Genomic DNA, 51,177 nt, shown 5'->3' with positions numbered 1-51,177 from the left:
CAAGTAGCAAAATGAGTACTTAGATGTACCTTTCAAAAACATTTAGCATCTCTAGATGAGTAATAGTTATCTCAAAGGGTGTATTTTAACCCATTGCCTACTGAAACCAGGGGAGCGTTTCATCAACATTTTTGTCCGACAAGTAGTCAGATCTGACAACTTTCCTTGATTCTGATTGGCTGAGAGGCACTGTTACTATGGTAACAGTCGGATAAAGCAGGACTTGTCGGATGAAACGTCTGACAAGTCCTTTCATGAAACGCTCCCCAGGTAATCCCTACACAAAACCGGTAGGAATTATAGAATTCAATGGCCAAGAGGTTAAGTCTAGCTATTTGTAATACACAATCAGTGAAAGATCATCGACAGTGTAACAGGTTGGCCAGTTCGCTCTTTCTTTAATAAAGGACATATAAGTAATAGGAAGATTAGAAAAAGCTTTTTAAAAATATCTCTGTATAACGGAGGCAGCGAGAGGAATGCATTTTGGTACATCAGATACCAAGCTGAAGAAACTTGTTTATATTTCAAGAAGTGATGGAAAGATAAGGATAGAAACAACAGGTGGGTGTTTCATAACACCCAGAGAGCGGTGTTGGCTCAGTCAGTAATGCGTCTGCCCGTCGAACCAAAGATTGTGAGTTCGAGTCCACCGCGGTCGGATGACTGAAGCCAGTGCGTTGTGTGTAAACGTCTCTCCCATGTTTCATAGATGCAGGCTGTGTTACAATGGAAAACACTCCGTCCCTCGGATAGGACGTTAAATGGAGGCCCGTGTAGAGGAGAGTCACTACCTTTGCACATTAAGAACCCACTGCACTATTCGTATACGAGTAGGGGGAAACCCCGGTGTAGTGGTCCACCTGCATTCCCCCCAATCAGTTATATCGGGAGGAGAGACCTGCGGGTCATAGTGATTCAGTTCACTTTTCGCCTCCCAGGCACAGGTTACGCCAAACAAATAAAAAGAATAAATAATAATAAAGCTGTTCGCAAGTCGTTCTTAAAGTCGCGCTTAACTTACGAACAGCTTTATGAAACGGCCCCCAGGTTTTACATAAAGCTTAGCAATCAATCTTTGGGGCTGATTTTTACCATTGATCATACACAATAAATATAGCCTTTTACCATTTTGTAGCACATATCATATAATGTTGCATGACTAACAAGACCTTGTATGCGAGTAAATTGACATTTTTGTTTGTGAAATAACTTTAAAAATAAATTTCAGCAAACTGATGTATGAGCATGGCAGTAGAGACTAATTTCTGTATTCTGAAATCCAGTTTAAATTGGGCCATGGTCTAAATATGGGAAACCATATGTTGAATTTATTTTCACATTGCTTGTTTCTTCTATTTATTATGTTATTTCCTCATTCAGATTAGTTTAACCTGTACTGTAGATTTATGTCACAATTGGCTGTCCTTGGATAAACCACAACATTAATCAGTATTGAAATTCAACCAGAGTTCAGTATATTGCCCAAATGTTTGCAGGGTACACGTGAACGCTCCTCCCCCGTAGAATAGTAGATTAAAAAAAGTATACAGATCCTGCCTGAGTTCAAGGTCACATGAACAAGGTCAAAGGTCACTCAGGGATTTAGGGTCAACAAACTTTGGCCATGTTGGGTAAGGGCCATAGGGGTTATTACGGAATTGTCTCCATAACTGAAAGTTCATGGATCTTGTTCATGAAACTTGGACATAAGAGCAAACAGATATATATCTGAATATCATGTGCGAGTTTCATGTCACATAACCAAGGTCAAAGGTGACTTAGTTTCAACAAATTTGGTCATGTTGGATTTATTTGAGGAATTATCATCATAACTTTGATAGTTCATGGATCAAGTTCATGAAACTTGGACATAAGAGCAATCAAGTATCCTTGAACATCCTGTGCGAGTTGCAGGTCACATGACTAAGGTCAAAGGTCATTTAGAGTTAACAAACTTTTGTAATGTTGGGGGTATTTGTAGAATTGTCTTCATAACTTTGAAAGTTTATGGATCTAGTTCATGAAACATCAACATAAGGGTAATCAAGTATGAATGATTGTTTTGCACATATTTTAGGTCACATGGTCAAAGGTCATTTTAGGTCAATATACTCCCCGATTGAGGCTAAACTAATAAAACATACTTTAGAGTCGGGAAAGTCTCTCCAATTTTCGGTTGGCGATAGGGGATAAAGACAATACCCCGAATTTTGGGCGCTCTGCGCACAAAATCATAATGCAGAATATTGCACTTGAATCACAAAAAATATAGATATACAATTTTATATCTTTGATGGTATTTTTATGTCAAGTTTGATGTCTTTCAAAGTTAATAAAGTGTGCCACAGTACATCCAAGGTTTCACTTCAAACATTTACTTCCTGGTCAACACATTCCCTCGTAATATTTTAAGGGGTGTCATTGGCATGAAAACCCCAACTCTTGCCATGTTCTACTATACTTTTTATGTTCAAAGTCTCTAAATTCTGAGAATAAACTCCCGGAGAGAAAAACAACACAAACCGATTTCCTGATAACCATGCAGTCCTACCCCACCCTTGTCCTCGTCTACATACACCCATCAGGCCCCGAATCATGTTATATATTAAACATTCTCAAGCATTTTAAAATGTGATTTTTTTTTCGCTTGGTCGCTACGCCATCTCGCATGATATTAAAATATTTTAAAAGGAAGGGGGGGGGGGGTAGTTGCTTGATCGGTATAAAGGCTCCCCAAAATAAGCCATTTTAATTGTAATAGAATAAACCAACGTCGAAAATTTCTCAAGCCACCAGAAGCCCCCCCCAAAAAAAAAAAAAAAAACCCTTATAGCCTAGAACCGCGCCTGTTCCACTTATGTCGCCAAGTGCTGTAATCAAAGCTATTACTTTACAAATTCGAAAATGTTCTCGCTCGGTCGCTACACGCTCCGTCGCAAAATAAGATACAGAATGCATTAATACTTTCTTGGTGAGTTAAGTAAGTCCATGATCCCCTGTTATACGATAGAATGCTTAGCATGTATTTAAATTGAACTCCTTTACCAAACACGAATGATGTAAAATTCAAGTTTTAACTCGAGATTTGTGTATTTTTTTGTCAAACGCGATTTTTTTGCATTTTTGTATGATATTCTTGGGGGTTTGAAACAATGGTCCCGTCGCTATATTATCCCTGACCGAGGCTAAAGTTATTTAAAATATTTAGTTTAGAGGTGTTAGGGTTGTCGATGCATATTTCGGATTGGGGTTGGGGTGCACCGAAAATATCCAAAATTTTCGGCCCGCTCAATCTGTGCGCCAAATTACAAGAGCTCCGAAAACTTGACATAGTCTATTATGCATAATGGTATTTTAATGTCAAGTATGAGAGTTCAAAAAGTGCTTTCCGATGCTTTTTAAAACATATTTTTGCATTGAATACTATTGTCAAGATTATTGCGGGAGCAAATTGATATGTTCGCCCCTGCCCCCCCCCCCCCCACAGAACGAGGCCTCAGGTACAGAGAAAGTGACTATATTCTCTGCAATAGTTTATTGTGTATACTAATGTGTTATGGCAGAGATCCTGCATGGGTCACGTTCTTTTGCAGCCGATCTGCATCCTATTCAGGAATTTAAATAATTTATTAGGAAGTTCATAATAAAAATGATTAAAATGATAGGTTCACTTTTCCCCAGTCACCACATTCCTTCATAACACATTAAAGGGGGTTAATTGGTATCAATGTCATCAAAATCCCAATTATCTGCTATATTCTATTAAACCTTATATTTATTACGTTTAAGGTCTTATCTCTGAAAATGGAAAATTTCGCTTTTGAAATTAGGAATGTTTGCTGTTTCATAATTTATCACCCCCCAACTGATGAAAGTTTTCTGTATTTTATAGCTGTTACATTTTGCTCACTCCCGTATAATATGAAAAGCCTGAAAGAGTAGGGGAAGGCGGGGTAAGTTGAGCATAAGGGCAAGTTGAGCCACCAGCCCCAGGCCAATAATGAATGAGTCAGACATTGTGGTGGTGTCATGTATAATTGATGACCCATAGCATAACCCCCAACCCCACCACAATGTTTTCCACTTTGAAACAAAAAGTAGTTTTTTTAGAGGGAAAAGTATGAATTTCAGCCAAAAAAGTAAAAAAGAGTGTGAGATAGATAAGTCCTTTATTACACACACGTCTTTAAATATAGTAAAGACATGTTAACAGTAATGTTAATCCAGGTATGGATTTTCATTCTTGTCATAGTCTTTTATATGATTGATGCATAATAAATATGTGGATACAAAATTATCACACTAAGCTCGGACTGGGGTAAGTTGAGCCATGGTAATTCGTATGGTAATGTATCTTAAAAAACAACCAAATCATAAAAATCGATTGAAATGCAGGCTGAAAGGAGCAAATTTACATGACAGCTCTTTTCCTTTTAATGGATGTTACTATTTAGGTAAATTGCCAATTCGTCTACTGCCATCCCGTCCACTCACCACATGGTCTACATTCATTTCGTCTAATGCCATTTCGTCCATCAACATTTCGTCTACCACCCATTTCGTCCAATCACCATTTCGTCTAATAGCCATTTAGTCTAATAGCCAGTTAGTCTATAGCCAATTCGTCTACAACCATTTCGTCTACCAACCATTTCGTCTAAATCCATTTGGTCTAATGCCAAATCGTCCATTAACCAGTTCGTCCACCCTTCATTTGGTCCAATAGCCATGTCGGCTAATTTCAGTTGGTCCAATATCCACATCGTCTACTTATCAACTCGTCCAATTGCCATTTCGTCTAATAGTCATTTCGTCCATCAACCATTAGGTCCAATAATCAGTTCGTCTACCAACCAAATCGTCTACTAACCATTTCGTCCAATTCCCAAATCGTCCAATAGCCATTTAGTCTAATAGCCATTCGGTCCAATAGCCATTTCGTCTAATACAAATAATTTGCGTTATCCGAGGAGGGGAGCGAAATGACTTTAATACCTTTAAATTATTGATGATATTAGTTTTAAAAAAACCCTAAAAACTATGATGATAACTACTATCGCAAGGGTCGATTCAGTGGGTACAGCAATTCAGGCACCCCATCCCCCCCTAAAACGCACACACACACGCACACACACCCATATAAAAGGGGGAACTAAGATGGGGAAAATGGAAAAGGGTCCTTTTATTTTAATTTGTCGCTCAATTTTTATTTAAAAAAAAGAAAGGAGAATATTGTATTCCGATATCAAAATACGATAAACAGATGAAAGACAATATAGCCTTTTAAAGAAATATTATTGATCAATATACCCCCCACCCCAAAAAAAAGAGCTCTTCCCGATCTGTCCTATCTTCTTTCCCTGTACTATCCTCTCCCTTTTTGTTCGTTTCCCGTCGCTAGAAGCCCGCCTGCGCCTAAAATAAATGTAGGCCTAGTAGTATTGACAATAACGATGAGTATAATGTTTGTGATATACTCATGCTGTAGCAATTAATGGATATAATAATAAGAATGATAATCATCATAATGATACTAATAAATAATAATAATAATAATAATAAAATTCACAAGTACTACTTATAATAATAATTATGATGATGATATTACTAATATTAACAAAAATGATAATAATAAGGATAATCATAATAGAAATAATATACATAATTAAAATAATTACTACTACGTAGGCGCGGATCCAGGAGTTTACAGGAAGGGGGGGGGGTATTGAAATCACTAGAGTAGATTTTTGGTCGCGTGTATATAGGCCTGCCGGGTATAATTATAACACATCCCTTTTGCGGATCTAGCTTTTGCTAATGGGGGCAGGGGGGGGGGCTGTTGCTCGAAAAATGTTCATTCATTTATATATTCCCCTGTCTGCGGATCGAAGAGGGTTTTTTCCGTGTTTTTTTTTTTTTTTTTGCTTGCGCGAGCTGATCTTTTTTTTTTTTATAAACATTTTATTTCATGTAGGCCCACTATTATTTTACACATAAAATCGTAGGTCTTGACACTGTTTGAAATCCTGAACATTTCTCTAGATTAATAACTAATGCGAGGATTGCAAGCGCGCAGCGCGAGCTGAGAATTTTCCATATACTGACATGAAACAGGGGCGTTTTAAGGACTGCGTTTAGGAATTCTTGAAGATACATATTTTACTTTTGTAAATGCAACATCACAGTGCGAGCTGAAATTTTCCTATATTCAGACCTCAAAACGGGGCACTTTAATCACTTTTTGTAAATTTGTACATAACTATAGTACACATCTAAATAAACAATGCGAGCGCTGGTCGAAATTTGTGATATTCTGACATGAAAATGACGTTTTTCCTCGCCCGTATCGTGTATGTATCGGGTATGTATAACCTCGATAAGACACACATTGCTTCCCCCTTTGGGTGGAAAACACTTCCATAATGCAAAGTAATCAATGACGAACAACACTAGTCAACAGTGATAAAATAAATCAAGAAGTTGAAGAGAATTGGTAATTAATTAGGCCCACAATCGCGAATAGAGTCGACTCGGGTCGTATAGGGCGCTAGTGCAGCATAGTAGACCAGTATGCGTATTAGACGAAATGAATATTAGACGAAATGGTGATTAGCCAAAATGGCGATTGGACATATTGGCTATTAGACCAAATGGCAATTAGACCAAATGATTGTTAGCCGAAATGAGTTTAGACCAAGTGATAGTAGACCAAATGCAGTTAGACCAAATGGAACATGGACGAAATGAAAGTAGACCAAGTGGTTATTAGACCATCTGCCTTTAGACCATTTGGCTATTAGACCAAATGGGAATAGACGTAATGATAGTGGACAAAGTGGCTATTGGACCAATTGGCAAAAAAATACCATTAGACCAAATGGCTATTAGACCAAATGATAATAGACGAAATGGCTATTAGACGAAATGGTGATTGGACGAAATGGTAATTGGACCATGTGGATAGTGGACCAACTGATGGTAGACGAAATGATATTAGACCATGTGGGTAGTGGACAAAATGGCAGTGGACGAAATGGCAATAAACCACTATTTATAGAGAATTAGCAAGTGAAAAGACCTTAAACAAAGAAATTGACTTGCTGGTTCTCCCCCAATACATTTTGTACGTAGTTTTTGTGGCTAAACTTACCCCAGACGGTGGCACAACTTACCCCATATGGGGCAAGTTGAGCCATTTGACATCGGTTTTTTCAAAGGTCACGATGACTTTCAGTGTGTGGGTAGAAAATTGTATGTAGGTGAAAAACATTTCCCAAGAATCAAATTTAAAGGCAGGGTACTTATTTCTACAACAGTACTAGTCATGTCAACATACAAAATGCAAAAAGTGTCACAACTTACCCCGCCTTCCCCTATACATTGCAACCAGGCGCGCCGGAACACTTTCAGTTTTGGGGGGGCAAAATCCCGAAGGGGGCACAATATTTTTGACAGCGTGAGATACCGAAGCGATCGAGCGGTAGAGGGCGTGGGACCCCCCCCCCACGGTAAGGACTTTGTGTAAAAATGGAGTTTAAAAGTTATGTTTCAAAGAGAATTCAAAAATAAATTTCTTGAGAATTAAACATAGAATTCACTACGAAAGACTATGCTCAGAGTTTATGAGAACCTATGAAATCTACGCGCAAAACGATCGCTTAATTCGGAATGTGGTTTTCGTGTCTGATCAATTAAATTACGTAATACGCTTATATTGACTAAAAATACCAGAAATTACATTTTTCATGCAATATCCTTTCAGAAATATTTATTTATGTACATTTACATACACGGACGACGCGAGAAGAAGAAGAAGAAGAAGAAGCAGAAGAAGCGTAACAACAGAAACAAAATACATTCTAATGAATGTCTTTTTAAATTCAAAATGGCGGCTGTTCTGACGTGGCAGACGACGATAAGCGCTTAAATACCCATTCTATTTAAATCATTTCTGACCTCAGCGTTGGAGAGAGTCCCTGATTATACATACATAGGCAAAACGTTTCATATTTTGTAACTGGAGGAAAAAGAATTATGACCTGCTCAATTATTGTCTAACAATTTAAAACTTTTCTGAAAATTTAAAACATTACTCGATTTATGTGTTTCCTTTGACATGTTTTGTATGGCTGGGAAGCACTTTTGGATGACCCCTTCAAAATCTTCTTTTTTCTTTACATATTTTCTGGGGAAAATATGACCATAACTAGGAAATGATGAATATCAAATTCCTGGAAATATTCATTGGTAAATAATCATGAACTAACAAACTACGGCGGTTCATAATGTACATTATGTAACATTATTTAGAAGAAAACAATTACATTCCAACAGCGGATGTGGTTGACGGTACACCATGTGGAGTTTTCGAAAAAACTAGAGAAAAAAATAGAGGAAGAAGTGAAATTGATAGGAGGAAGTAGACAGTGAAAGTCGAGTAAAGTTTTGTTCAAATGAGCGTAGTCCTGATAAAGACAGTAAACCAGAAAAGGTTGAAGAAGAGGCTTGATTAGTTGATAGATGAGTACTCCTGCTCTGCACTCCATTCGCCATATCAAGCTAGCATCTTCTCATTTATCCAATAAGCAACTACTCAATCCTCTATAACTCTTTAAACTTTTCGGTTTTACAGCTATTTTCAGATTCCATATGTTGCTCGAGTAACTAGCGTTCATGCGCGTTGGTGATATCGGGGGGGGGGGGGGCGTTTCATGAAAGGACTTGTCGGACGTTTTATCCGAAAAGTCCCATTTCATCCGACAGTTACCATAGTAACAGTACCTCTCAGCCAATCAACATCAGAGAAAGATGTCAGATCTGACAACTTGTCGGATGAAACACTCCCCAGGTCCGGGAGCGTTTCATGAAAGGACTTGTAGGACGTTTTATCCGACAGTTACTATGGTAACAATGCTTCTCAACCAATCAGAATACAGGAAAGTTGTCAGATCTTACAACTTGTCGGACGAAAATATTTATGAAACACCACCCCGGTCTGAGCGTTTCTGGGCGACCGCGCGTTTGTTAGCCGACACAGCCAGCATGCAAATTTGCGATTCGGTTTTAGTCTGAAATGTATTCATTAATACTAATAGGCCCCCATTCCACAGAACGGAGACCATTGAAAGATTGGTGAGGTCTTACAGCGGTCTTCAAGATCAATGAAATTTGTCGTCTCTGTGGAATGGCTCAGAAAGACCCCTCAAAGAACTCTGAAAGACTGTTGGATATTTCTTGTCGTACTGGTCTCAGACTAGTCCTCTCGAGATCTTTCAATGGTCTTTCAGAGATTTTTTATGCAATAAGTGATCTTTCAGAATTCTTTCCATGGACTTTGCCTGGTCTTTCAATGGTCTTTCAATGATCTCTCATGAGTCTTACAGTCAGTGATCTCCGCAAAAATCTTGAGAGACTGCTGAAAGACCACTGAAAGACAATTTTCCTGTAAGACCGTTGTAAGACTGTTTTGAACCGTTTCAAGAAGTTTTGGAGCCCATGAAGACCACGAAGACCACTGAAAGATTGGTCAGGACTCGCGTAAGACCTCAAAGACCATTGTAGGTTCATTGAGAGACCTCTGAAAGATCAACCAAAATTCATGGTCTTTCAAAGGTCTTTTAGCGGTCTTGTTTATCACACTGTAATAAGATGGAAAAGGGGCTTATCAAAGGTATGTTTCACAGAGGGACATGTTCGTCAAAAGACGCAAGGCTTACTATGATGTGTAATTGCCCCGTCAGGGGCGAATTTTTTTTCATTTTTGACAAAAGAAATGACAATTCTTAGGCAGAAAAGTGCCTTCATCGTTTACTTTTGTCCTTAAATAATATAATTTTTCTACTTTTAGGGGGGAAAATTGGGGGGGGCAAAATCTCGTTTTGCCCCCCCAATCGATCATTGAAAGACCATTGAAAGACCAGGCAAAGTCCATGGAAAGAATTCTGAAAGATCACTTATTGCATAAAAAATCTCTGAAAGACCATTGAAAGATCTCGAGAGGACTAGTCTGAGACCAGTACGACAAGAAATATCCAACAGTCTTTCAGAGTTCTTTGAGGGGTCTTTCTGAGCCATTCCACAGAGACGACAAATTTCATTGATCTTGAAGACCGCTGTAAGACCTCACCAATCTTTCAATGGTCTCCGTTCTGTGGAATGGGGGCCTATTAGTATTAATGAATACATTTCAGACTAAAACCGAATCGCAAATTTGCATGCTGGCTGTGTCGGCTAACAAACGCGCGGTCGCCCAGAAACGCTCAGACCGGGGTGGTGTTTCATAAATATTTTCGTCCGACAAGTTGTAAGATCTGACAACTTTCCTGTATTCTGATTGGTTGAGAAGCATTGTTACCATAGTAACTGTCGGATAAAACGTCCTACAAGTCCTTTCATGAAACGCTCCCGGACCTGGGGAGTGTTTCATCCGACAAGTTGTCTTTTAGCGGTCTTGTTTATCACACTGTAATAAGATGGAAAAGGGGCTTATCAAAGGTATGTTTCACAGAGGGACATGTTCGTCAAAAGACGCAAGGCTTACTATAATGTGTAATTGCCCCGTCAGGGGCGAATTTTTTTTCATTTTTGACAAAAAAAATGACAATTCTTAGGCAGAAAAGTGCCTTCATCGTTTACTTTTGTCCTTAAATAATATAATTTTTCTACTTTTAGGGGGGAAAATTGGGGGGGCAAAATCTCGTTTTGCCCCCCCAAATTTTCTTTGGGGGGGGGGGGCAAGTGCCCCCCCTGCCCCCCCGCTTCCGGCGCTCTTGATTGCAAGTCCCTTCTAAAGGCCTGGTCACACCGCCCGAGCGTTGTTGGAGCGGTCGTGGAGCGGAGAGAAAAAATCACCACCGCTCGCTACCGTTCACCATTTTCGATTTCGATTGTTTTTATTTTGTTTTCCCCAATTTTGTGAGCGAAATTCGACCCTCTCTCACTTCCGCTCCAACAACGCTCGGGCGGTGTGACCAGGCCTCATGGTCACACCGCCCGAGGCCTGGCCTAATTAATGTATTTTTTTTTGAAATTCAATCACTTCATTATTTGTTTTCCTATTTTGATAAAATTTTCAACTTCTTGCCCGGTGAATTCTTCTTTTAAAGCATGGAAACGTATGATGACCACAGGGGCGGAAAATCTCTCCCAAAAGGTAGGGGGGGGGGGGACAAGCACGACAAGGGGCTGGAAAATTTGACAAGCAAAAGTCATCTCGTCCTAAAATACACATTTTACTTTCGATTTTGAATGATGGAGTTTTTTTTACCATCATTAAAAGACCACAAATATAGTTTACTCCAACGATGTTGTAGGCCCGGCCTAAGCCTGATCATCGATCAAGGTCAGAATGTCTATTGATGCTTTCCTTCAGACAAAATTAGATGCGCTATTAGGGGGGACACTATATTGTGCCCCTACTAGTATGGGGGACACGTACGCCCCCCTGTCCCCCGGGATTTCCGCCCATGTATGACTAACAAGTATTTTAGGAGTCTTATATCACTCTATACATTATTTTCGCTTCTTTCTTCCCTTTTTTGCGAGCCGATATAGGACACAACACACTGCAGCTCGCCGAAAATTCGTACCCTTTAAAGGGAAGTTCACCCTGAAGAAAACTTTGTTGTAAAAATAGCAGAAAAAATAGTAAAAAATATTGGTGAAGGTTTGAGGAAAATCCGTTAAAGAGTAAGAAAGTTATTAAAGTTCAAAGTTTTGGATTTATAAACGAGCAGCTGCCCCTTGTGTTATGTAATATAAAATGCATGAATTTCAAATTTTGTATGGTTCCTGATGACCCGGCTGATGACTTAATTTTGTTTTCTATTCATGATCGGGTGTGAAATGATTTGTCTATTGATATTCAAAAGGTACAGTGAAAACCATTTTCAATTTTTTGAGAAAATGACATTTCATTGATTTTTTACCATTCGCTAGTGTAGGAATTCTGCTCGCATATGACGTCACAAATCAAATAATTGAAATTCTAATAACATTTTAATTACATGATGAATTTTTTCTCAAACCTTCGGCAATATTTTTTATTATTTTTTCTGCTATTTTTACAATAAACTTTTTGTCAGGGTGAACTTCCCCTTTAATGGGGCGGGGATACGGTGCGCCTCAGGAACAATTAATGGCTTTTTTACAATTAAAGAAAGTCAATATAGTCTAGACCAATATTATATGTGGCATTTTGGAGCGTACTGAAATCTTAAATCATGACCCTTTCAAAGTCATAAAAAAAGAAAAAGTGTCGATCAGTCGAACACCTCCATGGGACCCCTAGCTCCAAGGGACCTATATAACCAAGAACACCTATCGACATCCATGCCTACATTAAGACTGAACAAATGTGGGTCTGACTCTGAAGCCCCTTCCCCTGGTTCCGCAGCCCCTAATAAAAGAATAGGCTAGGCTCAAATAGAAAACAACAATTTTTCCCCTGGCTATTGCGACATCACTTGACACGCATGTGTCACGGATGTTGCGCAATGTCACAATTTGACTGTGTGCACTACACATTCCACACATCGCTCGCAAGCGAAACACACATCGTACATGTATATTAACCGCGCGACTTCGTCAAACAAGCTAGAACGTCGATCGCCCGACGACCAAGATTGAACACACACACGGACCGTATACGCAAGCTAAATCGCACGCATCGTACACTGTATGTACGTACTGCAGCTGTGCACTAGCTGCATACGTTGCATCCTTTTCAGTTACCGGCGTAAACCGAGTAACATTTTATTGACATCTGGTGGGAGAAACAAGCAAATATCCAAAATGGTAAGTCCCATCATTGAAAAATCATCCGATATCTATTATATTTAAGTAATTTTCAATGTTTATATAATGTTGATTCTGCGTTTTTGATTGGGGAAATCTGTAAATATTCGTAATTCAATAACTAAATCGACCGGCAAGTGAATGAATGAGTTGCAGAGGTACATGTAATCGTGTATGACTATGTCTATGAGCGTGACGCACTGCGCTATTTTCAATGTCTTGATAAAAAGTACGGGAGTTCTTGTTATAGGCCTGCCTAGTGCTTACATTTATAATAATATCGGGACCTAACTAAATGATAGAAGTGTGATGTCTTACCTTGCTGTTTCTCATGACACAAGTCGTGTTTCTTGGCCTTGGCCCTTGGGATTTGTCAGCCAGGCGGCTTCTAGAGAGTATTCATTTACTTACGTAAGTCGTAAGCTACTCTAGGCCAGCCATTCTCAATTACTCTTTTGAAGCGGCACATTTCTTGTTTAGAATCTATAATGCTCCACTATCCATTACGCAAACCAGTACCCACCCATGGGTTCAAAGCATCTCGCGTGCGAAGGAATATCAGTCGAATGCAACGCGACACACACGACACAGTTAAACTTTCCTGGGCTTTTGCCCACATAAAATATTACTTAAAATTTTATATATCACATTCTGCTATGACACTTACCGAATCATTTAGATCCTTCCGTGACTTCTCCTTGAAGTTTCTTTTAAAAAACATGTATATTTTCTTGATCTTTAGTGAAGATTTTACGGAGATGAAAACTGCTCAGCGCGGATATCAATTTTCGCCTAAAGAGGGCGCACGATATATATTCATATCAAAGACACGACAAGGGAAAGACTAGGCACCTACACTACTTCTACACGCAAATCGACGCAAGGCATTACGCGAAGTCCGTGAAGTGTCCAATCTTTTCATTGTATAGACTTTGGGATACCGTATACGTATTATTGACGTTCGTTAATGCTGGTTTCTTTCCAGGCATGTATATTATTTTCATTTTTTTTTATTAGTCATCTTTTTAAATTCATTGCAAATAAGTGTTATCATCACCAATAATAATCTTTAATTATGTTTTTGAAGGTATTTCATTCATTGGTGCCCATAATTAGTAAATTAATCATAAGGATTGCGCATTCAAAGAATTTAGATACAGTTATAAAATTACCGAGGAGCTGAATCAAGTTTGTGAAATTATTAGCGCCACCAACGGGCTTCCTTGTATTTCCGTGGAAGAGACAAGCGAAGTCACTTTCGAGGCCGAGGTAAGCGAAATTTGTTTTTTTTTAATGATTATTATTTTATTATTATTTTCATATTTCTTTAATCTATTGCTACTTACCGGCAAGAGCCCCGGTGCGTAGCGAGAAGGAGTTTCGGCAAATATTACTTCAGCAATGAAGCGATGTTTGCCGACTACTTTGAAATCCAGGGTCAAACACGGTCTATTGTACGAGGTTAGTACATACTAACCTCGTACAATGTGTGAGTGACCAGTACCAGCAATGGCCCGTGCCTGGGGGTCGAGGGGGCAGAGCCCCCAGATTGCCAGAACTTTTGGAATATTAACAAAATTCTGTATTGAAAAGTTCAATGTCTTTGCTTCAGCTGCCATATCTAGCCCACTCATTTTTTTTTACTCATTACGCCACTTGCTTTAGCCAATATATCTGGTGCTGAACAGTCTGAACTAGTGGTATCATTGGTATATGATGTGAAAAAGTCACTGGTCATTTTTCTTTTAATATTAATATTGTGTAGTTTGTTGGCATTTGTATTCCTCTGTTGATATTAATTAGAGGCCCTCTGGGCAATTTAAAAGGCTTCATATTCCAAAACTTCTGGGGGCTCTGCCCCCTCGACCCCCACCAGGGGCCTCTGGACCCACTCCGCCTAATTTTCAGCCCTTGCAAAAAAAGAGTGGAACATTTAAGAAAATGATACAATGTTCCACTCTTTCCCTTCCCTTTTTTTTCTTGGCCGTGAAACACTTTGGGCCCCCAATCCCCCCCCAGCTGTACGCCAGTGGCTGAAGTTACGTCCCCCGATTTTGCAAGGGCTGAAAATTAGGCGTTGCACTACACTAACGCCCCCAAACTGCCCCTCTCCCTCTACAACTCACTTGCGGTATCATTCATTCAGTTCGTGTTAAGCAAGAGTGCATGCAGGCATGCACTCACGGCAGCCAATACATCTGAGCATACATGTATTTCACTTTTACAACATTGGATTTTAATCGGCCCCGGAAACAAAGTTTCTGCTTGTTATGTCCCAAATTCATATTCTTTTATGATCAGGATGTTCTTTGAATATCATTATTTGATGTTTAACTCTTAACCAAAACGTATACTCTGGAAATACAAAATTTCTCACCGTTGAAATAGAAATCCTCAAACCAGGGTTTTCAAATCACTTGTGTGGTACATAAACTTTGTACATAGAATAAATAAAAAGGAGAACACCATCGATCCTCCATAATAAGGGGTTATCGCGGTGCTAAATTTGACAAAATTTGAAGAAATCAATTAACAATTAAGTATCAAATAAAGAGTTTTTGTTTTCTCTTTGTATTAAAATGATCACCAAATCCTTACCAGGTTACCGGTAGAAACATTTTTTTCTCCCCAATTTTCCCTTATTTTTTCTTTTTTTTATACCGGCTCCCAAGTGCCACTCCGCAAGGCTCGGTGCGCCACAAGTGGCGCACGCGCCACCATTTGAGAATCCCTGCTCTAGGCCCTACTTCTAGTCTCATATAGCTAGTCATACGAAGTAGCCTGGAGGCGTCTGGGCAGTGAAAGTCATATACTATACGTATGGTCACTCCTCACTCACGCCTGGGATCCCTAGGCCCTATATTTCCCCACGTACGGGTAGCCCGGAGGCGTTCGGGAGTAAAAATCATAGTACTATCGTACCTTTACCCCCTAACGCCTGGCGCGGGTACGTATAGGGTCCCACATAGGAAGGGAAAATGCACCAAACTGCCCCTTATATTTAGAATCTGACGTTAACACTTCTGTACATGGGTAAAAATATCGGTTAGCAGCGTTTGGCATAAAAAAATTTACTGAAAGGAAAAAAAAATCGCAGAAATGGGATGAAGAAATAAAAGTAGAAGAGAGTTTACTCACATTTGTTGTCTTCGCCATCTTGGATCCATTGTTAATGCAACCTAGTTACGTGACGCTGAACCAGGGGGGTGTTTCATCAATATTGTCGCGCGACAACTGTCAGCGCTGACAGTTGTCGCGCGACAATATTGATGAAACACCCCCCTGGTTCAGTGGTTGAAGCGGGACATTTTAGCACTTGATTTTGCCGCCCTCTATAAGCGTCACGTAACTAGGTTGCATTAACAATGGATCCAAGATGGCGAAGACAACAAATGTGAGTAAACTCTCTTCTACTTTTATTTCTTCATCCCATTTCTGCGATTGTTTTTTTCCTTTCAGTAAATTTTTTATGCCAAATGTTGCTAACCGATATTTGTACCCATGTACAGAAGTGTTAACGTCAGATTCTAAATATAAGGGGCAGTTTGGTGCATTTGTATAGTTGCATTTTCCCTTCCTATGTGGGACCCTATACATACCCGCGCCAGGCGTTAGGGGGTAAAGGTACGATAGTACTATGATTTTTACTCCCGAACGCCTCCAGGCTATGTACGGGTACAAAACCAGAAACTTTCGCCCCCGAGAATTCTACTTTCCCTCTAAACATGCTAAAGGATCTAGCCCTAAAACGTACATGGGGGTCCAACTTCATTTCCAACATTTCTGCGATATTGATCATATTTTTAAAGAAGAACTCATTTCTTTGTCGTCCGCTTGGCGACAGCACGCAAATCGCGTGATTTGCGTATGAATAAATATGAAAAATCAGAGGTTTCTTACCAGACCGATCTCGTGTAGATCCCTCGATCCATTCGTAAATGCCGCAAATACAATAGGCTTGATCCTTGAACTGCTTTGTTATGACGTACATGTCATGTTTGAAGATCAATTTATAGATAAAAATATGATTTAACAAATAGTAAAATTTGAAACTTGATTATAAATAATTATTATTGTAATAATGATTATTTATGATTAAGTTTCAATTGAGTGGAAAAAAAATGTTAAAAGGTGATATGTCAGGGTGGCTTGCATAAACACATTTTCTCTATATGCCAACGGTGGCAGGCGGTGTGCAAAGAAGATCATGTTTTTCCAAGGACCATTCTTTATTTCGCCCACTTTGCCTTTGTGAAACAGTTGAGCGATATCTCGTTCTCTGTAAAGAGGTCCAACCAATGTCCTTTTCATGCAACAGGCCCATGATCTAAATATCAGAAAAGAACTCATAAAAAGACAAAATAGATCTAGACTACCCTTTTTTTAACTACTCCACAAATTGTACACTGAAAAATCCGCTGTTTCAGTGGAGTTAAAAACATTTTCTGATTTTTATCAGTTAAAAAAACACCCGGAACTCACACACTTACAGATTCCAGTTATCAACCATGGCGACCCAAGCCTAACTAAAATGGGGGTATTTTCGTAAATAACTAAATATGATTGTTCCTGTTTAGTGATTGTATTAATCCAACTGAATTATTTTTACTTTAAATACTGTAGCGACATAGTTTTAAGTAGGCAGCTTGGTGGGGCAAATAAGGCCACCCGACTCTTGATCTAGTAATAGACATATTTTTCATGTTTCTACTGCTTTACATGAAAGAGGTACGTGTATGATTGGAATTATCAGAAAGGTGGCCTTATTTACCCCTCTCTCCCCTATTAAAAAAAACAAGAAAAATATGAGAATAATCTTGTTTTAAGTGGCCATCTTGTTCTCTTTGTTAGTAGCTTAGCTATGATACGCATATATTGTAAAAAGTCCCCAGATCAGTAAAATCTCATTCAACCCTAAATTAATGCTAATTATGTAAAAGGTGAGTGCATGTAGGTGTATTTATGTTAAATGTGTTTTTTAAATACCAGTAAAGTTTGCCCAGCGCAAGTATTGTGACATTGCTACTCAATGCATAATATTTGTATTGATTTCTATGTGAACGGAATTATCACTTTTTCATTTACACAGAGTCTATGGTGAAATGGAATTTCTGTTTTCAGACATGCTGAAACGGACTTTCAGATTTTCTGAAATGGAAAATAAAATTTTTGTAAATGGAAAATCACTGTCCCTTTAATGGTAAATACATGCCCATCCATGTAAACATGTAATATATTTGTAGAGGGATTAGAGTAGTATTGAAATTGAAAGGCGAAAATACTCCTTTTTTCTCTACATGTAAGGATTACTAACTGAGGATAAGGTTAACATTATTTCCTTGCCTAATGGATATAAGCGTATTCTTCTATACTTCCTTTTGGTGTTTAGTTTATTTGGCTATTTTTAAATGTAATAATATATCAAAATATTCATGCAAGCCTCTCTTGTCAACATTTTTAGGTGAACTTCACAATAGATCAAATCCGTTCCATCATGGACAAAAAACAGAACATTAGGAACATGTCTGTTATTGCTCATGTCGATCATGGCAAGTCTACTCTGACGGACTCCTTGGTGAGCAAGGCCGGAATCATTGCCACTGCAAAGGCTGGTGAGATGCGATTCACCGACACCAGGAAGGATGAGCAGGAGCGATGTATTACCATCAAGTCTACGTTAGTATTGATTGTAGTTTAATTTTAGTAATGTTTGCTTTTATCTATGTACATTTTTCTCCAAATCTGTCCGATTTCCCTATGAAGGTACATGTACATGTACTCACACAACCCCAGCTTTCTTACCATCCTTGCCCTCTTGAAATATGAATGTCTTGGCACTGATCAATACGATGGACAAGAGGTGTTTTCATTGAAGCACATACATCTGTATTACAGTTGAACTTGGGTACCACCTTATAAGCCTGGTATTTTACTTCAAATTTTTTTCCATCAGGCCACATGTGCTCGATATACAAATAGCAAATAGGCATGAGTGCGAGGTTTCGCCTAAGGCAAATTTGAAAAGAAAGATGCCCTATTCAATGAGGCATAGGCTGATTTGCACCATTGCACGAATAAGAATATTTGCTATATGTGTTATACGCCTCGAAAGTTAGCGAAAATACGAACATTCGTTTTTTCCTACGTAAATCTATGAAAATAAGAATTATTTATTTGTAGAATAAAGAAAAAAAGACCATGAAATGGCAGTAATGAATATCAAACTTTTAGTATAGAAAGGAAAAAGTGAAAAAAAACATGTTTAGAAAAATATTTAGAAAAAATAAGGAAAATGAAGAGTAAAGGACGTAATTTATTGCCTTTTTTTTATAACTGATTACGCTAAATCATGATTGATTACAATTACATGTATATTGTAGCGCATTTTCCATGCATTTATTTGCTGTAAAAAAATTTTTCAATCCAAAACAACCATTTAAAAAAAACATTTAAGAATAATAGTAATTAAATAATGTAAAAAAACCTTTATAATGAAGATTTTCAAGCAAAACTTTGCAGAATGTACTGTCTTTAGCAACCAACAAATGATTGTATTAAGTATTCTTTATGTTTCTTTGTAAGTTCACTTTCAACCATGAAGAAACTTAGCTTACTGATGACCATTTATTGTTTCTTTGGATTAGCTGCACTTGACTTTTCAAGATTAAAAGGCAGGGAAAAAAGATGCTTTTTTTTACCAGAAAATACCTTAGGCAATGCTACGTTGCAGCCACTGAGCAGTCTTCCACATCGTACCTGCAAAGGCAAAGACAAAAGCTCCAGCCTCCTTGATAATGATTATAAGCTTTGTCAAGTTGACATCGTCGACCCATATCAAGGTATTTTTTATGATGAATAATTCTTATTGGGCCAGAAAAGGTTATCCATACCTTTCAAGAGAAGTCCAGTCTATTTAATAATACCAGGCCTACTTCATGTTTGTTTGTTGTATTTTTGTTTCATAGAGCCATCTCCATGTACTATGAGCTGTCAGAAAAAGACATGACATTCATCACGCAAGAAAAAGACATGAATGAGCGTGGTTTCTTGATCAATCTCATCGATTCCCCAGGCCACGTTGACTTTTCTTCTGAGGTGACAGCTGCCCTGCGTGTTACAGATGGAGCTTTGGTTGTTGTCGACTGTGTCAGTGGTAAGGAGGTTTTAGCTTTAATAAGACTCAAAGTTTAGTGGATGACAAAATGGCCCCACCCCAGGATTCCGCTAGTTGATTGAACGATCACAATAAAAATTGACACACACTTTACCATGATTGTATTTGTGCAAATGTTGCATCTTGATCTAAAGTCTTTAAAGTTTATTTTTATTGAATTTTAATTTATGCATGAAAGAAGAATATAATTGTAAATTACAAATATTATCCCTGAATTTTCTTACTGATAACGATCAAATGCACATAAAAAAAGGTCAAAATATTTTCTTGTATATTTTACTGTTTCTGAAATTCCCTATGTATCTTTTATTTGTGGAAATGGTTAACGGTACACCATTTTATAAGTCCTGGAGTAACTGAGATAAAAGTGGATAGAAATGGAGGTGAAATGGAAAGGTTAGAAAGTGGAGGTTTGAAAGCCAGCCATCTCTCACCTACTCAAGCCTGCCTACTAATCAGCTTTTTGTTTACAGTCCTTTAGAGGACTACACTCTTTTCAAAGAGAATAATCTCTCAAACTTCCACTTTCTCTTTTCCATTTCTATTTTCTCTGTCCCTCCAGGATGTTATACACGGTGTACCATCAACTATTTCCGCAAATTTTCAATACCACCTTGCAAACCTTTAAAAATCTGTATCTTTTATAGATTTTTCTATTGGAATTGCCGAGAACACTTTAATAAGATCATACAAAAGAACACTTATTACCGGGATGTAATTTTTGTCTCACCTGCGAAGCAAAGTGAGACTATAGGCGCCGCTTTTCCGACGGCGGCGGCGGCGGCGTCAACATCAAATCTTAACCTGAGGTTAAGTTTTTGAAATGACGTCATAACTTAGAAAGTATATGGACCTAGTTAATAAAACTTGGCCATAAGGTTAATCAAGTATTACTGAACATCCTATGAGAGTTTCATGTCACATGACCAAGGTCAAAGGTCATTTAGGGTCAATGAACTTAGACCATGTTGGAGGAATCAACATCAAAATCTTAACCTGAGGTTAAGTTTTTGAAATGTCATCATAACTTAGAAAATATATGGACCTAGTTCATGAAACTTGGACATAAGGTTAATCAAGTATCACTGAACATCCTGCATGAGTTTCACGTCACATGACCAAGGTCAAAGGTCATTTAGGGTCAATGAACTTTGGCCGAATTGGGGATATCTGTTGAATTCCCATCATAACTTTGAAAGTTTATTGGTCTAGTTCATTAAACTTGGACATTAGAGTAATCAAGTATCACTGAACATCCTGTGCGCATTTCAGGTCACATGACCAAGGTCAAAGGTCAATGAACTTTGGCCGAATTGGGTGTATCTGTTGAATTACCATCATAACTTTGAAAGTTTATGGATCTGATTCATGAAACTTGTACATAAGAGTAATCAAGTATCACTGAACATCCTGTTCGAGTTTCAGGTCACATGATCAAGGTCAAAGGTCATGTAAGGTCAATGAACTTTGGCCATGTTGGGGTTTTTTGTTGAATAACCATCATATCTCTGTAAGTTTATTGGTCTAGTTCATAAAAAGTGGACATAAGAGTAACCATGTATCACTGAACATCTTGTGCGAGTTAGAGTAGTATTCAAAGTCAAATGCTGTCTTGAACCGCGTGATACAGGTGAGACGGCCATAGGCATTCCACTTGTTTGATTATGAAGTGATGAAATCAATTCATTTTAATTAGTACAAGTAAAAGTAATGATATATTTACATGTATCAATTCTGGCTAGAAACAGATATTGCTTTGATTTTTACAGGAAATCACATTTTTTTAGTAATATTTGGTATGACATGCATTTTTACAGTGAACAGGTTATTTTCAGAACCACATCGCCTGGTGTGCAAATGTGTCAAAAAAGTTGGCAGGACTTTGAGAGAAATGGTTGTTAAATGACATTGCACTAACTTTTAGCCGGGGGCAATTCTTGTCAACAGGTCATCCCCGGTTACAACCTCTGCTCCTGAGTCGTGTTTAATTTTCACTTGATGAATTTTTGACCTAATGATAAATGTGTCTGATGCCTTATTGTCCTTGTAGGTGTTTGTGTGCAGACAGAGACTGTTCTTAGGCAAGCCATCGCTGAGAGAATTAAGCCTGTTTTGTTCATGAACAAGATGGACCGTGCTCTTCTGGAGCTTCAGCTTGATATGGAAGATCTCTACCAAACCTTCCAGAGAATTGTTGAGAGTGTCAACGTAATTGTTGCCACATACGCTGATGATGATGGACCTATGGGTAACATTCAGGTTGGTATTGTTGGGGATTAGACTTCAAAATCATCAAAATTTGTTGTTGTAAAGAGTCAGCTTGAGTTGGTCACACCAGAATCTGACAGAGTCAATTAGGAAATCGCAATGTATTTCCCTTCCTGGTGTTCCTAGAAAATAAGTGACATTGGTATAGTTCATGGCAAAAAATTCCATCTGAGAGTAAATATTTTAGAAATAATTGCTTTCTAAATGTAAATCAATTTCTGATATACATGTAATTGTATTACAATGCTATCCCTATTCTTTCTTTGGTTTGTCCAAGGCTCTTGAAGAAGTATGACTACTTAAGCTTTGTCCTTAATCCGGTTCCCTTACAGCAAGACAGTATTTCTAAGCACTTAACAGATGTTTAAGATGGTGACAATGGTTCCTGAAATACCACTTTTCCTGTACTGACATTTAACAATGTATTTTGTAAAATAGGTTGACCCATCGGCAGGAACTGTAGGCTTTGGATCTGGCCTCCATGGATGGGCTTTCACTCTGAAGCAGTTTGCCGAGATCTATTCCTCTAAGTTCAAGATTGAACCAGCCAAGCTTATGAAGAGACTCTGGGGTGACCAGTACTTCAACCCCAAAGAGAAGAAATGGAACAAGGTTGGAGGTGAAGGCTATGTACGAGGATTCTGTCAGTTTATCCTGGATCCTATCTACAAGGTATACCCCAACTTGACTACCTGATTGTGGATTTAACCCTAATTTTACTGGGCTATTTCAGGATATATGGGTGGAGGTAAATTTGACCCCCCTCCAGATCTAAGCTGCTGATTGCTTGACCGCCGCCAAAATTTGCACATGCATAGAGCCAGATGGAAAATACAAGACTCTATTGTAAAATGTCTAAATATTGATTTTTTTTATTTTCAATATATTTCTTAATCAATTATGCAAATTATTTTGCCCTAAATTTTTTTTTGTGTATGTTTTGCCTTTATCTCATTTATGTAGCTAGTAGAATGCTAATGCAAACTACATTCCGCTGTTCCTTTGTTAACTCACTGTTAACAATCAGCTGAAGATTTACTAATGATGTCACTTTTTGAGGGTGTAGCAAAGGAAGTTGGGAGAATATTCTGAAAGAATTATTTACAAATCATCAATATATATTTGGGTTCTTAAAATGTTAACATATGAGTTGTTATTAGCACTATGCATCAATAGTAGACTTGGATTTGGATGATGCGGTAGGTTCTGCCATACATGTACATGTAGTAGAGTACACATAGTAGTTTGATGACTTTGTTCACTTGTGTGTGTTGATCAAAGAAAATAGCACAAGCAAATTGGCCAGTAATTTGAGCTGCGGGTAGTTGGAAAAATATCTGTAAAACTTAAAAAACAAGTACATTTACACCTTGCATTGGTCCCTGCATTTTGGTTATGAAAATGCTCCGAAGTACATTTTGAGAATGGCTAAGATGAACTACTTTTATGATAGCTTCACACCTAATGATAAAAGGAGCACTGAAAATATCTGCATAACATGCATGAAAGGATGCAAAGAGATAGTTGTTATGCTTATTCAGAGTATTTTTGTAACATATTAGACTTGTTATCTTAACAAGAACTGTGAAGTATTATAGTTATTTATTGGCTCAGACTTTCAATTTGTATGAATTCATACTTGATATTCCAACTAGGAGGTGATTACATGCATTTAAGAAACAATCTTGCTTGGGAATCTCGTAAACATTGTAATTTTCACTGATTTGTTTTGTATTTGTAGATGTTTGATGCGGTCATGAACTTCAAGAAAGAGCAGACAAAAAAACTTCTCGAGAAGCTGGACATCAAACTCGCTGGTGACGACAAAGATTTGGAGGGGAAGCCTCTTATCAAGGTCAGTAAACCATTTACCACTGTCTTTGGCAGTTTGCTACTACAATGAGCATTACTGCTGATGATTCTCATCAGCATCAGCTGGAGAGAAGATGATAGTTTGCTGATTCAGAATTGTGAAAAGAACTAGAAAAAGGTCCAATACACGGGAGAAATTAGGGTAGTGTTCTCTAATCCGGGATTAGACTATCAGACGATTCCATGGTAGTTCCGGGATCAGTACATTGTGACAGTGCCCCAGCAAGAAAAAAAAAATCTAAATCCTCATCATATATTCAATATTTTTTCTGTCCAAATTCTCTTATTGCATTTGCAAAATTCTTGGGAAGGGGTGTGTGTATTGAGTTTTGCAGGAATCATCTATAGAGTACAGAAGCCTTCATTCGCGGTTCAACTCAACCTCTTCCACAATGCTGTATGTTTGAGTGGCGAACATAATCAATTTATACATAAAAATATACACACACTTGTTTTGTTGATTTATAATTATTGCATGGTTGAAGCACTATTCTATAGAGCACATCGTCACACTGTAAATTGGTAGCAAAGTCGCAGTGATGAATGTTTATTGGCTAGGTTTAGAAGTAGTGAAAAATGGATTGGAGATGGATGGAGATGGTATCGGAATCAAGAATAGAGATACAAGACTGAATTTCTATGTAGCAAAATCATTCATGTTTAAAAGGAATTTGAACAGAATGAATTTAAATTCTGCATTCTGGATGAATTATTTTGATATTTGAAAGTGTAGAGCTAAATCTAGTAGATGTGGTACAACCTTACCATTGTGAGTAGATGTAAACATCTCTTGTTTATTGCCTAATAAAATGACATTAACGAGTGAGCGAGTTACTTGCCATCCAAGCAATAGACATTGTTTACTTCATCCTTGAGCACTCTACTGCTACAGAGAGTGAGATGATGATTTTATCATACGAGGCAATGAGTGGAATATACATGTGCATATAACATTTGGTGGCTGTTTACAGAAATGGTATCATATTTTTCATGAACCCTGTTTACAATAAGACTTGAAAGGGGAATCCAGTCAAAATGGAGAGTTTTGAAAGGAGAAAGAATTAGTAAAGAATAACAAAAAATGAATATCAAAGATACAACTTTAATGCTTGCGTCCAGTAAAGTGCACGATTCGAGCAAGACTGATAGTGGTAATCCACTTTGTGTATGTGGTAGAGCTATGCAGTTGGTATGTGTGCTGCAGAGAAAGAGAGAGATGCTGAATGTATACTATATCAATGCTTGAATTACAGCTCCTGTGATGGTCATGACTATTTGTTCAGATTCATTGAATGTATACAAGAGTAGAAATTACAGATTACTGCATGTACTTGATACAGGCCATCATGCGCAAATGGATACCTGCCGGTGAGACTATGCTTCAGATGATCACTATCCACCTTCCATCACCACAAACTGCTCAGAAATACCGTATGGAAATGCTGTATGAAGGACCTCATGACGATGTATTAGCTCTTGGTATGTGATATATATATTTTTTTAATTAAGACAATTCATTTTTTTTTAGATAATGACCATGTTACTTCATTTGCACAACTATATGGAATTTTGAAAATATTACCAGGTACCATTTAGAAAAATCTCGCAACTTGTGCCTGGAGGGCGACGAGTTGAAAATGGCCGTTAACATTTTTGTACCAGCCACATTGAATAAAATGGCTGATTTCAACAGCAGCAGCGGCAGCAGGGGAAATGTAACTGCAGCATTATTCTATCGGTATTGCATCCTCAGTCTTGTCAATTTAACTTTAAATTCAGTTTAAAAGGTTTATACATATCACATAGTCCTGAATGCTTTAGGAACTTGTCTTCCTGAGATTTAATTGGAACCTTGTGGCCCAGTGGATTAGTCTCCAGACTTTGAAACAGGGTCGTGGGTTCAAATCCAAGCCATGGCGTAGTGTACTTCATTAAGATCATGATCCGCAATGTGCTGCACTCGACATAAGTGAGGTAAATAGGAACCTGGCAGGAATTTTCCCCTTGATATGCAGCGCAGGTAACAGCTGCTCTGCTTTAACCAGGTTAATATGCTGCATTTATTATGTATATGTACTATATAAGCAAATATAATTATTATTCCAATCTTGTTATTGTTAATCAAATCCTACATCAGGTTGTTATTATTATTATTTGACATTGTTGGATGAACCATTCTGTTCTTATTTACTTCAAGGAATCAAGAACTGTGACCCCAAGGCTCCTCTGTGCATGTACATCTCTAAGATGGTGCCAACCTCTGACAAAGGTCGCTTCTTTGCTTTTGGTCGTGTCTTCTCTGGCGTTATCAGCACAGGTCTGAAATGTCGCATCATGGGGCCAAACTTCATCCCAGGCAAGAAGGAAGACTTGTTCCAAAAGAGCATTCAGAGGTATGTTGGAAAATAATTGCTGTGCTGTTAAAAGCTGAACCGGCACGGGGTATTTTGATTCTTGTTGCGCCTGGATTGCACGATTGCAACGTTTGATGACTTATTTCCTCCAAGTCTTGCTAACTACTACGACCAAATTTGCGATGCGGGGGGGGGGGGTGTATGTGGTTATGAAGAAACGTAACATTTTGTAAGTTCATGTCAGACCCAAAATTGCTCAAAGACGTGATTTCTTGTACAAATCCAATGCAAATTCTGCATGCAACCAAAACTCATAAAAGTTACAGATTTACAGCCAAATAATGATTTTATGCATTTGGGTGATTCCAAACCAAAGCAGATATTTCCCAAAATTAAAAAATGCAGAAAATTCCCAATCTCATAGATTTCGTGATGAATTAATTTTTCTTTCATGAGCAGTTGTGAAATAATCTGTCGATATACTAAAGGTACAATAAAAACATTTTTCATTTTTTTGAAAAAATGACATTTAATTGATTTTCTTAATTCATGATACGTGACGTCACATATTGAAACATTAAAATTCTAATAACAAAAAAAAACTGGACAGAAACAGTCCCTTCCCTCAACATTTATCACAATAAATCTGTAATACAAAAAGTTTGTATTTCGACGTTATATTACATTTTTCTCCTTGTCCCGCACAACTTTCAAGACCAAATTCTTGACACTGGGGTAAGCAGCTCTGAAGTTACATAACATTAGACAAGTGTATGTCGGACCCATAATTAAAGGTATTGTTTAACTTTGTGAGCAGCTGATTTAAAAAATTCTCAAAACAAGATAAAACATGTGTACAAATGCATGTATTAGAACTAATAAACCCTGAAAACTATTATTGAGAATGAAAAGCTAAAACTACAAGGAAAAACCCTGATTTTGTAAATAGGCGTCTTATAGACACCTAAATAGTACACATAAGCGTATGGGATGAAATTAAGATGGTGTTTCCGGTCACTTTATATTTCAATTTTTGAAGCACTAAATAATGATTTTCGAACGCAATTTTTTCTGGGCTTCATTTTTGTAACATATCACAGACACAGGTGACAAGTGTGACCTTCTAGCTCAGATTTTTTAAAAGTCAAACCAATGTTAACCAATCACTTTAACTAAAAAACGTGATTTTATGTACAAGTCAAATGCAAATTCTCTATATAGCCAAAATCATAAATATATCATTAGTTATATTTTTACTGATTGAAAAAAAATGGATTTTGCACTACCAGTCACAATTCTTTCAATCACTATTTAAGACCTGTTAAAACCAGAGAACAATAGAGTCAGTGGACCGCATCCATTTTCTGGTATAAATGGGTAAAGGGAGTCAAGGAATTTTGACTGGTACTGTATGTTCTTTACGACTGACATTGTGTTAAAACAATTACAAACTTAATGTTTAAAAAAAAAAAAATAGCCAGGGCTATACAGTGCGTCCCACAAAAACGAAACCGAGATTTATCGATTATTTATTATAACTTAATCACAAATACAATAGACCTACCATTTTAAAGCTAAGAATCTCCTCTTTCATCTGAAATTACCTAAATTATTTCTCATTCACGCATGAGTGAGCAAAAACGATTTGAAAAGGGGATTCCAAAAAGTCACTTGGCGGGCCGTATTTGGGCTTAAAAACAACACATTTTTAAAAAGTTCAATATCTGCTCTTTAATTTGATACCTCAATTACAGAAAATGGTCAAGGAATAACAAAATTCTGGTTATTTGAAATAAGGCTTGAATTTCAATTTCAGAAAATGAATAGGTTTTACAGGCTAGCGTTCAAACTCACATGACGCTCCATTTTGTAAACGATCAGCCATACATTAACTCTTTTGAATACCGTGCGATAGCTTCTGTGGGAAACTGGTGAAAACACGTTTATTTAATAAAATTATGGAAATACAAGCATTGTTTCGAGGGATCATAACTTTTTTACTTCTTGACCATTTTTGTCTCACCTGCATAGCAGAGTGAGACTATAGGTGCCGCTTTTCCGGCGGCGGCGGCGTCAACAACAAATCTTAACCTAAGGTTAAGTTTTTGAAATGACATCATAACTTAGAAAGTATATGGACTGAGTTCATGAAACTTGGCCATAAGGTTAATCAAGTATTACTGAACATCCTATTAGAGTTTCATGTCACATGACCAAAGTCAAAGGTCATTTAGGGTCAATGAACTAAGACCATGTTGGGGAATCAACATCAAAATCTGAACCTGAGGTTAAGTTTTGAAAAGTCATAACTTAGAAAATATATAGACCTAGTTCATTAAACTTGGACATAGGGTTAATCAAGTATCACCAAACATCCTGCATGAGTTTCATGTCACATGACCAAGGTCAAAGGTCATTTAGGGTCAATGAACTTTGGCCGATTTGGGGGTATCTGTTGAATTATCATAACTTTAAAAGTTTTTGGATCTGATTCATGAAACTTAGACATAATAGTAATCAGGTATCACTGAACATCCTTTGCAAGTTTCAGGTCACATGATCAAGGTCAAAGGTCATTTAGGGTCAATGAACTTTGGCCGAATTGGGGGTATTTGTTGAATTACCATCATAACTTTGAAAGTATGTTGGTCTAGTTCATAAAACTTGGACATAAGAGTAATCAAGTATTACTGAACATTCTGTGTGCATTTTAGGTCACATGACCAAGGTCAAAAGTTAATGAACTTTGGCCATAATGGGGGTATCTGTTGAATTACCATCATAACTTTGCAAGTTTATTGATCTGACTATTGAAACTTGGACATAAGAGTAATCAAGTATCACTGAATATCCTGTGTGAGTTTTAGGTCACATGATCAAGGTCAAAGGTCATGTGAGGTCAATGAACTTTGGCCACATTGGGGGTATTTGTTGAATTCCCATCCTATTTCTGTAAGTTTATTGGTCTAGTTCATAAAACTTGGAAATAAGAGTAACCAAGTATCACTGTACATCTTGTGCGAGTTCTAGTAGTTTTCAAAGTCAGCACTGCTGCTATGTTGAATCGCGTGATGCAGGTGAGACGGCCAGAGGCATTCCACTTTTTTGTGATTAAGGTATCAAATAAAAGAGCAGATATTAAACTTTTTAGTCATGTGACTTTTTTTGAAATTTAGATATCCCCCGCCAAATGAGTTTTTGGCATCCTTTCTTTGAATTGTTTTTGCTCACTCATGTGTGAATGAGGAATAATCTAATAAGTATCAGATGAAAGAGGAGATTCTAAGCTTTACGTTGGTAGGTCATTTGTCTATTGTATTTATGATTAAGTTATGATAATTCATCACTAAATCTCGGTTTCGTTTTTCAGTCATACCTTCACCAATATTTTTTTTTTCTGCTGTCAGGGTGAACTTCCCCTGTAAATGGTTATGTTTGTATATACAGTTGGGGCCAAAAGTTTACATACACCTAGTAGACAAACAGTGATCCTCAAATTTTTACACTTTCACTCATTCCTGCCAACATATGATTTCATGGATGCAGACAACTGTGGTCTTTTCTAAATATATCTGGCATATACTTCAAATAAAACACTTGGAGACATATATATGGTTCATAATATATATATTTCCAGTTTATTGGAGAGTCAAAAGTTTACATACACCAGCCCTAATACATGTAATACTTGGTAGCACTGCCTCCATTCGTCTTCACATCTCTCAGCCTACGTGGACAATTCGACACTAGCTTCATTGCAGACCTCCAATGGGATTTTTTACCACTCCTCTTGGCAGATGACATTGACTTGAGTCACATTCCTTGGTTTCCTTGACCGAACATGCTTTTTGAGTTCTGTCCATAGGTTCTCAATAGGGTTCAGGTCTGGACTCTAGTGTTTGGGGTTAATTGTCATGTTGGAACCCAATTTTGACTAAGATTGAGGTTCTTAGCAGACCTTTTCAGGTTTAGCTGAAGAATTTTCAGGTAGTCCTCTTTCTTCATGGTGCCATCCATCTTCAGGAGTGAGCCAGTACCACTTGCTGCAAAGCATCCCCACAACATGCTGCTGCCACCGCCACTGCCCAGGTGTTCATTAGCATACTTCAGTCTGGCTGTACGGTGTTGGTCGTGGATTTAAGGCTTCTTCCCCGGCCTGCAGCCTCTCAGTCTATGATCATGGATGACTCGCTTTATGGTAGAGAGGAATACCTTGCTTCCTCAAACCTTAAGATCATGAAGATCCTGGCAAATCTCTTTTTTGTCAACCATGGGTTAAGCTGAACTGTACGGACAATCCTGTGTACTGCTGTCTGGTTGAGTTTTCGCTTTCTCCCTGATCTTGGTAGAGTCTGCAATGTGCCGAGAGTGTTATGCTTGCGTAATATGGTTTGCACAAAGGCACGAGGCATGATTGGAGTCTTTGATATGACTCCTAAAGAGGAACCAGACTTGTGTAAATCAACAACACATTTCCTACGGTCTTCGGTATAATGCTTTGACTTCTCCATGGTGCTAATGTTGCAGTGCTGATCAACATGGTATTGGTGGTAACATTTATAGATAACAACACTGAATCTCTGCAGGAACTTCGGGGCAACATTTTTTGCCATTTTTTTAGTCTACTCAAAAGTAAAAAACCTATTCATCGGTCATATTCTAGCTTTGCTTGACAAAGATGGAATGTGAATCATGCTTCAAATGTCCAAGGAAGAGGTATGCATAATTCTGCAGTCATTATTCAATTGACATTATAGCATCACATTCCTCAAGTCATTAAAAGGAAACCAAGTCCACTTGAAAGCCATGGCACCTCTTTTTAAACGCATTTTACCACTTCAACAGTGAAGTGTATGTAAACTTTTGACCCATTGATTTTTCAGAAATGTAGATATTATAAGCCATGTTAAAAATATCTGAGCATTTTATATGAATTATACACATTGGGCATAAAGTATATGGATAATTCTTCTAATCTAATTGGCAATACAACTGGTTGAGGGACAAAAAATGATGAAAAAATGAGAAAAATATATTTTTCACCAGGTGTATGTAAACTTCTGGCCCCAACTGTACTTATGTGGATTATGATTGTGTATAAATTGGTTACTTTATCTTTTTGATTAAACAGGACCATTCTTATGATGGGTCGATACACCGAACCCATCGAGGAAGTCCCATGTGGCAACATTTGTGGTCTGGTTGGCGTTGATCAGTATCTTGTGAAGACTGGCACAATCACCACCTTTGAAAATGCCCATAACATCAAAGTAAGATTAATTACTCTTGAACTTTAAACACAAGCAGAAAGTCTGTATAGGGGGAAACCTACTCCGTTAAAGTTTGGTCCAACAAAGAAAGCCTCTGACTTACTGACTTGAGTGCATACAATGGTGTGATCCTTGAACCTTGATCTTTTTCCTTGAACCTTTTCCTTGAACCTTTTCCTTGATCCTTTTCCATTCAGTTCTAACCCTGGGATTGATCCCACATCACATCTGACTTGGTCTCTTGATCTTGAAGGAGACATCCTGGTGGTGTGCTCTTTTCAAAGTTATGTCTGTAGGCCTACAAGTAGACTTGGATAGTGGGTTGGGGTATATGGCGTGCTCGACGGAACCACTTCATGCATTTTGGGGGGCTTCCTCTCTTATTTTGTTTGGGATAACATAATCTTATATCCTTATTCTTGATTTTGTCTAGTAAATGGATCCCCAATATGTTGCAAATACATCTCATGTCATTTATTTTATTTTACATTGTTTAACTTGCTTTTTTAATGAAGAGAAAATGTAGCAGATATGAATTTCTCCATCAAACAGTTCTAATCAGCAGATGCAAAGAAAGAAATGTATGCGCATTTGTTTACTTCATCAATCTGTTAAGTTCTCATGTGGTAATAACTGAATTATAAGGGAAACGATCACCAGGTTGGAATGAAGGCTATGGGATAATTCATAGATTTAATTTGTGATGAAATATGATTGTGCCAACAGACCATGAAGTTCTCTGTGAGTCCTGTGGTACGTGTGGCCGTTGAAGCCAAGGACCCTTCCCAACTTCCCAAGCTTGTAGAGGGATTGAAGCGTCTAGCCAAGTCTGATCCTATGGTTCAATGTCTAATTGAAGAGTCTGGAGAACACATTGTAGCTGGAGCTGGAGAGCTTCATCTAGAGATCTGTCTCAAGGATCTGGAAGAAGACCATGCTGGTATTCCTCTAAAGGTAAGTGCCTTTTATCAACTTAATCCCAGATAGTGTAGGTTATTTTGAAATCGTATAGCTCTTTGGCAACCCCCGTCAGATCTTTGTTGCTGATGGCGCAATTGCAATAAAAATTGGCACGCATGCCACCCGCAACAAAATTTGATAGTTAACTGTACCAAAATTATTCAAATTTAGTTTAAATTTATCTTAACTGGGCTATTTCAGACCAGTATATACCGGGGGGTGGGTGGGGAGGGGGGTCAATTTGACCCCCCCTCAGATCTCGGCCGCTGATCGTGCGATCGCTGCGAAAATTTGCACGCACGTAGAGCCGGATGTAAACCACTAGACTATATGGCAAAAATTAAAAAAAAAATTAATTCTTTATATTTTTAATTGATTAATTATGCAAATAAGGGTATGAAATTTGCCCTAAATTTTGTTTTTTGTGTATGTTTTTGCCTTTAACCAAGCCTTGAAATAAGCACCTGTGAGCCGGGGGCAATTTTTTTTTTAAATTGCCCCCGGCTCACGGGCTTTTTACAGGAACCGGGGCAATTTTCTGGAACCAGGGGCAATTTAAAAAAATATATATATAACGGTGAACCACACCGCAAATTTGTTTATAGTAAGCGCAGCTCCTGCAATTTTTTATTAGTAAATGAATAGCATATGCTAAGTATTAGGCTTATTCAAACATTTAAGAAATCAGATTTAAATGTTTAAGTGTTTTGACACCCTCACTCCACATCCCCTTTACAACCACACACACATGGGCTTATTTATTTTTCGTCTTTAATGAACCATGATCAATGAACCCCCCCCCCAAAAAAAAAATCTAAATAAATTAATAAAATAAAAATTAAAAAAAGAGAGAGAGAGATGGAGAAAGAGAGAATTCAGATCAAATAATAAATTTACAAAAAAAAAAATAATTTTTAAGGCTTTTTTTATGGTTTGAATCATGGGAGTGGGTGAGTGTTTGTGTGTGATTGTGGCTGTGAGGTGCACTTGGATTGCATATACGAAATCAATAAATAACTCAGTCTATTCAAATTCCAGCACATAGCCACAGGCTATGTACATGTACATGTATTGTAGGTTCACGTACCTTAAGTTTTTCACAAGTTATTTGAAAACGCAGATCTCCACAGAAAATGCCTTTCATTCTGGGAGAGTCTGAATTCGGTGAAAATGTATTCATTAATAACTTAAATATTCATCACAATGAAGAAATCATAAAGTTTTTTGACAGTTTTCAAAAATTAACATGAAATCTAAACTCTATCTCAAACGGAAAATCACCATCACTTAGGCCATTACTGATAGAATTCTCACCCAGAGCTCTGGCAGACATGAGCTCAAAACTGGCTTGCTAACACCACACACAAGTGCACGCGGCGTCCTCCTTATTTTTTTTTTAGATGGAGCCTTGTTAGATTATTTATTGTCTGATATTTACCCCTCTCCAGGAAAGAAATTAAAAAGCTACAATTCACAACTATAAGCTAAGTTATTTTGGATTATTAAGGCTCCGTTTTGACAAGCACGGTCGGCGACTGTGAGGATAAAAGACTTGCACATCGTATGTGCTGTGAACAGGGATTTATCTCCTGTGCAATATGAATTACTATATCACAGAATTGTGATATCCCGACTGGAAATGTGTGCATTAGAAATTGCACATGGTGAAGTATGGAAAAACCGCTACCGGAAGAACGCGCGCATATGTATTACAGGAAAAAAAAGACGGACGTAGCTCACTTTTTATGGTACAGAGAAAAAGACGCACTTGGCAATTTTAAACTGTGTTTATCGTAAATTGAAAGTTACTAGTATTTGATTTTGGCTTTACAGATATTTAAATTACATGTATGGTATGGCTTCACTGCTCACTCACGGCGGGCGCAATTACCTGGAAAATATTTGCGCCCGGTCGTCAAAATTTTGATGATTTTGGGGCTTCATGGGCGCAATTGATGGCGTTATGAGCGCGAATTTGCGCTCAGCGCCCACTTATTTCAAGGCTTGCCTTTAACCCTATCTAGGCCGGGGTATTTTGGGAGTTCCTATGGCCCAGGGGGGGGCCTCCCAGGCCCCCCCCTAAGATCTCGGCCGTCGACTGCGAGATCGCGCCGAAAATTGGCACACGGGTTGCCTGGGGCATAATCTACAAGATTGTATAGTAATTTATTTCATGCGAATCGCTATTAAAGGGGAAGTTCACCCTGAAGAAAACTTTCTTGTAAAAATAGCAGAAAAAATAGTAAAAAATATCGGTGAAGGTTTGAGGAAAATCCGTTAAAGAGTAAAAAAGTTATTAGAGTTCAAAGTTTTGGATTTGTGACGTCATAAACGAGCAGCTGCCCCATGTGTTATGTAATATAAAATGCATAAATTTCAAATTTTGTATGGTTCCTGATGACTTAATTTTGTTTTCTTTTCATGATCGGGTGTGAAACGATTTGTCTATTGATATACAAAAGTTACAGTGAAAACCATTTTCAATTTTCTGAGAAAATGACATTTCATTGATTTTTTACCATTCGCTATGTAGGAATGCTGCTCGCATATGACGTCACAAATCAAATAATTGAAATTCTAATAACTTTTTAATTATTTGATGAATTTTTCTCAAACCTTCGGCAATATTTTTCATTAATTTTTCTGCTATTTTTACAATAAACTTTTTGTCAGGGTGAACTTCCCCTTTAAGTGATTATGCTAATTCATGCGTAATTAGTATGCGAAATCACACTTTTCCCTCTAACTCCCTAAATAAAGCTCTAAATGTACTAATTTTTGGTATAGAAACTCTTTGTGGTGTCCTTAGCAAGTGTACATGAAAAAAATTGTGATATCAAATCATTTTCTTATGTATTGTTTTTTGCAATTTCTTATGTATTTCATTGTTTTTTTGACCTTTTGTTTTTTATTGTTTTTTCAATGAAATTTGTTGGGGACTCTTTTCTGATCATAAAAAGCATAAAATTAATACATTTAGACTAGAAAAACTAAAAATAATCAAACGTTTATGAATTTTGGTTGAAAACACAATTTGCATTGACTTTGTACACGAAATCACGTTTTTGAGCAATTTCCGGTCTGACATGCACTTACATAATGTTGCGTAATTTCGGAACCACGTACCCGGGTGACGCAAAATTGGTCTCAAAAGTTGCGCAAGACTTGAAAGTAAAATGTCAGCGACCGGCGCGGTCAAAAAATTTCGCACGGCGAAAATATCGCGCGATTCGTTGAGTGCATGCTCCTAGTCAATGTGATATTGATTTATAATGACATTGGAAGTAAAGGAATTATTTTATGCCTTCTTAATTGGTAATCAACATCTTTTTTTTCTTGACAGAAATCTGATCCTGTAGTGTCTTATCGTGAGACTGTTAGTGAAGAATCAAGTCTGACTTGTCTGGCCAAGTCACCCAACAAGCACAATCGTCTCTTCATGAGAGCTGCACCTTTGCCAGATGGCCTTCCTGAACAAATTGATGAAGTAAGTTAGAGGCACAAGTTGTGTCTACATGACTTTTCTAGTACTTGCCAATTTACAAAGTATTTGTGTATGAGTTCAATTTGAGAAAATACAGTTCTTGGACGAAAAATAGAGGAATGGATGACGAAATACACTTTCTCATTCCCAGAGGTTGGCAGGTCTGGTTTTGATGTTGTGTTTCCAAATTCATGTTTTTGGTTGGAAATAACTTTCTTTATGATAATGAATGATGCATTCTTTTGATTGTGATTGACAGGGTAAGGATATCACAAGCAGGCAGGACCCCAAAATTCGAGGTCGCTTTTTGGTTGACACTCACAACTTTGATGTAAATGAAGCACGTAAGATCTGGTGCTTTGGTCCAGACGGAACCGGTCCCAACCTGTTGATCGACTGTGCCAAGGGAGTGCAGTACCTGAACGAGATCAAAGACAGTGTAGTTGCTGGATTCCAGTGGTACACAAAGGAGGTCAGTAAAAGCAACTGTTCAGAGCTTGTTCAGATTAGGCCCGAGTCAAAATCTTAAAATGATGCTCAATTGACTGTTAACACTAAAAATGTTTGAATAGTTTTACAAAACTTTAACATTGTGATGTCGGGTGGAGCTGTTTTGGAGTAGATGGTCACAGTGGGGTCAAAATAATAGATTTGCTGGTTTATCAAAGTAACTTAGAAAGTAAATTGGTTTAAACTTGATAAACATTGTGTTATGTTCTGTGGCCAAATGAAACGGATATCACTGAAGTTTCAGTTTGATTTTAATTTCACAATATTTGTATATATCTAAGGATCCATGCTGACTCTTTTGGCGATGGCCTAAAACATAGAAAAACATTTAAGAATGAACTTTTAATTGTCCCTCCATGAACATTAAAGTGATTGGTTATCATTGGTTTGACTTTTAAAAATCTGACCTAGAAGGTCACACTTGTCACCTGTGTCTGTGATATGTTACAAAAATGAAGCCCAGAAAAAATTGCGTTCGAAGATAATTATTTAGTGCTTCAAAAATTGAAATATAAAGTGACCGGAAACACCATCTTAATTTCATCCCATACACTTATGTGTAGTATTTAGGCGTCTATAAGACACCTATTTACAAAATCCAGGTTTGCTTTGTAGTTTTAGCTTTTCATTCTCAGTAATGGTTGTTTTCAGGGTTTATTAGTTCTAATACATGCACTTGTACACATGTTTCATCTTGGTTTGAGAATTTTTTTTAATAGGCTGCTCACAAAGTTAAAACAATACCTTTAAGTTGGGTTTCAGTTTGTACATATATCTTGTGTAAATCAAACACAAAAGTATGTTATTCTAAGTTTGATATTGTATAGTTCTAAATTTGAGATTTTTATATTCCAATGAATACTGCTAGACTGGTTACACACAATATTGGTATAGCCTAAAGGGGTGTTGCAAGAAACTTGCAATCGATTCAGGCCCCCCATTCCATTGACAGCCATGCACTTTATTACAGATTTGCAATTGATTGATGGTCTGCTTCTTGCATCAAGAAGTATAACTTGGTTTGCTTAAGTAAAAGTTGATATATGACTTGTAAATTTTCATCTGAATATTGCAATTGATTGCAAATATTTTCAACAAGCGCCTAAATAGGGAAACGACAAAATAGGTTAATGAAATGAGTGGGATTAGACCATGTAGGATGTAAACAAATAGACAACTCCCAGACAGTCACTAACTATATCAAAGATTTCAAGGCATTTGTTGAATGTTTCCTAATTATTTTCATAGGGTGTCCTTGCTGAAGAAAATGTACGTGGTGCAAGGTTCAACATACTCGATGTGACCCTTCATACAGATGCTATACACCGTGGTGGTGGTCAGATCATTCCAACTACACGTCGTTGTCTAATGGCCTGCCAACTTACTGCAGGTCCCAGGCTTCTAGAACCCGTCTATCTGGTTGAGATCCAGGTAAGTTTTTCATTTTTGGGGGGTCTGTCTGACACAATTGTTATATTAACGTTCTTGATGTTAGCCATGATATTTGTTTACAAGGAGTGGCCAGTGCCAGAAATTAAGGGACACATCTTGCATGAAACAAAGCTAAGATCTTAACTCTTTGTGTGTTTCGTTCGCATCAATACTCACTCGTATAGGTGCTTTGTGCGCATTTTTGCATGACCACAAATGTCCCCATTTAAACCCCTTTGTCCTGTATTTTTGGATTTTTCATGGTTTTGTTTTGCTTTGGGTACATTTTTTCAAAACTACTGAATATGGGAGAGTTGTACCTTGTTTACAAATTAATAAAAATCAATACATCTTCCTGCAGACCAAGGAAGTGTGTTTGATGAAAGCCTCGTCACAAACAAACCAAAGTCAGGTTCATTGTTCAGAGTTATTACTCCTGGCATTTATGTGAAAGAGGTGCTTTGTCTGTGATACTTTGACCATGCAAAGATTTACAGTAAATGCTGTTATTTTGGTGCGAGTTAATTTTTTTTTGCACTGGACCGCTTCAAAACATATTTGCGGGTTCTTGAATTCGTGCTGCATACTCCACAACCACAAAGTCACTTCCTCCTTTCCAGTTTGTGGCTGGTCTTAATTATTATTTCAGGCAACAAAATTATATTTTCTCCTAGTATTCTAGCTCTTCAGTAGCGTTATTCAGTATTGTTTTGTTCCGTTCATTAGCTGTTGTGACATTTAGTGCGACCTCTCTTTGTGGGGCAGACAAGAGGGGAGGCTAAATGGAAGCAATGCTGGCCTGGTATAGGGTTGAGCGCAGGATAGAGACCGGGGCACTACGGCAATTCAAAGTACTAGTACATGGGATCAATTAACTCACCTTGGCGATTGACGAGACGTTTTCTTGAAAACTAAGGCAAACATCAGACTATCAAACAGACCTAAACACCAATAAAACGGCAAAAGCAGTTTTTATTTCAAGCGACATCATAATTCGAATACCGATCTGCGACTGTAAAAAAAATTATCACATTAGAAAAAAAAAATTATCGTGATGCTTATCCTGCATGGCCGTATGCGATGAGAAGCTTGCTTGCTTGCCAAAGGCCTGGTCACACCGCCCAAGCGTTGTTGGAGCGGTCGTGGAGCGGTAGGGAGAGAGGGTCGAATTTTGTTCACAAAATTGGGGAAAAAATTGAAAACAAAAAAAATAAACAATTGAAATCGAAAATGGTGAACGGTAGCAAGTGGTGATGATTTTTTTTTCTCCGCTCTAACAACGCTCGGGCTCTGTGACCAGGCCTCTAAATGTCACCCTCTACAGGTCAAATTATGCAGTCTCAGGGCTGGAATTAAGAATTTAAAGGGGCAAGGCCATTTTTTAAAAGGGCACTTAAGGGAAAGGGCAGGCAGTTTTCACTTTATGGGACATCCAAGGCCACCAAAAAAAGGGCATCGATAACAAATGCACTTTTCAATGGGGCACATGCACTGGATTACCGCAGGGCACCAAGGCCACAGCACAAAAGGGCAGTTATTTTGGCCTTAAGTCTACAAATATTTGAAAGGGCATCAAGGCCATTTCTGAGGTCATCTAAGGCCATGGCCTTGGATGGCCTTGGATTAATTCGAGCCCTGCAGTCTTCTAGCCAAAAGACTACACACAATTTTTACCTGGGTTCAAAACATTAATTAGAATTAGGGTTCATAAATTCATGCTCGCTGATCTTGCCATGAAATCCGTGAAAATGAATGTTCTGGGAATATTTCTGAATTTACATTACTCCCTTCTACTTTTAACTACTGTATGGGCAATTTATATCAGATTTATTGTTTTGGTATATATACATAAGAATCATGACAAAAGAAGCAAAATAAAAATGCTGAAGTTTTGTTGGAAATGTGAGACAGATAATTTTAGCAAAAATGATTTACTATGCTTTCCTTCATTGGTAATCCAATACATTTAAACATCACAAGGAAGCCAGAAAACACTACAAGATTACTGCACAATACTTCATTTCAAAATGTATATATAAAAGTCCTAACCCTCTAGAAGGGCTCTTTACAAGCTGCAAAATTTATGCATCACGCAGGGGTTAACGAGTTACCCCCAAAAGAACAGCAGGGGGCATGATTACCTTCCCCCTCAACGCTTTGCACGGTAATTCCAGAATGCAAAAAGATAGCTCTGAAAAATTTTGTTATTCAATCTTTGAAGTCTCGTGCAACTTTTGACACAAAATTTGTTGCGTTAGGTGTTAGCATCGTGATGCCACATGACTTTTTATGGGGCAATGCAATTTGCCTATCTGCTTTGAATGGGGGGGGGGGGGCACTTTCCTTAGTATTGCAGTTTAGATAGTGACAGTGTACTCAATTTACCAATTGGCAAGACATTGGAAAGTAGGAGTGGAAGACCATGCATACATATTTTCATAGAATTTGGGAGTCAAGATGATATTTATGAGATTACATCTAATCATTTCAAGCTGATTTTCCCTTTTTAATTATTGTGGAACAACGTTTAAGAGCTGGTTTCTGTGTCTTCTTTAGTGTCCTGAGGCTGCTGTTGGCGGAATCTATGGGGTTTTGAATAGACGTCGTGGACACGTGTTCGAGGAGGCTGCTGTTGCAGGTACCCCAATGTTCGCTGTCAAGGCATACCTGCCTGTCAATGAGTCTTTTGGTAAGTATACAGCTCTCCATTTACTATATAGATTTAAAGAAGTTTGTGGTAGGGGGAACATTTATAGGATGGGACAGTGAACCAACTGGAATGCAATACAGATATTGCCACTCAAACCACTGAGCATTATGCTTGGAATATGTTTCTGGCAAAAAACAAAATTCCTCAGAGACCCAATCAGAGTGAAATGTTTAAAGAAAATGAAGATTGCTATGGAATTGGAGAGTACATTTTCTTTATATAGAGATTATCCTTATCCTTTAAAATTTTGAAAGAAGTTTCATTATGAAGGAAGCTCAGTTACTTGCAATATTAGGAGGGGGGTGGGGGAGAACCTAAATTTTGCATTCTGTCTCTTTACGAACACGGATTCAGTTTCCCTTATTTGCAAAGGAAATAATTAAAACATCAAATTTTGATTTATAAATACGATTTGATAAAAACTTTGTTAGTAATTTGGTATTCTTGGAACTTAAGATTTTATTTGTATTGATTCTGATATATGTGTGTTTGATTGTGATCTTATTTTATTAGGATTCACCGCCGATCTTCGTTCCAACACTGGTGGCCAAGCTTTCCCACAGTGTGTGTTCGACCATTGGGAAAAGATGAATGATGACCCCTTGGACCCTACTACCAAGTCTGGCACAATTGTTGTTGGTATCAGAAAACGCAAGGGTTCCCAAGAAAATGTACCATCTCTTGATAAGTACCTCGACAAGTTGTAAAGAAAACAACATTGCGGAAAATTTCATGGCATTTTGAGGATTAAATTCCTCATTTCAATTTCATACATCTACATGACAAGCCCCCCCCCCCCCGGCACCATATCGTCCCTGTCAAGCAGAGCATTTGATTAATAATGAATCTTCTAAGGAGCATCAGACAAAATAACTCTTTGGGATGTTTAATTTGAAATGTATCACTAGGAAACTTTCTGTATCAAGCCGGTCATATTGTAGCTCTTCAAATTTTTATGTCACTTTTTTTTCTTGGAAAAAATCTTGTGTGATTTGTTTATTCCCTTTTTTGTGAAGCCCTATCCCTTATGTTGTAGGAAGGGCAGTGGGCAATTTGATAGATATATTCATGTATAATAATGAAAAATCATATGTGATGCAATATTCTCCATCATGAAAATTAAGATACAAGATTGACGAAAGAAGGGTTGAAATGTAATTAATAATTTATTTCCTTACTGCAGTATTTTCTATTGGAAAACAACACAGAAAGACTATAAATGCATATGAATTCTTGCTCTCACCAATTGATGGTAAATGCTGGATGATTTAGAATTCTAATACCATAAAAGGCAATGTGAACGAAGACACTTCTATAATTTGAAATTGATTTGTTTTATGTGGGTATCCAAAAATTCATGCAAATATTATGAATGAAGAAATAATTGGACATCTCTCATTTTATAATTAATTGGTATTTTGAAATTAAGCATCTGATTTCATTCAAATGTTCAAGATGTTTCCCATCTTCTACTTCTAGTGCAGTTCTCACTAAAATCCGATCAGTAATCTTATTTGTTTATAATTGAATACTTCTTATATGAAATTCATTTCAGCTTTGACAAGATTAAATAAAAGGAACTTGGAAGTAACCATGTATCTAATTCATGCATGTCTATATCTGAGGTACTCAATTTAGTCAGCTTTTCATTAAAGCGTGTAAGGTTAATGATTCACCCAAACGTTTCTACACTCAGACTTGTCCAGCATTGTGGATGTCTTTGTTGGTGATAGCAAGGAATTCAGCATTTCTACATGATAAACATTATCCCTGCTATATTTGTTTGCACTTTAAAAGCTTGCATATAAATGGTTCATGTAGGTTAAGGTTATCATGTATGTTTTATTTAACGTGTAACTTGAATATTCAATGTTATCTAAATATTTACTGGAATCTCACATCCATTTCATAGCTTGTTTTGCCATGTGTAACTTGAAGATCAACCAGGCATGGGCCTGTGTGAGAGCCTGGCCTGTCAATGTCGAGCTGAGCATAAAGAGGCAATGGTTTCATTGTATTGGTATGAAGTCATATTGTGAAAGTGTATATTCCCTTGCATATTATCTTGGGGAAAGAGGATGAATGCTACAGAAATAAACACCAGATATTTACCAACCATAAACATGTGATTGCAATAATTGATGGTTGAATCATTACACCAGCTAGTGGGTTATTGAAGTGATGATTTGGATGTTGGACGGGAGTGAATGAGGAAATGGTGAGTCAATTGAGTGGAATGAGTAGATTAATGTGTGGTTCTGTGAATGAATGAGTAAATGAATGGATGAATTGTGGATGGGTGAACAAATAGTAAAGGCATTAATTTGCCAATATCCCTGGCGAGTGGATGAATTGAGTATGTGGGTATGAAACGTGATGGTATGTGATTGATCATTAGGGGGCCTGAACACAAAGCTTAGCAATGATCGAACATTTTTCCACGATTGATTTGACCACAATGTACAATCAAATGTAAAAATCAAGCGTGCGATTAATCGCTAACCTTTGTGCTACAGGACCCTGGTCTGTGAATAGAGTGAATCAGGGGCCGCGGAACGGTTTTCAAAGTGGGGGGGGGGGGGGGCTGACCATGCTAAAAATCACAATCATATGGTCATTTTTACATTTTGTACACAGTTTTGGAAAAAAAGTGGGCAGGTGAAGCCCCCCCCCCGGTTCCCGGCCCCTGTGAATAATGGATTAATAAGAAGATAAAGCGGTTAAGCTTAATGTGTTGATGAATGGATGAGTATAAAGATGATTTAAGCTGGGAATTGGACAATTGAGTGGGTCAATAAATCCGGGGTCATAGCCAGTTGATCTGAATGGACGGCTTGAGTTGAGCCAGTGGGTCGGTGAGCAGAAAACTATGTAGACGAGTGAGTTAATCAAGAGGTTAACAAAAAGTGTTGATCGACCTTGTGTGTGGGTCAGTGGATGGTTGAGCTAGTGGCTCAGTAAAAGAACGTGTGAGGGTGTGTGTGTGTGTGTGTGTGTAGATGAATGAGTCGATACCACTGATCTCTCCCCTAACTGGATATGCGGGGAGGGTCCTTTGTTTGAAGCCAGCGAGTTCTATTGTCCGCCATACCAGTTCCCCCAAAAAGAACGCGATCGCTCCATTAGCATATGCATTGTGAGCGATACGCTAGCTGTACGTCTGCACACTGAAGCTCTTGCTATTTAAACAAAACTTCATCTATTTAAGGTGCCAGAATTCGCAATTTTCTTGAAACCATGGTACTTTCCCAGTACATTTCGGAAACATAATTTTGAAGGGGTTGGTGTTTTTCTCACCTAAGGAAGAATGGATGAAATCTTTGAATTGTCTAGGGGTATTTTGGAGGTTTGCCAAATAACCTCTTAGGATCGATAGGGCGACGATTTTCTAGGTTATGCAGGCTTATAACACTGGACTTGAAACCCCCTTTAATTTAAGTCCACCCCCAAAAAAATCAAACAAGTGTAACACCGAAAATATCATAAGTAAAACTTTAAAAATATAACTGTCATATTTTACTTCTGATTTTGATTAAATTTTGAGCATTATTGTGTGGTTTTTCTCTCTATTCAAATAATCGTTTCTGTGAGGTGGACTCGCCCTTTAAAGGACAAGTCCACCCCAACAAAAACTTGATTTGAATAAAAAGAGAAAAATTCAACAAGCATAACACTGAAAATTTCTTCAAAATCGGATGTAATATGAAATTTATGGCATTTTAAAGTTTCGCTTCATTTCACTTAACAGTTATATGCACATCTCGGTTGGTATTTCATTATTTTAACATTTTGTGCTTCAGGCAAAGAGGTCCTATAATCGTCAAATTCGTAAAATTGAAATATTGTATAGTTCAAACTATAAAAAACAAAAGAAATAGTGAGCAATATCATCGACTCTCTCATATGAATGTAACTGGCTTGTTCATATCACAATTTTTTTTAAATAAGCGAAACTTTGAAATGTCATAACTTTCTTATTTTACATCCGATTTTAATGAATTTTTCAGCATTGTGCTTGTCTGATTTTTCTCTATTGATTCAAATCAATATTTTCTGAGTTGGACTTGACCTTCTCTCTCTCTCTCCTTCTGTCACATCGATCAATCCTCTTTAAAGGGGAATCCAGCCTTGGCCATAAAATGTTGTGTTGGGAAGGAGAAAAATAAATTAAACAGAATGGTGAAAGTTTGAAAGAAATCGGACAAGCAATAAGAAAGTTATAGCTTCTTTAAAATTGAGATCACTAATACTATGTAGATTTCAAATTGGCAACTGGGTAAGTAAATTATGATAAGGGGCAAGGACAACTTTCCCATAGGCCATGCACTTTATTATCAGGGATTTGTGGTTTACTCCTAAGTACTCATTCCCCTGGGGCAGTAATCTAAATATAACCCAGGTAGTATATTGTTTTATGTCCTCATGAGAGAAAAATATAATTTGAAATAAAACTTTTGGGAAAAATGACATTTTAGCCATAATATGTATTGGAGTACATGGAAGAGTAGTCCTTGCCTTACATCACTATGACATCCCATATGCATGCACTTAATTATCAGGGATTTGTGGTTTACTCCTAAGTACTCATTCCCCTGGGGCAGTAATCTAAATATAACCCAGGTAGTATATTGTTTTATGTCCTCATGAGAGAAAAATATAATTTGAAATAAAACTTTTGGGAAAAATGACATTTTAGCCATAATATGTATTGGAGTACATGGAAGAGTAGTCCTTGCCTTACATCACTATGACATCCCATATGCGGCCAATTTGAAGTCTCCATGGGTATAGTGATTACCAATATTTACAACTTTTAAAAATTCATAACTTTCTTGTTGTTTGTCCAATATTGTTCAAACTTTCACCTATCAACTTGTCTGATTTTTCCTTCCTTATAAAAGCAAGTTTTTATTTGGGTTGGATTCCCCTTTAATTAACCTCTACCCAGTTTGTTCATAAAGGCAGCGGAAGCGGGGGGGGGGGGGGGGGGTCCTGTCCCCCTATATTTTAGGTGGAGGATAGACCCCCATATTTTATGTTGACAACTTTTTTTTGTTCTTTTTGCTTGTCAATTTTTTTCCTGCAGGTGGACCCCCTAAAATCATTGTGGTCCGCACTAAAATTCTGGTTGATATCCTTTTTTCGATGCTTGTCAGATTATTTCTTTTGTTTTGCATCCTAAATTTTGGGTTGATAACATTTTTTTGTGCTTGTCAGGTTATTTTCCTTGCATCACCCCCTAAATTTGTGGTTGATAACCCCCCTTTTTTTGCTCCACCGAGACATTTTTTTCTTTGAAGACATTCGGCATCTCAAAATAAGTTCTGTGAAATTTCTGAAGTCTGTAAATCCGTCTCTGTAGCTTAATGTCTTTTTTTACATACTTTTGTTTAAAAAATGATTTCTTGGAAAAAATAATTCGATCTATTGTTGACAGAGAAATATCACAAATCCACATGCCACAAGTTACATAACCACCTAAAGTCCTAGTCCTACCGTACATGTACCTCTAGCTTGTAAATTTTATTGTCCTTTCACAAATAAAAGATAAAATAATTTTCAGAATACCTTGTAGATCCAGTCCTTGTCCATTTCGGTCAGGATCTATGCTTCGCAAATTTTTTTTAACTCCTCCGAAACGGCAGATTTCAGTTTTAACTTAAATCAAATTTCAGAATACAGGCTACACGGTCAGTATTTTCGTGTCTCGTGATATTCTTCTGTCCAAACATGACTGATAAACTCATAAAACTTGGTGACATTTGTGAATATTAATAAACTGAATATTTATTAGAATCATGGTTTAAATTTATCACGCTTCCAGATAAATCACAACAATCGATTACCCCCCCCCCCCTGAAGTTTTAAAGTTTTGGAAACTTGCTCTGGTAATTTAGAATTACCACACATGTATTTGAGCACATGGGACTACATAAAGTCTACAACTATGCAGTTCACCAGCTTGTCTTATCTGTGAAAAGTAATCCCCTTTTCTCTGTTTCCACGGTCGTCACGATAAGTGCAATTATACGTGGCACAGGACGACATCTTAAACTTTGAATTAGGTATAAATTCATATTGAAAAGTGTTGTTATAAGAGTTGATCTGGTAAGTATAATTAAGATTGATACTATTGTCGTGAACCAGACTCTACTTCGATTTTGGCTCTTTTGGGGGAACTCGGCGTGCGGAGGTACCAACTTCCGGTGCTTCAACACGGAATAGGCCAATCAGCGTTATTGTTCCCATCCAGATAAGGGAGAGATCAGTGGTCGATACTGGAGTTAAATCATCTTAAGGAGTGATGGACTAATACCGGTAATGCAAATCGAATCATTTATAGTATATGGATGAGTCCGTTGTGAATTGATAGGAATGAGTGCTGGATCAATGGATAAATGGATACATATAATTTTTAGGTGGATAAAACATACTTTTAAGAAAAATGATTTCGTGATAAATTCTTTGAAGTCTACCTTTCAAAATAATGCAGTTTTATGATTGGATAACGGGGGCTCCGCACCATTTCTTTTAGTTAACTTGAACAAAAACTGACCTAGCTTAATTCATACGCATGGCCTCAATTAGAAAGGTTCATCATTGTTATTATTTATATTGGTTACTATTTATCATTTTGATAGTGTAGTTCGACCATAAGACAGACTTGTGTATATCATAAATTAAATTGAATATCAATTGAATGACGAACTTCTTCGTCCAGGCTAGAGGAGGCATGACCTTGTTTTTCATATATACAATACTTATTTGTGGTTTTTTTTTCAATTCAAGGGTGCTGATTACGGATCTGAACGATGCCACTCGTGCAACCTTGAGCATTTTCCGCCAATTGGCAAAATCCAACATGGCCGCCAAAATGTGCAAAACACACATGATAATCATAGAATTGCCTGCACATTGGCCTTGAAATACATTGTGTTGCAGGAGTGAAATATTCTGACAAAATGATTTTTGAAAAATATTTATTTTCTTGATATTCAAAATGGCCGCCATGGACCCATGCTAACGAAATATGATTTGTTATGTCATGTATGTGATAAATGATGCATTTTGATATTCAAAATGGCTTCTAAACGCCCTAACACTATTATGTACTTTGTAAATAGTGACAAAAAAATTTCAAGAGTGAGCATTAAAATGCATTTCATTGAGAAAAACGAGTGGAATACTGACTGAAAACAATGTTCATGAAATTTATTATTTGATATGCCATGCATGTGATAAATCATTTTGATATTTAAAATGGCCGCCAAAGGGCCTAACTGTAGGCCTATTATTCACAATGTGAGAGAGGACGAAAACAATCATAAGAGTGAGCACTAAATGAGTGGAATCGCAATGACGTCATCATCGCCGGGCTGCGGCTTGAAGCCGATTTGAACTTAACAGGGCTTGCCGCAAAGCAAATGACAGGAATAACCGTCGTTTCTGGGGATTTTAAACAATTTCTGACAATATACTGAGTGAAGCCAACGTAGTTCAGCAGAACAACACATTTACAGAGAATGAAGCTTTCATGGTCTAGCAAAATTTCTTTAAATTATGCTGAACTTCATATAAAGTAAACTTTTTCTTCTTGGAACTTTCATATTAATTTTGATACAAAATGCGATTTATTAACAAATCCTGTCGTATCGGATCGCGCAGTGTGCGCTGGTGATGGGCTTAAAGGTCAAGTCCACCCAAGAAAAATGTTGATTTGAATAAATAAAGAAAAATCAAACCAGCATAACGCTGAAAATTTCATCAAAATCGCCGGATGTAAAATAAGAGAGTTGAGACAATTTAAAGGGGAAGTTCACCCTGAAAAAAACTTTGTTGTAAAAATAGCAGAAAAATTAGTAAAAAAATATTGGTGAAGGTTTGAGGAAAATCCGTTGGAAAGTAAGACAGTTATTAGAGTTCAAAGTTTTGGATTTGTGACGTCATAAACGAGCAGCTGCCCCATGTGTTATGTAATATAAAATGCATGAATTTCAATTTTTTTTATGGTTCCTGATGACTTAATTTTGTTTTCTATTCATGATCGGGTGTGAAATGATTTGTCTATTGATATATAAAAGGTACAGTGAAAACCATTTTCAATTTTCTGAGAAAATGACATTTCTTTGATTTTATACCATTCGCTATGTATGAATGCTGCTCGCATATGACGTCACAAATCAAATAATTGAAATTCTAATAACTTTTTAATTATTTGATGAATTTTTCTCAAACCTTCGGCAATATTTTTTATTAGTTTTTCTGCTATTTTTACAATAAACTTTTTGTCAGGGTGAACTTCCCCTTTAAAGTTCTGCTTATTTTTCACAAAACAGTGATATGCATAGTCTCAGTGACATGCAAATAAGTCAGTCGATGATGTCCATCACTAACTATTTCTTTTGTTTTTTTATTGTTTGAATTATGAAATATTTCATTTTTTTACAGATTTGACAATAAGGACCAACTTTACTTAACCATATAGCATCAAACAATGCTAATTCCACATGTTTAGAGAGGAATTAATCGTTGTTTTACTGGACAATGAGGAGAAAATTAGAATTCATATTTCATATTATAAAATACAAAAGAAATAGCGAGCGGATGACGTCATCAGTATCCTCATTTCCGACCAGGATATGCATATAACTTTTCTGTAAATTTAAGCGAAACTTTATAATGCCATAACTTTCTTATTTTACATCCGATTTTGATGAAATTTTCAGTGTTATGCTAGTGTTATGCTTGTTTGATTTTTCTGTTTTTATTCAAATCAACTCTTTGTTTGGGTGGACTTGTCCTTTAACAGCATCAAGGCACCGTCGGTTAAAGCAAGGGTTCATTGTCACGCCTTAATTGCTTGGATTATAACGAATTAGATGAAACCGTAAGTCATTAATAGCATCAATAGTTACTCCTTGATTGCAATTTCCTGTCACCTTATAGGGTCCTGCCTTATAACGACTAGAATCATTAGAATAGTCGAATTGCTCGTTAATGTTAAAAGTATTAACTTTATCGGGTGAGGAAAATGATTATATGAACTGATGTAGGCTACTTCTTTTAAAAGTTGATTATTTTCACTGTAAAAAGTATTGTAAATGTATCTTAATCTGCAGAAATCGATCTGAAATGTTACTTTGGTGGTTCCAGAACTTGCAGTCGAACTTCTTGACTTAGAACTGCGAAAACAACCACATAGCTAGCATGGCTACTTCAGCACGTTCAGGGAGGAGCGTTATCTGATGCTGAAAATATCAGCTTTAACCCAAATCCCCTACGAACATGACTAAGACAGTGTCCGTTTCTTTTGCTCTTTGTCCCCCAACGAGGATTCCTCCCGCCGCCCCTGATCCCACATTCTATAATTTTTCATGAAATTTGAATACTTATTTGTTCTGGCATTTAGAGCGGGGCGGATATGGTATTTGATATTTTCTTGGTATTACTAGTAAGAGGATGTATAACCCTTGTTACAACCGATAATGTCGCACCAACGCATAATGTCGCAGCAACGCATAATGTCGCATTTGCGAGATTATGCCAAGAGCGTCCGACGCATAATTGGGACCTTTCGCAATCTTCACCGACGCTAATTTTGGGGTCCCCTTACACAAAAGTTATCGCTTAATCATACACTTGATTTTTAAGATTGATTGTACATTATAGTCAATAGAATCAAACGTAGAAAACTGCTGTACGATCAATGCTAAACTTTGTGTTTCAGGGGGTTACAGGCCCTACAGATCTGCTTTTCGTGTGCAAAATCCTTTCCCGCGACACCCGCACTATACATACATGTATATTATGACTGATGGCTGGAGATATTCGAAATGCAGGACCTAAAATAGATTATGACATGGATAAGAAAGTGGTTTTTCAAACAGATCGAGTACATATTGAATGAGGAAAAACTTACTGAATGAACGCTTAGATATAGATCATTACAGTCCATCGAATCGATATTGCATTTAATGTGGATTATTGGTGGATCACTGGCAATTGATTTCATGGGTCAGATCAACCTCTCTAGCCAAAACCATTTCTGTACACAGCATATACATGTACAATACGTTTAAGCACGGACCCTATAGGGTCCATGGTTTGAGCTAACGGGTTTCTTTGTTCTATTGTGTACGCCTTCTACACAAACGATATGCCTCTAGCACACGATGTGAGGGGCATTATGTTTTACATTCCCCAGAAATGGGGATTAGATTCAAATTCCGGGGGACCACTTCCATTGATGAGTGGATACCAGGTGCGACAATGGAGTTTCGAAAAGCACCCTAAACAATGGAAGTAAGTCTTTTTCATATTATGAAAATGCATCTCTTAATTAGTAT

At 37.4% G+C, this 51,177-nt stretch overlaps 1 protein-coding gene across 1 annotated transcript; it reads left to right on the top strand.

The window, feature by feature from the left end:
* Window positions 1–12,651: 12,651 nt before the first annotated feature.
* LOC121416118 (translation elongation factor 2-like) lies at window positions 12,652–42,953 on the top strand. The gene is made up of 15 exons (XM_041609580.1): window positions 12,652–12,798; window positions 18,260–18,474; window positions 19,764–19,951; window positions 22,023–22,231; window positions 22,679–22,912; window positions 23,982–24,095; window positions 25,453–25,591; window positions 26,310–26,505; window positions 31,598–31,736; window positions 32,463–32,690; window positions 36,040–36,183; window positions 36,440–36,652; window positions 37,939–38,121; window positions 40,678–40,810; window positions 41,345–42,953. The coding sequence occupies exons 1-15, from the start codon at window positions 12,682–12,684 to the stop codon at window positions 41,536–41,538; spliced, it is 2,646 nt and encodes an 881-aa protein (XP_041465514.1). The 5' UTR covers window positions 12,652–12,681; the 3' UTR covers window positions 41,539–42,953.
* The last annotated feature ends 8,224 nt before the right edge of the window (window positions 42,954–51,177 follow it).

This window comes from Lytechinus variegatus, chromosome 5, assembly GCF_018143015.1.
Source record: "Lytechinus variegatus isolate NC3 chromosome 5, Lvar_3.0, whole genome shotgun sequence".
Lineage (NCBI taxonomy): Eukaryota > Metazoa > Echinodermata > Echinoidea > Temnopleuroida > Toxopneustidae > Lytechinus > Lytechinus variegatus.
This window is presented reverse-complemented; position numbering and strand designations above follow the sequence as displayed.

Coding starts and splice junctions, on each gene's coding strand:
- LOC121416118 (XM_041609580.1), top strand. CDS start 12,682: ATGTACGTACTGCAGCTGTGCACTAGCTGCATACGTTGCATCCTTTTC. Junction 22,232..22,678: donor GACCTATGGGTAACATTCAG/GTTGGTATTGTT, acceptor TTTGTAAAATAG/GTTGACCCATCGGCAGGAAC. Junction 26,506..31,597: donor TTCCAAAAGAGCATTCAGAG/GTATGTTGGAAA, acceptor TTGATTAAACAG/GACCATTCTTATGATGGGTC.